Source organism: Trematomus bernacchii, unplaced genomic scaffold, assembly GCF_902827165.1.
Source record: "Trematomus bernacchii unplaced genomic scaffold, fTreBer1.1, whole genome shotgun sequence".
Lineage (NCBI taxonomy): Eukaryota > Metazoa > Chordata > Actinopteri > Perciformes > Nototheniidae > Trematomus > Trematomus bernacchii.
This window is the reverse complement of record NW_022987714.1, coordinates 8745351-8817022: the sequence shown is the minus strand read 5'-3', so window position 1 is coordinate 8817022 and position 71672 is coordinate 8745351. Positions and strand designations below refer to the sequence as shown.

The 71672-nt window shown below is 42.2% G+C and overlaps 4 protein-coding genes across 9 annotated transcripts in view; 3 read left to right on the top strand and 1 right to left on the bottom strand.

Annotated features, from left to right (window-relative positions):
- rassf7a (Ras association domain family member 7a) overlaps positions 1-22863 on the top strand; it is a 34978-nt gene extending 12115 nt beyond the window's left edge. For 2 of the 3 annotated variants that reach the window (XM_034141564.1, XM_034141565.1), the window contains exons 2-6: positions 16092-16288; positions 17046-17968; positions 20149-20323; positions 20407-20514; positions 22079-22863. In XM_034141564.1, the coding sequence (XP_033997455.1) occupies positions 16186-16288; positions 17046-17968; positions 20149-20323; positions 20407-20514; positions 22079-22110 (1341 nt within the window). In that variant the 5' untranslated portion in view covers positions 16092-16185 and the 3' untranslated portion in view covers positions 22111-22863. Of the gene's footprint in view, positions 1-581; positions 993-16091; positions 16289-17045; positions 17969-20148; positions 20324-20406; positions 20515-22078 lie in introns of those variants that run through there. The other variant, XM_034141563.1, reaches the window with a different exon arrangement.
- A 3922-nt stretch (positions 22864-26785) lies between these two features.
- phrf1 (PHD and ring finger domains 1) lies at positions 26786-39943 on the top strand. 3 transcript variants are annotated; one of them, XM_034141628.1, is made up of 20 exons: positions 26814-26868; positions 27539-27582; positions 27743-27896; positions 28027-28182; positions 28505-28701; positions 28849-28932; positions 29034-29167; positions 29445-29536; positions 29736-29914; positions 30260-30392; positions 30529-30650; positions 30801-30994; positions 31244-31366; positions 32141-32295; positions 33377-35207; positions 35312-36474; positions 37126-37211; positions 37696-37809; positions 37958-38086; positions 38198-39943. In XM_034141628.1, the coding sequence occupies exons 3-20, from the start codon at positions 27809-27811 to the stop codon at positions 38348-38350; spliced, it is 5133 nt and encodes a 1710-aa protein (XP_033997519.1). In that variant the 5' UTR covers positions 26814-26868; positions 27539-27582; positions 27743-27808; the 3' UTR covers positions 38351-39943. The 3 variants fall into 3 exon arrangements, with proteins under 3 accessions (XP_033997520.1, XP_033997518.1, XP_033997519.1); XM_034141629.1 differs by lacking the exon at positions 27539-27582 and having other exon boundaries at positions 26786-26868; positions 37126-37202; XM_034141627.1 differs by lacking the exon at positions 27539-27582 and having other exon boundaries at positions 26786-26868.
- Positions 39944-40356: 413 nt separating this feature from the next.
- irf7 (interferon regulatory factor 7) lies at positions 40357-44554 on the bottom strand. 2 transcript variants are annotated; one of them, XM_034141939.1, is made up of 10 exons: positions 44365-44554; positions 43821-43974; positions 43210-43381; positions 43024-43127; positions 42851-42902; positions 42618-42728; positions 42328-42530; positions 41580-41781; positions 41333-41448; positions 40357-41212 (listed from the first exon to the last, which is right to left on the bottom strand). In XM_034141939.1, exons 1-10 carry the CDS (start codon positions 44370-44372, stop codon positions 41024-41026), a joined length of 1311 nt encoding a protein of 436 aa, XP_033997830.1. In that variant the 5' UTR covers positions 44373-44554; the 3' UTR covers positions 40357-41023. The 2 variants fall into 2 exon arrangements, with proteins under 2 accessions (XP_033997830.1, XP_033997831.1); XM_034141940.1 differs by having other exon boundaries at positions 43024-43124.
- Positions 44555-51162: 6608 nt separating this feature from the next.
- ascl1b (achaete-scute family bHLH transcription factor 1b) lies at positions 51163-52678 on the top strand. Its single transcript, XM_034141805.1, has one exon. It carries the CDS (start codon positions 51314-51316, stop codon positions 51908-51910), a length of 597 nt encoding a protein of 198 aa, XP_033997696.1. The 5' UTR covers positions 51163-51313; the 3' UTR covers positions 51911-52678.
- Positions 52679-71672: the final 18994 nt, after the last annotated feature.

Sequence of the window (71672 nt, the reverse complement as noted above, 5' to 3'; positions counted from 1 at the left end):
GTGAATGTTGAGTAGTCATTATGCATTTTTTTGTACATTTGTTACCCTCTGAAATGGGATGGTCAGATATTGGTTGTATCAGTCTCAACATTTTCCCACAGGGCACAGTCCTGCTCAAACACAGACACACACACACACATGCTGAGTCTCCAACTGCACCTGGTCTGCCAGATAATGACCTCATTCCAGGAAAAGGAAGAAAATCACCTGACAGACTCATTTGTGTAATCAGCTGTTCATGTGACCAGAGGCAGGAGGGTGGATGCTTTATGCCTGAGGTTATAGATCGTACTTACAGTAAAAGCCGGTATAGATGCATCCACAGAGTTTCGGGTTGATTCTGCTCTTTTCTCTGAGATTAGTTACAATCTGCTCTGTGTGTCATGGGAATGCAGAATACAAAGAGAATAAGAGAGACATTGATACAGAGAGAGAACAGCGAAACCCAAAACAGGCTTTCACCTACCTGAAAAGGGGGAGGTACCTGAAGTGTCAGCACAGCAGAAAGGGTGGGGAGAGGGAGAGAGAGGAGGGACTGGGAGGGTGTGTTTCTGTGTGGGTGAGAGACAGAGAGAAGGAGGAGGGGTGTAGACGGAGAGAGAGAGGGAGAGAACCATAGCAGTCCCTCAGATCTTGGCTGTGGAGAGGACACCCAGGAGAAGTGCATTCCTGAGGCAGCAAGCAGAGAAGGAGAGAAGGCAGAAGGATAGAGCGGAGAAGTCGCGACATCCTATTAAATCACGTTCGACTGCCTCTGACCTCCGGACTCTGACCTCCGGACTCTGGACTTGCATGCTCCACACACACACACACACGCACACACACACACACACACACACACGCTCACTCGCTGGCTCACACACCAGCTGCACAACCGGCTCTGCTGCTCTTGTCAGAAGTAAAGGATTCCCCCTGAGCGAGGAAAGGAGACGGAGAGAATAAAAACAGAAGAAATATAGTCACAGAAGAGAAGGAGAGGATCCTCTCACTCGGTGAGTGTCTGGGCTGGGCTCGGAGATTGTTTGAATGTGTCCTTGCCTGTTTGAATGTCAACGTCAAGGAAGTTTCTCTGGAGTCCGCCAATCTGTCTGTGGCTTTGATGTATGTTCTAGCATGCACGTAAAGACAGCAATTATTATTAATCAGTACGAGATTGTGTGGGTATGTTTTTGGTTACCGCCATAGAAACAGAGTGAATCTACTGTTTTGTCTTAGAGCCTGAGCTGTGTCATTACATGTACCTGTTGACACTAGACCCGCCACCCAAGCACTCCTGTGAAGACTCAAACCTGTTTTGGTGAAACTCTCACTCTTTAGGAACTTGTGTTACTTTTTTGTGCTTTTTTGTGTATTTGGAGTACTCTCAGTGTGAGTCAGATAGCTGGCCTCTACGGGCAAACAGACAAGTGCCGTAGATCTTTTTGTACAGATCTCCCTTTCGCACAGGCTGCTGCTTTTACCACCATAGGAATACATATTAATTTATGGACAGCTGCATGTTCCTACCCTATTTAACTGTTAACGTGCTACACATCTAAAATGCCCGCACTAATGACCAAAGCACTCTAAGCCTATTTAAACATTGACTCATCGTTATGCATGACTAGCATCTTATTTAACATTTGCCAGCGTGGTATATGTCAGATAGTGGAACTTGGAGCTCATTAGCAGGCTGTATTTGTTGTCCAATCAAGGCCATCGATTGGAAACCCCTCCCCAACCCCCCCCCCCCCCCCCCCCCCCTCGGGAGGTGATTATTGTTGTTCCTGTCCCACTGTGGGAGTTACACAGTTATACCTCATGTGTTATCTCTGTTTGACGTTTCACACGGTGTACCTGGTTCCAGAGAGATATTGTCAGCATGATGAATGGTGGAAGGGGAAGGAACGGACGACTTTGACTCAGGCATATAGCTTTTAAGCGGAACATCACCTACATTTAAAACGAATAAATGTTATTACCAGGGCCTCGGAAAGTTCAGCTAATTATTGTAAACATGAGCTACACTCTCCCAAATCCAAAAACCAGAGAAGTTAGTTTCAAACTTGTGATGTCATCAATTATACAAGCTGGAGCTGGAGTGTTTTTACTTGATTTATCCCACAATAAGCTTTATTCTTTTGCTGTGTTGTTTGTTTGAAACCGCAAATGTTCCAATATACCCAGAACATCCCCTCTGGGTTAACTTTGTCATCTTAAGCATCTTTCACAATTCTTATTGAGCAACTCCTGACTTTATATTCCGTGATATAACATTTTTGAATTTTTGCACTTGTACTTATATTATTTGAATGTATTATACCATAGTACTAAAGTATGAGTTTTTCTCTTTCATATAGCTCCTATTTGCTAATTTTAAATTTCTAGTAATCCAATTGAATTATTACCTCTTTTTTGTTCTTCAGTCTAATGTGTCTGCACTTGTTCAACTGTATAAGTCTCATTTGACCTTTGCTCGTTTCCCTGTCTGGTGTCTGATACTGACCCTGCATACTGCTCGCTCCCTGGCCAACCAGCCATCTTAAATACAGTATTTTTATTACCTGAAACCAGTGACACATAGAAAGTTGAGCATGTTAGCTTCCATTTCTTGATGGACGGAGCATAGGAGTGGTGATAAAACGTACCGCTGTCCCCCCTCGTTGAAGTGCTAAAGATAATATTCCTAAAGCAACTATCAGATGGCAGGATAATGATGTGGTTGCCAGCAGCTTTGAACTCTGCATTATAAAACTTTCTGCTTTATTCCCAGCCTTGTTTAGTTTGCGCTTTCTTTTTTCTTTCCTTCCCTTTTGTTACTCCCTCACTTCCTAGATATTTCGTATTTTCTATCACATGAATGAGTCTGTTCGGCATAGAGAGCAGAGTGTCCTTTGAGAGTTGTCGTGCCTTGTTCTCCGCAATGTTATTTCTACTGCTCGAATACACAGATGGACTTCTTCTAGAATAATCTGTCTGTCTGTCTGTCTGTCTGTCTGTCTGTCTGTCTGTCTGTCTGTCTGTCTGTCTGTCTGTCTGTCTGTCTGTCTGTCTGTCTGTCTGTCTGTCTGTCTGTGTCACTGTCAGTGTGTCTATCTGTCACTCAGCTTGCATGGCCGGGAAAGAAAGTCCGCCCATGCACAACCAGATATCTCTTGGGATTCCTCCTGATGAGACATTTCAAAGTATTTCTGACATAATTTCTCACCGTCCTTATCATGAGTTGTTACCCAACTCCTTCAGATGTATTCAGGGCCAGGGGTAATTGGAAAAACTATGACAGCATGTCGGTGAAATAACATGTTTGGAGTTTGTGGTTGGTTTTGGGAAGGTGGTTAGAACCACTTTCTCCCTCCCTCCCTGTCCTTCTTTCTCACGTGTTGATCCGTCTAGCTCCATCTCTCCGTCTTGCTCTTTCCGTGCGTCCTTCCCCTGCCTGTGCAATGTGACGGAAGATAGTTCTGTGCTCTGCTCATGTCGGATCCATTAGGGATGAAAGCACACTGCAGTGATAAAAGATTGATCCCAGTCCTCCTTGCATCGCGCTCGTATCCCTCACACCCAGCTCCCTCATCTTCCCTCACATCCAATCAACCCAGTCTTCAATGTATCAAATCATCTCTAGTCCTCTCAATAAATCATCCTCACCAAGTTAACTATTGCAGACTTCTCCCTCAGGGTTTTAGTAAATGGGAACATTCCGTTTTTGTTTTTGTTAGACTGTTTCTGCTTTACTCCCCAGGTGTTTTATTGTTGTACCAGGAAGGGTATTATGTACTTGGCTAGAAGAACCAGTAATAGCGTGATATCCAGCCCAGCGCAAACAGGCCTTACTTCACCTGTTGTATCTGAGGAGGTAAAGACAAACACAACAGACAGACCTGTAGTTTGTCAGCTGCAAGGCTATAATTACTGAGAGGAAGGAGGGGATTTGGAGAAGGAATTTCAGTGCGGATCTGCTTTCTAATCTTAAAACATGGACCTTTCAAGAGCACTTGAAAACACATTTTTGTCTGTTGGAAAACTACAGAAATGTCTATAATCAATCAGACACTAATGTATTAGTCTTTTGATCCCAGCTGGAGATTTGAGAATAGTGTTCCGAAGGGAAGGGTTTGTGGCCAATTGCATTGTACTTCAGTCAACCTTTTCAGGGAATAATGTTGAAAAAGTCTAGGTCGTTGAGCAGAACACACTTCCTTTAGCCTGAATCTCTCTTTAGTCATCCAACATGTGCAGGTCAGAGGTTAGATTAAACCGCCAAGTTTCAGAATGTCCTCCCCGAGCTTAATCCACCTAAGGATATGTTTCCAAGGGTGTCCAGCTGACTGTAAAATTCACCTGAATGAATGCTGTCATGTCCTGTCAGTTTGAACTTTTTGCAGCCTTCATGTGGTGTTTGCTCCGTCACCTCATTAAACCCAAAGCTTCATATTTGCCGAAACGGCTTGAAACCACTGTCAGTTTGAAGTTGCTAGTCCTCGGGAAGGACATTTCATGTGTCTGTTTGTCTCTGTCCATGGCTCTTAATTATACCGTGTGTAGTGATTGTTGCGCGGGTAAACATCTCTGCCAGCCCCTTGGGAGGGTCATGTGACTGTGTGTGTATCTTTGAGAGTGAGCAGCAGGTTGCTCCCTTGCTCAACCAGCCAAGCCGTGTTGATTCTCTGCACACAGAGCTCTCTGCGCAGTAAATAACATGGTGCCTTTCGCCAAGGGCCCCGGACAGGGCCAGGAGGGGGGGTCAAGACGCCAGCAAGAAAGAGAAAATGTCTGCCTCGGAGATACTAAATCAACAGACAGGATAGGAGAGAGGCAGGTGGATTTGACAGACTCATCCCTCACGCTGAGAGGCTTGACGGGAGACCTGTCATCCAATGTAGATGTGTTTGATCAAGCACATTAGAAGCAAAACAAGAATCTATGTAGATGGCAGCTACAGGTAAACAAACACATTTACGGAAAACGGCTGGGCAAAAATTAGGACTGCAATATTTTAACATTTCCAAAAAATAAAATCTTCCATAGTAACCCTCCAACAACTTTTTCATAAACATGATTAATATACACGCACTAGCAATTATCATGTTACATGCTGCTTTGTTTTGAAGACAGATAAACAAGTCATGTTGAGGTTTAAAAATATGACTGCATTAAGATGGGTTTTAGAAGACAGGTCATAAATAATTGAGCGAAAGTACAAGTAGATGAGCACATTTTGGTGAGCCTATGAAAAATTCAAGTACTAGTGAACTGTCGCTACTGTACATGCTTATTCATTCAAACAGTACAAGGAATATACTCAAATTACAATCTTTTTACAGGTGAATCTGTACCACTTGATGTGCATATGTATATGTTCGACTGCCATGCTTCCCACAGTGCGGTGACAAAGCTGATACTTTTCTCATCCATAGAGATGAGTAGATAGGACATACTCTCAGCATCAGGTTACCTGCTTCTTTGCGGTTGAAGGTGCAATGATTGACTCAGACCTGGGCTCTGCTCCAAGACCGAGTTGCCTGGGTGCCTTGGCAGAGACAAACCCGAATCTTTCTCAAATGTGGAACATGAACCTCTCCAGGTTTTACATTGCAATGTTATCCAGATTATGCGGTAAACTTGCCTTTTTGAAACAGATCCGTATGAATGGCTTCAGTTATCATCTTTATGAAACCAAACGCAGCAATTGTATTAATTTTGACATATATTTTAGACTTGGTGCTTGTGTCTGTGCCTGCTGTTGAATTTTCCTTCTTTAACGAACACAATAAGTCTTTGTGTTGTCATGTCCAGCCTCCCCCCCCCCCCCTCTTCTGTCTCTGTCATCCCCGGGGGGTAGCTGACTTACCTCCACTATGTAAACTCGAAAACAGCAGCTATCTCAGTATTAAGCTGTGTGTGTATCCATGCCAAAGATCACCCCGGTGATCTGGAGCTGGACGGGTGAAAGGATGCTTTCTGGAAGTGAAGGGGCGCATCAGACAGATATACCGTCCTGGTCCCAAAGGGGTTCCTGGGTTACTGGGAATCGACCGTGAATCTGCACCCTGCCCTCCTACCTTTTCCTTACATCTTGACTGTCCAAATCCCCCCCCGGCCCCCCCCCACTTCCCTGATAGGCGTGATCGTTACTCCTCCTCAGAGTAATGACAGGGAGAGAGAGTCATGTGAGACACCTCCCCATCAGACTATAAATCAGGCTTATTGAGAGGCCCACCCTTCTGATCCACATGCAACACAAACAGATTCCACCCTTTACGTTCTGTGTATTTAGATGAGTACATTTACGGTTGGGTATCAGCCCTCAATACTGGTTTGGATATCGCCCAAGCACTGTGCATTTAAAACTGTTTTTAAAAAAGGCCCATATCCTATATTGCTGCTTGTGACAATATTAAACAGTTTGTTTCTATTGTCAAGTGTAAAACATAATTTCAAGAACAGACCCGTAGCAAAGACATGCCAGGCATTAGCAAAGTGTGGATCATTGCAATATTTAAAGTATTTTGCGACCTCGAGGCATACTATTGTCATTGGGGCGCAAACAAAACTATTTGGAACATAGGTCACAATATTCACAGGAGTCACAGGACTCTGTTAACTGATTGGCTGCATGTGCTGCAATTCGCCGCCAAAAGTTCAAATATCCCCAACTGAGTTTGGCTGATATCCATAGACATTGCATGGCAGTTTGTGGCAGGCAGCCCTTCGCCACTGCTCTGTTGTATTATACAGTGTTAACATGCTTTACCGTCTTCCCAACACGTAAGAAATCCCCACAAGATTCCAATTCTTAGCACAAGTGCTACTGATGATCCTATATTGGTAATCCTTTTCGCCCTTCGTGCTTTCTTAAAATAAAATACTCCCATTGATGCCTGCACTCTGTCTGACCACCTTTGGTAACAGTCCCTTTGTTCCTCCTTATACATGTTACTTTTTTTCCGTTTTGTGCTTTACCTAACGTCTTATCTCTTCTCCAGTCTCTGTTCCAATAATATGTTTCACTCAGAAGAAGTTGTTTATTCAGGAAAATACGAACCTTAAGAACAATGTGACTAATATACTGGGTGTCCAACATTACAAAAGCTTTAATATTAACATTGTTCCCAGAAAGATGACTCATCATTCCACAGTGCTTGTGTGTTCAACCCCCCCCCCCCCCCCCCACTCCTCGTATAAATCTAATCTCAGCACACAGTAACAGCATATTTGTGATGTGAGTCTCCTTTATGGTAACTAGAAGACAACATCTTATCAGTATAAAGCAGGATTACACACACACACACACACACACACACACACACACACATACACACACACACACACACACACACACACACACACACACACACACACACACACACACACACACACACACACACACACACACACACACACACACACACACACACACACACACACACACACACTCCATGACTCCATGGCAGTGTTTACCTGTATCTTTCTCTCCAGGGGCCAGGTATGTTGGAACTAGGTAAATATGGGAAGGATGGGAGAAGAGATGTTTTGCATAGCAGGCTGACCTTAGCAATGAAGTAACATGTTCATCTGTACAACCTGGGTTTTTTTTCCTCAAACTTTTCCTGGCAGCTGTTCAGAGAATGTCACAGTCAGGAACTCATGGCTTTCAGTTTCAAAGTTGAATCTAATCAAAACCAGCGGTGAATGGATTGCATTAGCCATAGTAGTTTTGGAACTGCCCGTGTAATGTCCGTGACCTCAGATTGATGTCTTGGGAGGAAACTGCGGGGAATGCTTCACTTTCATCTGTGAAAACATCCATTCAGCAGACAGATCCGTGTTTTCTTTCTGTTGGGAGTCATACATTTTTGTTGTAATATGACAATTTCAACCCTGCACAAGAATGTGCACCTGCTCTGTCCTGGATTAATAAAAGCTTCACCTAAGACTCAACTTAAGTCTTTTATCACTGTAGCACAGCCACATGCTGGGCTTGAGCTGTTTGTAGGTGAACCAGGTTTGTGGCTTTTCAGCTCTCTTGTATTCCATTTACTTTGCAGCACCAAATTGATATTTGTTTCCTCGGGCACGCTAACAGCAATATTCCCTTCAGCTCAGATAAGGACTGGTGAGTGCATATTGCATCATCGATTGCATGGAATTAAAGTATGATGAAAGACGAACAGCAGTCTCAGTCACTGACAAATGGCCTTCCTTCAATAATCTACAGTCGAAGGTTTTTTTTTTTTTAAATGACTCAAATGACCTTCAGCCATTGACGTTTGCTAGTGCATAATTTGAGGCCTTATTTTGGATTGAGCTTCAAGAAAGTAAGTTGGCAAAAAGAAAAAACAGGGTGAATAATTGATATGAGCAGACATGGAAGCGACCTTTAAATTACTTATGAGTTTAGCTTCAAACCTGTGACACTGGAGACAGTGGAACTCGTGACTCCTTAAAGACACGCACGCATGCAGGAAGTGAGAGCGGAGGACCCACAATTGCACCTGCAAAACAACTTAACTATAAATAACGTTTGGGTAATTTAAAGGCTACTTATTTCCCTTCGTGCACAGTATAAATTGCATCTTTTAAATTAGTGGGTTCACTTTCATATTTGAATTTACTCCTAAATGAAGCATCATCATCAAGTAAGAGTCAGCCGGTCTGCCTACTATTTATGCAAACGTGTGTGTGTGTGTGTGTGTGTGTGTGTGTGTGTGTGTGTGTGTGTGTGTGTGTGTGTGTGTGTGTGTGTGTGTGTGTGTGTGTGTGTGTGTGTGTGTGTGTGTGTGTGTGTGTGTGTGTGTGTGTGTGTGTGTGTGTGTGTGTGTGTGTGTGTGTGTGTGGTGTGTGTGTGTGTGTGTGTGTGTGTGTGTGTGTGTGTGTGTGTGTGTGTGTGTGTGTGTGTGTGTGTGTGTGTGTGTGTGTGTGTGTGTGTGTGTGTGTGTGTGTGTGTGTGTGTGTGTCCTGTGTACATATGAGTTTAGCTGGGAACAGAGCGATGTCCTCCTTCCCTTGCAAGCCTTGCTGAGTCAGGTCGGGAGTGTATAATTACACATGGGTGCCCATCAGCAGTCTGAGAGCCTTCTTCTCTGGCTCAAACAACAATACGAGCTCCTGTACTCACAGGGCTCAGCCTGCAGGCAGTCATATCACTCGGCCTTCCACGGGCTATGTGCAATCCTGCATTATCATTCTCACCATTAGCCACTGGCTCTGTGGGTGGATCCATGAGTCAGCGCAAACAAATTCCTGGTCTCTAATGTACTCTCCGCTCTGTTTCCGGGATTGAAGGGAACAAGCGATAGCCAAATCAGGTATGAGTCAGTCCTTCACTCAGTGACATGAATAATCTAGTAATGTTTTATTGTGGCTTGGCCTGTGTAAACTACTGTGGCCACATGCTCATGGGAGTGTTGCCTTTGAATGAAATTCGAAAAGTGGGCTTTCTTTTTATTTCATGCATTTCCAAGACTTGACAAGACTCTTTCTCTCACACCTTCTCCCATTTCCTCCCCTCTTGTGGTTCAGGCCGGGTTTCTATCGGTCAGTTGGAGTGCTGCTGGTGATTCATGGTAACTGGGATTTCACACAAAGGGCTGTTTTACACAGTGTGACTGCACTGGTAGTGACAGCCACAGGTGATGGCCAACTGGAGTATTTGACCTGAGCCCTTTAACCCTCTTCATCCATTGGTTACATGCACAGTGATTACGTTAGCTTGTGTGTTTAGTGACTGTACATGAGAACTAGCAGCATAGAGTTTAGTACTCACTTATGTCCAGCTGATACCGACATTAGAGTTTGAAACCTTTTACTTGCGATTCTGCTTTTTGTAAATATGAGGTGCCGATGCCTGTGTTTGCCCTTGATTTAGAGGCAAAAGTGTCCCCGGCATTAATGAACCACTGATCCACTCTCATTGAGATTCCACACTTGGACGAGCCAATCATTATAATTGAGAAGGCTAAGGGCTGAAGCGACAGATCCCTGTATGCAAGTATGACGACAAAGCTTATTAGTGCTGTTTCTGATTCCTTTGCGCTGAGTCAATAGCATGTTAATAGAGCAGAGACACATCGGACGGAGGACATTTTCAAAGAGTTGGTCGGTCACAAGCATTTGGATTCTGTTCCGAGAAATATTAGCCAGATTAATGTGCTGTTAAATACAGCATTATTCATTAGGTGTGTATGAGCTTCAGCAAAGCTCTGTTAGCTTGGAACCAGGCAACCGTTCAGTGTAATTAACAGGCGGTGTGTCAGGAGTGCCTGCTGCAGCCTGGCCCTCTACTGTGAGCAAGAAGAAGAAACACAGTCACTGTACACAGTTTCATAAACATGTATACACTCATTTTTGCGCACAAATCAAATGTTTTCTTGGCAGATTAAACAAAAACACACATAACCCAATTTTCCTTTGTAAAGTAGACCAAGTTTCACCAAGTGAACAGACTGCTGTTTGATGTTTTGTTACCACCTCCCAGACAAACTCAACCATCCTGTTGCGACTTTGTTATTTTTCCAACACTTTACTGCCTTGTCACACTATAAAAGCAAATAATGTTGTGCGTGAGCGGTATGTCTACATTGGAAAGTTATTATGTTTTATATTGCACAGTAGAAGCCTTCAGATCTTGGATCTGGTTTCCTTGTGTTGGACCACTCCCTCGCACCGCAGGCACAGGGGCCCCGCTGATTAAGACTTCTACATGGAGGTATGGTGTTGTGTTGGAGCTACTTGCGTCTTTTGGAGGATTAAGAAATGATTGCCTTGTTAACGATTTATCAAGAATGCTTTTGGAGACATGATCATAGGCAGGTAAAGACATAAGGCTAGGCCAGGCCTTTCACATCTATTATGTAATGAGAATCATCTCTCAAATATCTTCTGTATTTGGCCCCGGGAGGACTATGTTGGTCCTAGCTTGCGCAGATGCTTTTGTACAAAGATTAGCAGATTTATTATGGTTTAAATGAGATGTTAGGAATCAAACTACACGTTGTTAAAATACAGGTACATAAATAAAATGAAATCATGCAAATGTCAAGAAAAAAAACTGTAAGTGAAAAGACATGGCACAAGTTACAAAGTGAGAATTCTAAAAAAGCTTTGTTCATTAAAGGACTATGCAGGGAAGATGTCCAAAGCCCTGGGGATGTGACTGCATTAACGTGCTTATCGTTAATATTGAAGATAATGATGTTTTTTCACCCAGCTGGATACTTACCAAAATGTAAGAAGTCACATAGGCCAATTAAATAGTTTGTGCGATGTTCTAAAAGGCAGTTGAAACTCCTGGAAGGTACAGTATGATACACCACTGTGTGTTTTTGTTATCAAACTTTATAGCAATTGTATGCAGGCTCTGGTGGTCTTGTATTGCTGCTGTGTAATGAAGCAGCGCCTGAGAATACCCATGTGATTCATCACAAGATGTCCACAGAGAACCAGTTGTAATTGCAGAAAAAAAGGTTCATCTTCTGCAATAATGCATCATTATTGTGCTGTCCTATCTCTCTTTGAGCAAATAAACTGTGCTCTCTTGCTAGACTGAAACCCTGGATGACGAAGTAGGGTGAGGAGGAATAAAGAATGCAAAACGGGAGGCTAGGGAGGACAAAAATAATGTATCTGTTCTCGCTCTCGTTTATTAGTGTTAACATGTGGACACAGCAGAATGGCTGTAAAAGCTGGCGTGGCAGGGCAGACGACCCGGCGATGCCAGGGGCCACAAAAGAGGCAGCACTGTCTGCTGAACGTGGAACCAGAACAACAATAGTGTCTCTGCAGTACGGATGAAGCCAGGCTACCCCGTGCCAGCGTGTCACTGGCTCTTTGAGAGTTAGTGTGTCTCTGCCAACCTGGACCAGAGTGGCACAGAGAACACAGCTTCTCCCAGCACTGTTCATTGTCCTCTCACGTCAATGTCTAACGTATTGTGTACACTTTACCCAGCCTGGGCCAGGGTGTTTTTCTCTCTGCTGATACTGATTGCGATAGGTGTTTGTCATTAAATGTTGTATTTGTGCGTCTGTCTGTGGTTCAGATCAGACTCAGTGTGATTTACACTCTGCCCTTTGCTCCTGCTGTTGTTCCCTGGAGGTCTGTTGCTGCAGAGATAGCGCGGGAGCAACCTGTCGTAAAGATGGGCCTACATGACATGGCTGCTTGCAAACACACTTACACATACAGGCTTGTACATGAACGCAAGCCTAACCCAACCTTTGACCATTATACTGGCATCACACTGAGTTCTGTACTTTCTGTGCACACCTAGGAAGAAGCTCTTCATAACCTAAGGGCTCATGTATTGAGAACACATGAATAACCTTGCTTGGAATTTTCCTGATAAGCCATACTGGTTTCCGCATGTTTGCGAATGCTGCTCATGATTAACAAAAGTTAATGGTTTATACTTGTTCGCAGGAATGCTTCAACTGCAAAACGACTTTTTTATTATATAATTGAACCTCCTTCAACATTGGAAGAAGACTCCAAAAGCGGAGAAAAGTCTTTATAAATTGAAGATTATCCACTGTGTTAAACACAATTCATGCAATATATTTTGTGTGTTGGTGTACCTTTTCAATCAAAGTCTGTTGATCGAGTCGTCTGCTCACTAATTGCACATGCATTTTTGCGGTTCAAGGCAGTTTGCATACACAGCCTCACGACTTTGCGGGGGTGCAACTCGTCCAGACTTGTGTGTGTGTGTGTGTGTGTGTGTGTGTGTGTGTGTGTGTGTGTGTGTGTGTGTGTGTGTGTGTGTGTGTGTGTGTGTGTGTGGTGTGTGTGTGTGTGTGTGTGTGTGTGTGTGTGTGTGTGTGTGTGTGTGTGTGTGTGTGTGTGTGTGTGTGTGTGTGTGTGTGTGTGTGTGGTGTGTGTGTGTGTGTGTGTGTGTGTGTGTGTGTGTGTGTGTGTGTGTGTGTGTGTGTGTGTGTGTGTGTGTGTGTGTGTGTGTGTGTGTGTGTGTGTGTGTGTGTGTGTGTGTGTGTGTGTGTGTGTGTTTTCACATATAATAGGAAAAACATAAATGGAGATAGGGTGTGTCCCATGCTGTAGTTTTGGCATACGAACACTTTATGCCAGGCGTGTCCAAAAAGGCCCATCAATTCACAGCCTGACACTGTTGCTCACGCAGGATAGGGGGAAAGACGAGCCGAATCATGCCCAGGGCTGTGATGCTAACATCTTCTGCCTTGAGTCAAATTCAACAAGGGGCTGGGAGGCTGTTATTGAAGAGAGCCAGACGGAAGGCACAGACAGGGTGATGAAAGACGCTTAGCTGGATGGATGAGCGATGATGAGAGGGGAGAGGCACATGGCTCCAATCACAGCTCCTTTCTCTACCACTCTTTATCTGTCTATATCTGTCCAACTATTTCCACCCCGCACTTATTCTCGCCCTTTCTCATTTGCTCACTGTCTGTCTTCTTCAGTGTTTCTCTTTCTCTCCCCTTTATCATACAGTATGACTCGTGTATTAGATTTATTCAATTTTAGCTCCTTGTGGGTTTTTTTTTTTTCCTGTGGATGGGCTTGTGTCTGAGCCTGGAGTGTGAGATTGCTTCGGTTTGCTGATTACCTCCAAAGTGGTTGTACATCTTCTTGATTTCTTCCCTCTGAGAAAACATGCCACACTTTTAGAGTTTCAACTGAAACTGTCCTGTGTTGTTATGGGTGGGTGGGGCTGGAGGGAAAGTAGAGGTGGGAGTTGTATTTCTGTTTTTAGGGGTGACTTGAGTTTAAAGGGTGGGGTGGGGAAGTGTGAGCGTTGTCATATGGATGAAATTAAGCGCTTCCAATAACTTCAGTGGCTTACATTATAATGGGTGTGTGTGCGTAGTGACTCTGAACACGTGCAAAGCAGTCTGCGGCCTGTGTTTGTCGACAGCATTTGCATGGTGACACCGAAACCAACCATCCTACTGTAGGGTTTCACTCAACCTCCTTTCAGGACCAAAAATATGTTGATAGACAGACTTCTGCTATTTTGAGCTTTATTTCAGTCCCTATCATCGTTGTTGAGATCTCACGTCGATGGTACGCTTCACAAACGGTGTGAAGGAGACTCTCCTGCATCTGTATTTCAATGAGAACTGACACAGGAGCTGCGCTGTGAAAAGGAGCTGGGTCAGGCGGATGTCTGGTTCTCAGTGTTGTTGTGCCTGTGACAAAGAGAATAGACAGCAACCTGAGACTCACAGGCCTGTTTGTTTCACATTATCACATTTCAGCAGCCAGGAGGGACTAGACCTAAGCATCATGGGAGAGTGGCATTTTTAGCTGGGAGATGTTCGTGTTCTTCTTTATAACCAGATTGTTATGGTTCATAGAAATCTCAGACACATATATAGAATGAGTTATTGTTTGCATGTAAATCAAAAAGGTAGGGACTTTTTTCCCTATAAACTCAGGCTTGCATTTCACAAAAATGTCAAGAGTTCAAACACTTAAATCTAAGGTATGAAGATGCTTTTGAGGAAAGTTTTGTCCTGGCCTGTAAGGACATTCCTCTACATGAGACTTCCTGTTCACCTCTGCTTGTTTTTGAAAAACAACTCATTGGCAGAAGTTAATGATTGTCTCCGAACTCTGGGACTCAAGCAGTTAGACTTAATGATGTATTGCTCAATATGTGTTTTATCAGAGGATACAGAGTGTGCCCTCGGAAAAAAACAAATATTGACATCTCCGCTACAGTATGTGGACATTTCTGATGTTTGATTTGGGTAAGCACTCCCCTTTTCATATCAGCTTTCTCTCCAGATGAGATCACTAAATGCTCGCATTGCTGCCACATGTGATCATACATTTCTATCTCCCGCTTGAAGTTGATCCGCTGGTTAAATCTCCTCACCGTGCCGTCATTCCCTCCCATATGTGGTGTCATGTTGAGCTGTGTGATGTTGTTGCCACATCAGATAGGCTGTTGCTCCCCAGCAGAGTTTGCTGTTTGGCGTCTAAACAGCGGAGAAGTAATGGTGGTGCGGGCAGCCAGGTCAGCGGGGGGGGGGGAGGGCTTTGTTAAGAAAAGCATGGAATTCTTCCGGCTGGCAGATGAAGTCAGTGCATTCCTTCAAAGCAGCTCCCTTTAGGCGGCCAGTGGAGCAGAGCCAGGCGCTGAATGAGGGGCACGATAATGGTGGGGCTCGGCATTAAACACCTCCCGTTGAGAACCGGAGAGACTGGCAGAAAGAGAACACCATCTGTCTGACTCTGGGTGAAGAGTTGTCTTCTAACCACCTCGGCTACAAAGTTTCATTCACTGTGCCAAGTGCTATAGATAATCCTACCACCGCTCCAGGCAATTCACTTTTTATGAGCACTGCGGTATTTTATTTCCTTGTTTTGAAGCTAAGCAGTAAAAGTACAGACAGACAGACAGACGTAGTACCGAACATAACATTAATTTAGGTTGAATCTGCTTCACAGACATGTTAAGATACCTGCTGATCTGCGCCCTGAAGTCTAATGAGACCCAGTTATGGTCCTGCTGAGGGGGTTCAAACAGAGGGACACACTCTCTTGCCATGTTTTTATGTATTTCTACCGCACAAACACCCTCTCCCAAACATAGACACACTTGAGTTGCTCCACTTTCCCTGTCCGTTCCCCTCGGCAGTAAGCTATCATAACGGCTTTGAAGGAGGGCAGCAGAGCGTTTAATTGGGTTACAGATTGGCATTTATGCTTCCAGGTCCACGAGATACTGCCGGGGCTCTTAACTAACCACCAGGAACTGAACAAAAATGCAACGCTGCTCTACCCATTGGCTGCTGGTGTTGAAATGTACAATTCAATCATACCCTCGAGCGGCAAAGTACATTTTCTACGTCATCATTGTTTAGTGTAGAAACTGGTATTTCAACAACATCTTACAAGTGAGGGTGGCTGGGTAAGTGACAACTTCTAGTGTGTTGTGTTTTGGTTAGCAACAAGTTGTCTCATGTTGGGGTAAGATAACATCATGATCAGTGTAGACTCTAGAAATCAGTGTGAGGCTTTCTTTTGTCCATTGTTTCTACTGTCAGCAAATTCTGCTCTAACCACTGGAAAAATTGCATTGCTAATATCAATCCTCTCAACACACATTTCTCTTTGTTCTTGTTTTTCAGAATCAGTGCCATGCAGTGTTGATTTAACAAAAAGCCAATCTGAGGAAATCTGTTCTGAAGACCTTTTAACCCTTCACCCCGTCAGTGTCCTGAGATGGAGCTCAAAGTGTGGGTGGACGGAGTGGTGCGGGTCGTGTGCGGCCTGTCGGAGGAGACGTCCTGCCAGGATGTGGTCATCGCTCTGGCCCAGGCCATCGGTGAGTCCCTCAAATTCTTTAGTGTGGTGAGATCATGGGGTGGTCATGTTGTGATACCAGCATCCAAGCTGTTTTGACTTGGCACCTTGTTTGTCTGCTTGATCACTTTATCTTACGGCCTCAAGTGATTAGATAACAGGTGATGTGGGCCAAACAAAGAGTACTTGTTCGTTAACATTTTTGCAGCATTTCAGTTGCTGCTCTCACCTTTTTTATTCACCCCTAACTTAAATTGAGTATTATGTCAGATTGCTATATCCTCCGGCTTTATTCGAGCTTCACGCTGCAGCAGTGTTGAACAACATAAATCCAGATTTAGCAGTCTCCTCCTTCCATGAGTGAGCTGCCTGCCGAGTCATCAGGGAGGGCTTGTCCTAATTTCAAGGTCCTTGTGGAAACTTCAGTTTATTTGAACATGTTTTACTTGTTGTGCAAGTCTTGCACAGCAGCCTTTTATTCCAATCCTCGGAGGCAGAGATTTAAAGGCATCAGCATCACCATTATGCTGCTGATGTCATTTGCTCACTTAGTGCTACTTGCGTAGAAGCAGTAGGAGGAATCCGACCAAATTGCACTGAAGGAAAAGAAAGGTCTTGAATGATTTATGTAACAGAACTATTTATTAATATAACTGAGTGTCTTTCAGCTTTTCACCTTTCATATAGTAATCTTTAAGGGCAATTTAGATGTTTTTAATTTGATTGCAGTATGTCTGTGTATTAAATATGGACTCACTCTCTGTCTCTCTCCCTCACAGGTCAAACAGGCCGTTATGTTCTGATCCAGCGTCTCAGGGATACCGAGAGGCAGCTGTTGGCCACAGAGAAGCCTCTGGAGTCTCTGGCTAAGTTAGGCCAACATGGCAGTGAAGTTCAGTTCTTCCTGCGCCGTACTGGCCCCAGCAGCAGTGACGGACCTAGCCCAAAACAGGACAGACCAACTCCCCCTCCCCTGCCCAGGCATCCTGAGCCGGAGCCTTTGAAACGCAGCCAGCCTAAGAAGGCCCTCACCTTTAACTTGGGGCCTTCCACCTCTCCTAGATCCAAAGCCAAACAGTTTAAGAGGTCTCCTCAGGACTCTCCAGAGCAAAGAGCCTCTCCTTCCCCTTCTCCCAGCCCTGTACCCTCTCATGTGCCATCTCCAACACCACCTATAGGCCCATCCAAAGAGGAGGTGTTTAGGAAGGTTCTTCAGCAGCAGGAGAGAATGAGGGCTATGGAGGCCCAGCTAGAAGCCCTAGAGAGGGAGTCGCACTCCTGGGATCGTCCCTACCCATCTCCGTGTCCTTCACCTGTTTCTGACGCTCGCTTGCAAGAAGAGATGGACACCATGGAGCAAGCGCTGCGGAGGAACCAGGCCGAGCTCGCCGACGAGCAGTTCTGGGAGGAGGAGCTTCAGGCGGAGATGGAGCGAGAGCGAGGAATGAGGAGGAAGGTCGGGGAGCTCCACGCCAAGCTAGACGACTGTGGACGGCGGCTCCACGAGTTCTCCGTGCGCTCTGTTCAGCTGGAGCAAGAGATCCAGCGGGAGAGCCAGACGGAAGGGAAAGCCAACGGGCCGGAGGAATCCCTCGATGTCGTGAAGGCAGAAATCCAGAGCCGGGAGAATCAAGGGACAGAGCTGGAGGGGAGGCTATCTGAGACTGAGAAGGCTCTGGGGAAGGCAGAGTCTCTGATGCAGGTAAGGAGAGAGGTGACGGTTCTTGAGAAAGGGCTTTAAATCCAATCAGCCCGTGTGTAGTCATTTGAGGGGTGTAGCGTAGACCCTCTTCTAACTTTACTGTAAAGCTGTATCCCTCTCCTACCTGCACGTCTGCAACACACAAACAACAGTGCAGAGACACTTGAACACATGATTTATCGTGACAGTTTTTATATATAATAAATTATCCTACAAATGACGATGACTGAATGAATGCTGTACGCTCATATCCTGCCTTGTATCAAAATGTTTTATTCTCGAAAGGACAAATTACAGTGTAGCCGAACTGGTTTGGCAGGTATTATCTTGTATGCATGTTCTGAACACATGGTTACTAATGGTGTTAATATTACATTGCCAGTATCTCTATATTCTTGTACCCTGTGTAAAAAGAGATTAAAGAGGATTGATTTGTAGAACAAAAGCCCCTTTATTGGATCTACTCGGCCTCAATTCATGGTCGTTTTATCGTGTCATGTCTGTTTACTTTTGGTGGTTGTCATAGATGCGACTGAATCAATAAAAGCCTAACCCAGTTAGGAACAAACTCAAGTTTCCTCATAATCCACATGAAACAAAGACTCGGGTGTCCACTTCATGAAGCTCATTCACATTATAGTGAAGAATACATTATTTTTTTAATTGGTGGTATGGTAGATTGGGTTTTGAATGTTCTGCCACAAGGAAATAGAGCACACTGAAAACATGTGTAGTGTAGTGTTTCCATATCTTGATTAGCAAAGACCAGCCGGACTGAAATACCTTTGTGTCCCATTCTCAATCCACTGAGCTACAAGTAATAACTGGCTGCAAAACTGATTAAAACATAATGATAATCTTATTTGCAGTCATACTCCTGGGGATGTGTGTGACTCTAGGGGTGAACTCAACAGATTAAGTCCCCGGTTGATGGAACAGAGAGGCATTGTGTCATGATCAATTTGCCAATTATATAGAAAGCATCCTGCTGCAGAACAGAGGTATTAGGCTTTTGTTTTTTCATACATATTATGTACCGCCATGTCATAACAGGACTGCAATGTTGTTAAATCCGAATGTAACCACAGAGGCATTTAGCCACCCAGGCAGCTCTTGCCTTGAAGAAATAAGATGAAATGATTTCCTCTAAATGACATGACATTACGGTAAAATAATACAGCATAATTCCATAGTAAGGAGAAGGTGTGCATGTCTGGCTGTGTCAGTCATCAGTGAGCTGATTGGTCCAGGCTGCCAGCCGAGTGTTTAAGCGTTGGTGGTGATGAGCACAGCGTTCCTGTCATTAAGCTAATGGAGGGCAGACCTGCAGGTGTGAACTGCCTCAGCAGGCGGCCTCAGTCCAACATCAATTACTCCTTCACACACAAACACACACTGGGGTAAGGGACTATAGCATATTCCTGCTGCTGCTGCTTCCTGTACTGGGTGCAGACACATTGATTAAGCACAAATGGAAAGTCGATTAAGAACCAATTGACCGGCCTGCATGTGTGCATCACAGTTTAATGTGTGGGCGCAGAGGTGATGCCACAGTCTTGATTGAGCATCTCTGAGCTCCACGTTGTCAATAATTGGAGCTGATGAATATCTTGGCTCCTGCGGCATCTGGTCGATTATGAAAACTCTGAAATGCAGCAGGCGAATGAGCATTGTTACGTATCCGTCTATAAGTGTAGGTCTCAGGCGGCTGAGATCTGATGGAATCAGAAAATAATGCTTACGGTAATTCTGGGACTTTGATGATTTGTCGGATCTATATTGTATGATGATAGTCTGTTTCAATGACTTGGGACTAGACTTGTAGACTCTACTGCCCCCTTATGGTGAAAAAGTAACTTGACACTTACAGGAGAGGTTATGTGACTTAAAGGCAAAATACAGGAGTCCTGCCTTTATGTATTAATACATCCTACTTTTTTTTTTACAAATAAGACAATATTAAGCAACATTTAAAACACAAGGAGAGCTAGGAGTTCAATGTCATGCAAAACATACTTATATCTACTGATTGACAGGCCTGTTAAGCTCATCCCATTTCCATATGCTGCGCCCAGTTACAGGCAAACAGGGTGACAGTGTTCACTGGGTCAATACTGAGTGATGTGAGCTCTCAATCGTCCTTTCTTTTCGTCACCGATCCATTTCCCTTTCTATCTCAGGCCAAACAGGAGGAGCTGGAGGAGTTGAATAAGGAGCTGAGGCAGTGTAACCTGCAGCAGTTCATTCAACAGACAGGTGTGCTGCCAGCGCACACACACTCACGCACAGAGCTTCAGGAGCAACTGGAGCAATTAGAACTGGCACATCTTCTGCACGATGGATACAGGAACGGAAGTATGGAAACAAGTTACATTTCAACACTGTATACTCTGCTATAGATGATGTGCCCTCTAAACACATTTCTGTCTCTCCGCCAGGCTACGACGTAACTCAACTGGAATCGCCGCCTCGCCCCACTGCCAAACAATTCCTGGGACATCCACGCAACCTGCAAAACCCTTTAGTGTCCAGTCTCAACCCTGAGGGTGTGTATGTGTGAGACCCTCCATCCCGCTCTGCTCCTCTCCTGCCCGTCCCCTGGTCCCTGAGCCCCTTGCCCCCCACTCTTTCTACCCCAGCTTGTTTGGGTGTAAGGCTTCATCTGCCGTTTTTGGTTTTGGGTGATGGAAGCATCTGTTTGGTGGAGGTCGCTGCTAATTATTTCGCCTCTTCCCTGGGCTCTACCTTTTTAAAGACTAAAATACTTCTTCTCTGCCCCTAACCCTCAGTCTTCTGCTGATTCCCGTCTCCTTTTTAACAGCTGACTTAACACATTCCTTCTTTGAATTTTCTCACATAATTCTGTGGGTCTACTTATCCTTTTTTAGTTGTCTCCAGTCCCCGCCTTCCTCCTCTCTCACTGCTTTCGGACTAACATACGCTACTTTCTTTATACTTTAATACATCTGGGAACTTTCTCCTATCTATCCCCCTCTGTAAAACAGAGCGGCCTTCCCACCTTCAAGTCAACACTCATCTACCAACAGCCGCTTTTCCGCCGTATCTCCATGTAACAAATCAATCACCGCACTGGGAATGACTGTAGCAGACATTCTGATTGTAGCGCTGTTTTTATACTGTGACATGGAATGATATGAGACAAATGCCATTTCAGTTTGCCTTTTATGTATGGATACTATTTATATGTGAGGTGGGGTGTATCTATACAATGCCTTGTACTTTGGTGACACTTGACTTCCAAAGAGCAAGAGCCTTTTCACGAAAGGGCTCTGCAAAATGTATTGCACTGTCCCATTCTCTTCCTGTGTGAAGCCTTGGCCCTGTTTGCCTGCAGAGAAATGTATCCTTCTAATCTCTTTCTGCTCCAAAACTATTTTATTTGACAAGCTTATAGCCTTTGCCAGTCTATTTTTGTCACGCTCCCTGCTAAAACAAGGGATACATTTCACAAGTAGCGCAACAAGGCCATGGTTTGTTACGATATCTTTCTTTTCCTCCTGTGGGATGGATGCGCCTGGTTCTTTTTGCTGCCATTACACCGAACATTTGACCTGTCATAACTTGTGTTGTGCCTCAGTGTACTAAAACATAGTATGAGCTTACTTACATAAGCACTTATAACAAACATGAAGCGAACATGAGCTGCTGTTTCCAGTGCTTTTGATGTCTCCATTATAAACAATACTGTTTTCCAGAAAGGACCCTCCAAACCACCTAAACCAATATTTACCGTATCATAGCACTTAGCATATCTTTATGGCTCACTGACAGGTCAAAGTGACGTGTGCACTCTCTCCTTATTGTCTACAGTGTGGTGTTTTCTTTGGTGGATTATATTCACTACTTGCTTGGGAAACTACATCTTAATGTTTTCTTAAAAAACAATTCTGTCAATGCTGACTACAAGACTTCAGTTATGGTCCACAGCCCTCTGCTGGTAAAGGACCCAATAACTGGTCTTGTGTCAGCTAATGCTTTTCATGTGTGAATTTCTGGAGTGACCCCCAGTCGCTCCTGCTGTGTCTTAGCTATAAAATGTTTTATAAACAAAGGGATCATCATCCCCAATTATTTTTGTGTGTCTTGCAGTCCTGACATCCCGAGAGTCGTCATGGAGATAAAACATGGACCGCAGGGCCAAAGGAGTTGTTCACTGTTCTGTCACCGTCACCTCTTATCAAACCCCTTTCTTTGTAATTCATTATTTAATCGAATATGATATACATACTGTATATACATAAGACAAATATATTTGAGATTTGCTACTGTAAACACTGCAAAGTATCTGTATGAAATGTAAAATAATTTAGAAAACTTTTACCTAGAGCAATTATTACTATGAGTGTATTTAAATATAATAAAAATGTGCATTGTGTATAAGATAATATTTCGTCAAGTTTTATTATGCCCTGTTCAGGAAGTCAAATGTCCTTGTAATCATTCTTGTAACTGCAGTAACTGAGAGGAAGGTGCAGTGCTTCTGGAATACTCTGCAGTAAATAATTAACACACCAGTGTGCACTTTCGAAAAATGACAGTGCCATGAAGCTCCTATGTGAAATGCATTATGAATATGTTATAGGTACTAAAATATGAATGCTCTCCTCATTACCTCTGGTTCACGGGTCCATCATTTCACAATCATTGCTGTGTGTTTTGAAGCCAGTCTTCACAGGTGGCTGATTGAGAGTTCACAAAGTTCATCCTTGGATGCAGAGGGAAATGTGGCAAACATCCTGGTATAGCTGCCCCCACTGATATGGGTGATGTAACTCAGTATATCTACAAGACATGTGACCATAAAGGCACGAGGGCACAACAGAAGTGAGATCATTTGTGGAAGCTGACAATAAATCTATTGAGTTGTGTATATATACATTGTTATTGTCATTGTTTTAAAGTGTATTGTGTGTTTTGGCGTTCAAATAGGGTTAATGTTTTTATTCTTGGAACCAGAAACATTTAGAACATTCTGTAAAAACCCCATTTAAAAAAAAAAATGTTTTGTCTATAAACACACAGTTGCACTTAGACGGCTACTGCATAACACTTTTGTCCTCCACCCCTTTCCTGTTTGTTTACCCTGGAGAGTAAATATTCGGTCTGTCACACACTGGGTGACGTGAGCCTTCCTTGTGCTCTGGCTAACCCCTGACTGAAACCCTGTGGATTTCTATAAATACCTTATGTGGTCGCACTTGCCTGGTGAAATCCTAAACGCGCACATATTTCCCTTTCCATTACACCATATGCACAAATTCGGTTTCAAAAACAGATGTCATAAGGTTTCTTCATAGTTAATTTCCACTTTGGGACCTTGTTTACTATGGAGAAGTATGTGAGATCCCTAGTTTAGATTAATGATGTACAATTGGATCTTACTTAGAAGATTTGGAGCTGTCTGGCTCCGCAGGGGTTAGATAAGCTCTAAATCCTTGTTTCCCTCAGTCTGGACAAGCCCACAGCATGGTGCAACTCTGAGCCCTAACTGTACACGGAGTATCAAGGATACTGTACAAACAAGTAAAAAAACAATGTCTTTCTCTTTGTACTTCCCTCTTACCCCTATCACATTGATCCTATTATATCAGTCTCACATGCAAAGTGAAATATATCCAACCTCCCCCACTTTCAAATCTAAACCCAGAGGACTCCAATCTCGTAAACAGGACATTAACAGATTATGATGATGCAGGACAGGACACCACGCCGAGGGAATTATAAATGCTCATACAATTGCACTCCTTATGAACTCAAGGTTTCGGATGAATCTAAAATGGATTACAAAGCTAAACGTTTGACTACCTTTTTTATGAAATGATTGATGAGCATTTATAAGAAACAGGCAGTGAGTGCCCGGGAAAGAACGTCCTTGTCGTCTGGTGAGAGTGAACATCTGCACGTCCACATTATGATGATGAATGGGGCCACAAGTTAATGAGTCTGACATACTGCACTTATCTATTCCTCTGTGACACACTTAGAAACAAATGGGTATGAAACATTCTCACTGATTCTAAGAAATACATTACACACTGTAGTAAAACAGAAAGTAAGATACAGGAAGCCACAATTGGTTGGAGTAGAAACTTTACTTGTCACTTTAAAAATACATTTTACATGTTACAGATACAGATTCTCTTACTTCTAACAAACTTGTAAATAACTGAACATCTAGTAATATAAAGTGGTGGACACACTGAAATAAACTTCAGCAGCTTTATAGTAATGCTTATTTTTGCTGGAGGACCCCCAGGAAACCTCTCCAAGAAGCCCTAGAGGGCAGTTCAAATTAGGAATCAGTATCATTATCTTGTCTGAGCCACACAGATGACACAGAAACTGCAACAAAACACTCACCAAGAGTCGGCAGTAGGGGGCATTAGAGACGTCTGCCCTATAGGAGGCAAGGCAAAAGCCACTGGCCCTAAATAAAGAACATATGTGAACATAGGAGGAAGTAGGCTACAGTACACATGGACACCACTGGGAGGGCAGGCATGTTTAGCAGTATACTGTCCCAGCAGTGAACATGGGACATAATGATAGAGGGCTGCCTGTAGATCTACTGTAGGTGTTTTTCTGGTCCGGTGGTGGCTGGACTTGGGCGAGCCAAAAAATATGAAGAATTCCCAAAACCAGGTTAGCCGCTGTCACACGCACAGTGGAATTGGCAACTGGCACAATGTGCGTTAGTCAGTGGCTTACCTGCTTTTAGATATCAGATATCATACTGATAAGCATAAGCACACACAATCTGTGGAGTAACAGACAAAGGCTGTGAAATACAACAGTCAAATCAGACACATGAGGTGTGAAATGGAAGGCTAGTTTTTCTAGACTATTTGTATCACTTATATTTAGAAATACCGTTATTTAAATTAATCACATTACAAAGATTATATAACAGTTCAATTAAATCGACAATTGTCTTAAAGCCTCTTTTGTCCCAAAAATGTAGGCTACTTAAACATCTGAAAATACTGATGGTTCACGATGTCCCGAAACACATCACATTGCTTTTAATGTCATTAAAAGTTTCACAATAACCAATATGTGATAATTGTAAATAAATTATTCAAGAAATTGCATCTATGATATGTTGGATGAGGTATTTAGAATAAAGAATAGTGGAAGATAAATGGATACTTACCAGTCCCAAGTTTTCTTTTGGATTAATTTTAAATGAAAAGAACATTTCATTTTCGCCAACAGCACGCCACAAACCATCTATCCGAAGTTCAAAATTGTTTTTTCTCTAAAATAAATCACTGCGCATGGCTTAAGTTAGGTGCATTTTGAGGATAGAGTACACCGACGCTGAAGTTCAGTTCACTTGCACTATTCCCTACCCTGCCCACTCCCCTGCATCTGCAACCCGACCTGGTTATGCAAATTTGAAAGAAACTAACAACGGGTGCAGCCAATGAGCTGCCGAGTTAAGGTGAAGTAGCCCACCCATTAAAGAGACTCGTCAAATCAAAACCGGGGGGGGTGGGCTTTATAAGGGCCAGCAAGTTCAACTGATCTGAGAGTTATAGTTGGGGTGCGGCGCGTTCAGTTCTGCACGTCGTACATTAGGAATAAACCATTCTCTCGATAACAGTTTCTTGGCCTTAATGATTATTTATCGCATACAGCAATGCGACGCAGGTTTATTTACCCTTAAATCACATTATATAATGCTGGAGCTGCTAGTACATGTGGGATAAATGTGCTTTAAGCCGGTCTGACAAATATCACCCCACCCCTACAGTGCAAAGTGGTTGAACTCGGTTTACTTGTGTACAGTGTTGCCATGAGCAGAGTGTGGCTGTGCACGTACCAAGGATGCAGCATGACAGCCTGATCTGATGATGACGACAGGGAGGAGGGCCATTATGATGATTTACACTATTAGCAGAGTGAGGGTTTAAGGATTCCTCTACAATTTTAATATTAATTAGTTGACCCTTAAATCTCCCATGTACAAAGTTGGGTGCATTAAGACCTTCAATACAGAGGTTTCATTGGAGTGAAAAAAAAATATTGACATCCCAATATAACACATAGGGATAGGTCCACCATATATTGTATTTATATTATAATTGTTTTATCAACCATTTCGTCTGGTATATTTATAAAAAAGTCCTCTTTTAGATATGCACAAAAACATCTCTTCACCAGATTGACCCTCTTGAACTTGTCAGCTGGGACACGATGTTCTTTCTCTGATTCTTGTATATCATCAAGCAACCTTTGTGGTTTAGTTAGGCCTATTCTCAAGATGTCTTCTGACCAGTATTTGTCTGCCAAAACCCTGTCGGATTATTTACAGCCAGGATACACATAACCCCATAAACTCACAAATCAGGATTACATTATATTATGTAACAGCTGTTTTGCAATGTAACCAAGACCACTAGGGGGCGACAGTGGCACCTGTTTACAGTATTGGCTCCATGTGGCTTGTGACAGGTGTATTAAAGATTTGATAATAGGCTGATTGAAAAAGTTGACAAGATTATTGAGACTTTAAAGGAAATGTTTTCATTATAATGTAATAAGAAACGGGTAATAAATGTGTAACTTAAACTTGCTTATATGAAATGTGCTATAATAACTATAAATAGCACAACAAATCAGTTCATTATTTGGGTATCACATGTTAAAATGGTTAAATTAGCTGCTTAAATGTGGTTGTAGTACCAGTATTTGGTCTTTACTCTGATATGCATTAATATTAGGCCTACTGTGATCCTAAAGAAACGAACACTGTCTCTTTAAGAGTTACAGCCTGAATGCACTCTGCCATTTCCGTCTCTAACCAGCCGGTGGTGTCACTCAACAACCGTGGAGACTTCAGACACTTAAAATCACAACTCACTTTACTGAGTAGGGTAGGTTTGGTTAAAATGATTGTTTAATGCTAAAATATGCAATTTAGGTTGTAAGGTTTTTGGGAAATGTGTGTAAGTTCCCCTACACAATGTATTGTGCAGACTCCAAGGGAGCTTGCAACGTTAGTTGACATTCGCTAAATGTAGCTATACTGAGGCTAGCTAACACGTTACCCTGAAGCTCATGGTAGTGGCCAGCGACATTTGTTCATTTAGAACAGCGTTAGAGCTTAGTCTCACATTCTTGTTATTGCATATATCTTTAAAATACACATCTAAATATATAATGGGTGCATATTTTATCTACGGCACAGAGAAAGCACTCTGTTAGCTGCGGTGATTTCTTCTTTGTTTACAAATGTAGCCATAGTATAGCGTGCAGGCTGCTCCTAGCTAGCAAGCTAATGCTAGATAACCTTTAACTGTGTGTCTTCTAACAATACAGGTAATGTACAGCATTCGGGAAATGTAAAACTGTTGTTTTTTTACTTTTATAAACTACTCACGACTTCCAAAATGTCAATCGTGCTTAGTAAGAAAATCTCGCTTGGTTTAATGTATCCGTGTACTGTAGTCATTACTATATTCCAATGACCAAGGGCACATGCTTGAGGATCACTTTCCCTCTCTGCTCAAAGACTCGGCCTGATATCACCTTGTCATTCCATAGAGTCGGTTGATTGTCTTTCCATCATCTCCTGTCCTCTCTGAACAGTGAGTTGATTGGCTTACATGCAACCAAAACACCTCAGTCCTAATGATATTCTTTCAGACCACTTGTGTCATAGTTGTTCAAATTCAGCTTGTACAACAGACAATTCCAAACATATTCTGCTATTTAAACACTATCTGTAATTCTGGTCTATCTTCTTAGGATTCCTTAAGAGAAAAGCTGTGTTGCTGTTGAGAAATTGTTCAGCTGATTTTCTGATGGTCAGCCATGGATGAAGATGACAGCCAAGAGGAGCTGATCAACCGCAGTACTTCCAACAGCAAAGGAAAAAGGCCTGCGTTGTGGGCAATCTCAGGTAGCCTGTTTAACATGTTATTCATATATATATATATATATAATATATAAGAGCATGAGAATGAATGAGTAAATATTTTAATCTAAAGTATACTTTTATTTAACTCCTCATGCATTTGTGTTCCTCTTAGATGACTCGGACAGTGGGGAAGCGGAGTCTGAAGAGGGAGAATCTGAGAGTGGTGAGGAAGAAGAGGATGATCATCTAGGTGGAGAGGATGATAGTGATGAGGAAGATGATGATGAGGAGGAGGAGGAAGAAGAAGATGGGAATGAAGAGGAGGATGGTACTTGTTATTTCATGTTACAAGATTATCATGTCACTTTTTTTGCTCAACTTATGTTTCTGTTTTAGGTTTATACAGCCCAATAGCAAATACATTTAAGTGTAAGCTACTCTGATTCAACCTACACAAGTTTTGTAACTTAAGTAACCTTAGTTTGTCTGTAGAGTTAAAGAGGAAAATGTGCCTCTTCGATATGCACTACACACATGTTGCGTGAAATAAGTATAACATTATTTGCTCACTACTTTTCTTTTATGCTGCAGCATCAATGAATAAAATATGTAAATTGCATTCACAATATATTTCTACCTACTTTTATCAGATGAGGAAGAAGAGGGAGACGCTAAGGCTGAGGATGGAGCTTTAGTTGGAACCTCTGCTGATCTTGCCGACATGAGCTCGGATGAAGACGCAGATAAATGTCCCATCTGCCTTAACTCCTTCAGCAGCCAGCCTGTCGCAACACCAGAGAACTGCGAGCACTACTTCTGCCTCGACTGCATCCTTGCATGGGCCAAGGTAAATTATATGAACCCAAGGAGAAAGCACTTTGTTATAAAGCACGTTATATCTTTTTCTTGTGAGTACATACTTTGCATTTACGAAGCATACATCTTGGAGGAAGTAGAAAGGTTAATTCTGACATTTTTGTTTTCTGCCTTTTAGAATGCAAACTCGTGTCCTGTGGACCGTATTGCCTTCAACAGCATATACCTAAGGAAATGTTATGGAGGCAAAGTAAAGAAAATGGTAAGTGCCTTCAGTTTTTGGTAGCATCACTTTTGCAACATGTATGACCCTAGTCTTTTTAATTTAGGCTAATGTTTATGTGGGATTATTTTCTGCTTCAGATCACAGTACAAAAGCCTGTGAAGGAAGGGGTTGAGGAAGTAGTGGATTTGGACCTGGAGCAGACCAGCTGTGAGGCGTGTGGGGGCAGTGACCGTGAGGACCGCCTCTTGCTCTGCGATGGCTGTGATTCTGGGTGAGATAGATATTTTGTACTGAACTAGAAAGGCATTGAACAGCACAGTCCTATGCTTCCATAAATGTACAGATAATGTGTGTATCTGTCTTGTGATTTGGAGCTGCTCCAAAGTTCTTCTATATCTCATGCCTCACCCTTCCACCATGAGATTGTTTCATAATGCTTCTCACAAACTAAACCGAAAACATAACATAACCCCTTTTGTTGGTGTGTTGAATGTTGTCAGCTTTTGCCTTTATTACAGAGGTATTTGTCATGCCTTATTCTTCTATAGGTATCACATGGAGTGTCTCACGCCACCTCTGGACTCTGTTCCTGTGGAGGAATGGTTCTGCCCAGAGTGTGAAGCCACTAACCGTCGCTCAAGTAAGCTTTACGTGCCTTCATAAATTCAATATTCAATGTCTTTGTGGAACTCTTTTCCAACCTAATTGTATCGCAAAAAAATATATAAAAAACGACATGCTTACCTATATCTATTTGTTATAATATATCAAGTGGCAATTTTTAAGAATTGTTAGCCACTATTAGCATATTTTTTACAATTTAGATCTTTTTGTTTCAGGGGTTTCAGCTGAAGAACTTAGCGCCACAGAGAGCCTTCCCTCTACCGCCCGTCCTGCCACCAGTCGCTTCCAGTTCGGTGCTGCAGGTCCCACCAGAGCCATCGCCCGGACACAGCAGAGCGAGAGGGTTCGCGCTAATGTCAACCGCCATCGCATCACACAGGCACGCTCCTCACAGGTTTGGCATGAGGCGTGACGCTTCAGTATTGGCTTATTTATTAACTAACTTGTATAGTATAAGCGCAGGCTGGGTTTTTGTGTTTTCATGTTCCACAATGTTTGTTGTTGTGCAAATAAGATTTACTGATTGCATTTGCGACTCATTTGGTGTGTGTTTGGATAATGTTATTTCGTGCTTCTTGGAGGAGAAATTATGGCATGAGTTTTTGACAGGTGTTGTCAATTTGATTTGTGATTGAAATGCTTGTGTTGAGAAGCAGTGCATGTGTTTTGTAGTTATTAATTATAAATAATGGGTTATCAAAGTGAACCAATGGAGTGCTGCAAACCTTTTTCTTCCTAGTTGGCTCCCACCTTTCTCATCCAGTCCACTTGGCTCGATGACACTATTAACGCTGTGGTGGCTGGGCTCAACACGGCTGTGTATATACGGGACTTCACCCCCCGCCCCCCAACTACTCACAGGCGCAAGACTAGTAAGTAATCACACACATACAATTTCACAACAGTTTTTTTGTCACATATTTAAACAGAAAAATATTTAGCGGAGAGAGAAAAGCAGGAAATAGTGATGAAGCTGTAATCGTTTAAATGTTATTGTTGTTTAAACAGGAAAGCGCAGAAAGGTCCGAAGAAAGACAACATCTTCTGCTAAAAGTAAAACAGGCAAAGCAGCAACTACAGGAGTGAAGAGGAGGAAACGGAGAGTGAGGAGGACTAAATCCAGAAGAAGGGTGAGTTTGTCATCATTTGTTGTTAACTGGAGGTTAATGTAATTCGTTTTTTTACATTTTCAGAAGAGTATAAATACAATTATTTATTCCTCTTGAATCTGTCAGTTGATTTCTCTCTAAATAAACTCTATACCTGTGATTTCCTGCTAGATCGTGAAAAAGCCAGCCACTCCTCGAAGCCGTATTGCTAATACTCTCCGAATTGTAAAGGACAAAAAGGGTTCTTCGCTTCCTTCAGTGTATCGGCCAGCAGAGAACACGCTAAGCAACATGCGTGCTGACATCGGTGCTGCATCTCTCTCTATCCACGGGGATCGATACGACCTGGATCCATTATCGGAACGGTAAGAAGAAGTCTTGTGCATATTGTGCTGCTGACACAAATACCATTTTACAGACTTCAAATATTTCTCATTGGTATGACCTAGGTCTGGGCCGGCAATATCATAAACCTTTTATATGTGGTTATCACCTATTAAAGTATATAACACATACTGTAGTTGGATAGTTCTTCAGAGTGTAACTGTACATAGCTAAGCATATGCTATTGTAATTACCAAGCTAATAGTGCATTGCATCATTCATTTGACCAGTGAGGAGGTGGAGCAGCAGGCCCGCGTCACATCGCTGTTGGAGGCCAAGAGACGAGGGATCTCTCGCTCCGCTCTGCGCTCTCACCAGCCTGTAGCTCGACCCGTCACTGCAGGCCATTCCAGGTAACACCCCCCTCTAACCATGATGTGTAAGGGTTGTTGTATTGAACAGCTCCTGTTTCTGAACTTCTGATTTTGAGTAACATGTTTTTGCTCATCAATCTCTACAATTGTACACGTTGAACATGTGCATGACATACATGCAGTGGCAGCTGGTCAATAGAGGGTGCTAGGGCGCCGCCTTCCCTTCCTCCCCAGTGGAACCTTTTTCTTTGTTTCAAATTAAATGTTGTATATTAAAAAAATTAAATGTAACTAATTATCCTCAGAATGTATGGGTTTAAATGTACAATAATGTTTAATATATATAACATCTAAACCACTATTACAGTATGTTCGATTACCCTCTCTCGCCTTTGTACAACCCCAGTCAGTGAAGGCTCCCCTGAAGTGCCAGTCAGATACTTTGAATCTGTTGATGAGTCTTCTCATATTTTAAAGCCTACATTTCCTTCCGGGGAATCATACCTTCTAGAATTGCTCGGTTACCATCTTCCACAGCCCCACCTAATATATTTTGCACCAGCTGCCACTGCATACACGTGCATTACATGATAGAAAATGCACAAATCACTGCTTTTTTTTATGACAATTTATGTTTATTTTATGTAATTCTTTAAAGCAAATCTAGTGTTGTTTTAAAATATTTTGGTTTAATCTTTTTTATATGTGTTTTGCTAAGAACCAAACATGATCAGGTGTTTTGAATGTTGTTATCATCACAATGGTATCTAGCTTGAAATATGATCTAATTAAGGATTTGCTTTGCTTCACCAGGAGAGGTATGGACGTTCCCCAATCAGCGGGTTTTGTTGAGGCGGCTCCTGTGCCCGACCTCCTGGGAAGCATCCTATCAGGACAGAGCGTCCTCTTGATGAACAGCTGTGATGTCGTTATCAATCGAGATGGTTCCCTTAAAGCTACAAAGTCATGTAAGTGTGTGGCACACAGCAAGACCAAAGATCACACGTCATCTCACTGTGTTGCTGTTGATGAATGTTCCAGTTTGCCCGAACTCTGACGTGAATAACATTCAAGATTCCAGGGTTTCTTTATCATATGCAAAGTAGCTACAGTGTAGTTATGGCAATGAAAATCTTAGGTCCCGAGCTCCTCCGACAATGCAACATATTATTATAGGACATAAGACAACAAAATTATAATAATACAAAAATAAAAATAGTGCAAATGAAACACAGTATAATACATTTGAATAAAATAGTGCAGGTGAAAGAAACAGAATGTAAGGTTAAATATTGTACAGTGAAATACAATCAAAACTGTTTGATCCAGTGATAAGTATTAAGATAATACATTAAATAAATTCTAAGATGCAACCAGATGAATGCTTTGGGTTATTGAGCACTTAAAGGTAGGGTAGGTAAGAATGGAGAAACCAGCTCGAATGCGCTAGAATTTGAAAATACACAACCGGAAAAAATCTGCCCCTTCCTTCAGACTTCCTTACAGAGCCCCTCCTCCAACACACACGAACGCGCACATGACCAATGAGGGCACGAGATAAGTTTGTGCACGAGATGGAAGGCTGACAGGCAGGTAGGCCATCCAGTTATTTTAGCCGGGCCGGCTAAAATGATTGGTCGTGCTTTTTGAAGCGCTACGGCTTCCACAGATGACATTTTGTTTTAATGTATTTATCGTCAAAGCATTTAATATATTCATTGCTATCAGGATGTTAAGAGCATTCCATGGAATATAACAAAAAGTTGTCTGAAGTGAATTACCTACCCCACCTTTAACAGAGCTCAGGCGGTTAGCAGTCTTATGGCCTGTGGGATGAAACTGTCCCAGAGTCTGGTGGTTTTAGTCCTGATTCTGCGGTAACGCCTGCCAGACGGCAACAGACAGAACAGTTTGTTGCTGGGGTGATGGGGGGGTCTTTTATAATCCTGATGTGAATAACTAATGTGAGCTGTGTACAGTCAGCTAAGCAAAGCAATAATTGAACTCTTCGTATGTGTTTTTTAAATTGTTTTTGTTTTTGTGTTGCAGTAATGCAATCCGAGTTAAACCCAGGCCACAGCAACGACAACAGCTCAGGAGATGCCAGCACCCAGATCAGTCCAATGATGTCCCCCAACCAAGGAGACAGTTCTCCGTCCCTCCCCTACAATGTAGACCAACCAGGATCCTCCCACAGTTCCATGAACAGACCTCTATCCCAGAGCTCCTCTCACTTACCCCCCCACACGCCCCTGCAGACCGGCCACATCCGACCATCTTCTCATTCAGACTTACCGCCCCGGGGTCACCCAAGTTTGCAGCTACCTCTTCCGATCAGACCCACGCACCCCCATGGTCATCAGAGAAGCAACGGAGCCCCCAGCCCCTCCCTAAGCACCAAGAGCAAGGGGATGGCCTCATCACAATCCCAAAAAGCACCTGCAAAGCCCATGTGGGTAGATGTGTCAGTGCTTCCTAGGATACCAAAAATAAAAAGGGAGAGCGGTGATGTCACAAATAATGACACCAATCAAGATGGCCGTGATCGTAGCAGCAGCAGCAGTAGTAGTAGGGGAAGCAGTAGCAATTCCACCACCAGTCGTCATGGTCACAGCCTGCCAGAAACAGGCATGAACAGTCTTGCTGGGGACAGGGGACGGCAGCAAAGTGTAGACCAGCAGAAGGGCCGGGCTGAGGGTCAGAGGCAGAGGCCCGAGGGACCTGGCTCTTCCTCAGCCTTCTCCAACTCATTCTCCTCCTCTTCATCCTCCATGGGCTCTTCTGCCAGCCAGTCTCGTTATTCCTCGTCGGCATCATCCTCGTCATCGGTGAGTTTCCGCATTAACGCAAGTGGGAACACGTGGCAGTCGAGGCAGGTAGGCAGCTCGTCACTTCCTGTCGCCGGAAGCAGTACGCAGCCGACCCGGGCACAAAAGGAAGACGATGCCAAAAAGAGGCAGCTGCACAGAGATAAACAGAAGCTGCTGGCATCGCGTACAGCGGTCAAACAGGAAGAAAGCAGCGATACTATCTACGATCCTTTTGATCCCACTCTGTCAGACTCGAGCAGCTCGGACAACGAAGCAGAGAGCGCAAGACTGCATGGAAGCTCCCAGAATGCAACACGCGAGCAGAAAACTTCTAGTTTAGTAAACAAGAAGCAAAGGCAGCAGGACCTGGTGACTGTCAAAACCGAATCACAGGACATTGAGGTCTCACAGGGAGAACCAATGAGAGCTGATGCTCAGGAATCCACATCCCAGGAGGTCAGATTCTCCGAAAAATATGTCAAGGTCGAAACAAAATCAAGACTAATGGATATGAAGTCTGAGAAAACAACATCATTACTAGCCACTAAAGTTGAGAAAGAACCAGGGTTGGATGACGCAGGGGGAGCTGAAAGAATTGGTAGCGGCGTTCAAAGTGAAAAGACAGAAGACACTTCACCACCTGTCCAACACAGACTGGATCTTTTCAAGATTAAGAGAGAAGAGGAGAGTGCACAGAGTGCTGTAACTCCTAACACTGCTCCTCGAGATCCATCAGCATCCAGCTCTACTCCCACCAAGAAGGAACAAAAGCCGGAAACTAAATCTGACTCTAAATCCTCTCACAAGTCAAGAGATTTGTGCCAAAAGAAGAAGACCTTCCAAGCTTCGAAGGAGAGGCGCTCTAAAAGCCCAGAGACAGACAGAGGGAAGAGGGGAGACCATCAGGCATCAGGCCCAGGAGGCAGACAAAAGGACAAGAGTTCCAGGCGGTCCAGGTCCAGAGAGAGGACTGGTGCACACTCAGTCTCTGAAAGCTCTCAGTCCCCTGTGAGGAAACGCCCAAAGAGACAGCGATCCCGCTCCCAATCCAAAGAGAGGAGGAGATCTAGGTAAATATGTAACACAATATATTGCTTGTATCAAATATTTAGTTTTTGCTGTTTGTCGTTGTTTGCTTCTGTTAAGGGTTTTTGTCTCTCATCACTGATTTCAGGTCTGGTTCTGGATCGAGCAGCAGAGAGCGTTCCAGAAAGAAGAAGCCTTTACAAAGGAGCAAGGAGAGAAGTGATGGCAGAGATCGAGACGGTGATAGAGGCCGAGAGTCGAAGGACAAGAGACACGGTCGGGGTCGCTCAAATTCACGGTCGAAATCACGGTCCAGATCCGTATCCAGGGAACGGAAGAAGGATCACACGCGACTGCCACAACCATCTCTCTCCTCCAAAGACAAGGAGGACTCTCGATCAAAAGACAAGGTGAGACGCAGGTCCAGATCCAGCTCAAGAGAGAAAAGGAAAGAAGAAGGATCTTCATCCAAGAGCGCTCCGAAGACTTCAGGGTCCCGCGTTTCGTCCTCTAAAGACACAAAACGGTCACAAGACAAGAAAAGAGCAAAGGATACACCTGTAAGCTCCATCAAAGACGAACACGTTGCCCCAGTGATCAAACAAAAGACTCCCTCCCATACTCCTGCCTCTGAAATGACAAAGAAAGACCATAAGGTAGAGAGCCAGGACACAACGGCAGAAAAAGCCACAGAGATCAAGGTTGAAAAAGAAATAAAGAAAGAAAAGCGACCATCTCTCGATATGTTTGAAGATTTGTTTTCTATTAGTGAACCGATTAAGAAAGACGAATCTGACATCCATGCTTTCATGGTGGCCAAAAGCATGGATGAGAAGGGGGAAAAAGAAGACCCCATCAAGACGGAGAAGTGTCAAATCCCCTTTATTAAATCTGAGCCAAGTTCCCCTAAATTATGCCATTCACCCCCTCTCCCCTTATCCTCCTCACTGACCACAGCTGTCCCAGCAGACAGTCTCCAGGATACAGTGTCTGACCCAGAGTTAATGGCCTCCAGAGAACAACCAGACTCTGTGAAGCAGGAAGTCCAGGAGCCCTCGGACTCTGATGATGACTTTAATGTCGATGTGATGCTGGACAGCCTGGACTATGTGAAGACCGAGCGCTCAGAGGAGAGCGGTGCATCTGTCAAACTGGAGGAGGAGGAGGAAGAAGAAGAGGAGGAGGAAGAGGAGGAAGGGGAGGAGGGGAAGAGCGAACAGATATCGACCGTAGCCAAATCCAAGATTCAGGGGAAGAGGGTCACCTGGAATATACAGGAGGGGCCTCAACCAGAAAAGAAGTCTGCAAGCAGTAAGTCCTGCTGCTGGGAGATGTCAAAAGCAATTTATTTTGTTTTACATACAATTTCCTTGATATTTTGTCTCGCTGTTACAGATCATAAAATGTATTTCTACTTTCAGCTTAAAGGTCCCCTATTATACTGTTTTCCCTCAATATATTATAGGTCTCAGATATATACAAAACATGTCTCTGAAGTGTTTGGCTCCAAATACCAAACAGATCACCCATTGCAGCATCCCATAAACCCCTCTGTTTCAGCCCTGTTTCAAAAGTGCTGATTCTCTGTCTGTTACTCTAGATGAAAATAAAGAGCCCCTCCCCACGCCCCTCTGAGAGATATTTGGTTAAAAAGAACACAATGGTGCTCTAGGAGGAGATTCAGGTGATAAGGTGGGGGGGGGGGGGGGGTTACCTTGGTTGGTGATTGGCTAATGGTTACACAAGCCAAAAAAACGTTATGACATCATAAAGTGGCCAAAATCTGATCAGCTCATTTTCAGATGGGTTTTTATATAAATAGATCAGGATAAAAAGTGAGCGAATCTTTTTTCCTGAAACTTTAAGAGTCTCTTTCCACAGAGGGGACACATGTTGATGTAGAAAAGACATGAAAAAGTAATAGGTGACCTTTAATGTTTTCTTTTGAATCTTTCCTGACAGAGCTGTCTCTGTATAAACTGAAGCTGAAGCAGGAAGGGGCTCGCAGACCCTCCTCAACAGGCCAGACATCCAGTCAGGTAGGACAGGTATTACCTAATAACAGATAACCTAATTGTGCTAGCTAAACACTACAAGTGTGTCATGTGATTGAATAACCAGAGGGTGGCAGTGCTTTATCTATAAAAGAGCAAATGTATTTTTCTGGGTGAAGTCACCTGACAGAAACTAAAACTGATACTGAGATCATTTCAGACTAAACGAAAGTAAAAGCTTTTGTGTAGAAACCTGCTGTCAACAGATTTGATTCAGTCACTTCCTCCTCCTACCATTATAATCCTCTACAGACATGTAATATATAAAAGTTTTGATGATGTAATAAAATGAGAAATGTTGATACTTCGCCATGGATTGTGGGACATTACAAGATTTATTTATATTAAGGCATTTTTCACAATTGTATTGACAAAAGTATCATTGTTTTGCAGCCCTAAATGATTTAATCAGTCTTTTATTCCTGCCTTGTGTAATCCATTTTCTTATCGTCCATATCATTTTGGTTGACTTTCACAGGACATCACTGCGGCTGTCCGTAAACCCTCCAAGCGGGGGGCTGTTGGAACCTCCTCTAGATCTGATGGAGAACAAGGAGAACCAGAGGAAGGGGAGTTAATGGGGAAAGATCAGGTGATTATGTGTTTGTAGTGTGTAATCGTTGGACTGAATAGAGCACTTATTCTCATGGGATATTTTGTTTGGACTAAACGTTATAACTCCTTTTCCTTTGACAATAGTTTTGGAAACTAATGTCTGATTTGTATAACCTTACCATCAGTATTTGAAGAAGCTGCACATGCAGGAGAGGGCTATAGAAGAGGTGAAGCTTGCCATCAAGCCTTTCTACCAGAGCAGAGACATCAACAAGGATGAATACAAAGAGATTCTACGCAAAGCCGTCCAGAAGGCGAGTACAACACTTTTGTTTGTCACCACTGCCGGAAAAACAAGAACTTTGAGTCAGTATTTCCTGAGAATATAAAATATATATAATATTGCTTTTGTTCCTGGTCACCAGGTGTGCCACAGCAAGAGTGGGGAGATCCACCCAGTGAAGGTGGGCAATCTGGTCAAGGCATACGTGGACAAATACAAACACGCTAGGAAACACAAGAAAGACGAGGACTTGGGGCAGGAGGATGATGATATGAAAATCTCTGATAGCCCGTGAGGAGGCAAACATTGAAGGCGAGGACAGCCACTCCCACTGCTAACACTTACCCATACACCATGTTTCACTCTGAGTCATATTACTGGCTGTGATCTCCAACTCTACAATCAAAATGGTAAACTAGCAGCTTCAAGATTTAATGTCTTGTGCTTGGACTGTCACTGCCAAGAAGCGGACTCTTTGTGTTGATCATCTCAGAACCGGGAGGCCTGGAGGTTGTGCCTTAAAGAGGCAAATCTCAAACCCTCTCAAATCACCCCCCCCCCCCATGGAGCCAGAAATCAGGTAGCTTCGGATGCAGCTCGGGCTTTGAGTTTCACACGGCTGTTTTGTGGGTATTTATCAGTGACAACACTTTCTGTTGGTTAAGAAGTGGTAGAATAATATGCATTATTTGCATATTTAAGACATTTGTAACGTTAAGGAACAACACTGTTATGCAATTTTTGTAGAAAGTGTATCCGTAAAGATATGAAACCATTTTAGTTGTTTGGTTGTAAATAATATAGATTTGATATATCCACTTATGTTCCTTTCATCTGTGTTGCGAATGACTGATATAAATGGTTCTAGTTTATAGAGCTGACTGGTTTCTGTTTTGTATTATCCGTCTTCCACATCCCAAACAATGTTTAAAGAGCTAAATCCAGTCCAGCGTAGTGCAGGGAAATTGTGGCTCCGCAGTTTCAACAGTCACTTCTTTCTAAGGATTATTTATTGTGTTATTTTCCAAGCTGAATTTTAGCTATTGTCAGCCTTTGTTAGAAATGTGAAAATAGAGGTTTATCTAGGGAATCATTTGTTTTTTCCAAATTGGTAGGAGAAAACATGCACTCATTTTCTCAATAATAGAGATTCAATTTGTTTTTGCCAATTCTTTTTTTAAACAGTTGCGACTACTACTCCACACTACCGTAAGTATACATTTGAGTTTGAAGTGGAAAGAGTTAAAATACAGCCTTCATGTTCAAAAAGCTCAATGGGTTTCAGTCCCCAGAAACATTCATTTCTGTATTGCGTTGCTGTCTTACCTGGTGCACTCATGTCAACATACCCTTTAACAACCGTTTGTTGTTGTTGTATGTAATATATATTAATACGATTTTTTTTTTTATTTGCATGTAAATCCATGGTTTTTGAGATCAATGTATAGTCCATAAATAATAGGAACAATAGAATATCTCATAAATCGCAGCAATTTCCAAGGTAATGAACTGTAATCTGTTCAGGGTTCACTTTGAGGTGTCTGCTATACTAACAGTAATCACAGCTTCACTAGGACTGCTTTGTCAATGTGTCTTAAAACTGAACCTCACTCTTTGCTTTCTTTTACCGAAATGTTCATGAGAAAGTCATTCTGTGTGTAAACTGTCAATAGCAGTTTGTTTGCTGTATGAGGGTGGTTGGACTTGCCTTGTACTTTGTCACGTTAAATCAGCTTTATAAAGCCAATAAATAGGAATGAAAACATTTTCAAACACAGGTGCTCGTGTTTATCTGATTGTATTTTACTTTTTTCCGCATTTACTTTAGACAGGCCAGGTGTTTTTAAGAGGGAACACTAATGATAATAAATCACTGAAGATGAATAGGGTTTGTCTCAATCTAATCTTTTTACTATTTATTTTTCCTGATGTCATTTTTCGGCTCAAGGAGTGTTTGGCTTTAGGTGGTAACATCTGAAGATATTCTATGACAAGCATAGAGATGGCCCTTTTTATATTCTCTCTCTAAGTATCTCAAGTGTGTTGGTGTTACTTTAAGACTGAAAACACATGATTCTGTTTTGGACAATGTTTTTATAGATAAATTGACATATTTCTCTTTAATTCATCAATCGTCATTATCCACGACCACTTAGGGTCTTTCAATGTTAGGCTTGATTTGACTTATAAGAAAGCAGTACATTATAACCTTAATTTGATTAATTATACATTCTCTGAGTATTGCCTCCCAGCCTTTCCGAGTCCTACACTGCAGCACAGTGGTAATAAACTGAGACGTCATTCGGAGTTAAACAGTTTATTTAATATCTTAACAATGACAGTTTTTTCAAAGAGATTTTTCCAGTGTAAAAAGTGCAAAAAACGAGTGTGAAAATGGTAAGTGCAAAAACATTCATCACAAACAAGGAAACATTGCAGTCAATGGCAGCATGACTCATACAGAAACATACATCCCCATCCAGTTTAAGCATTTTACAAGTTCATAAATATCGAAAAACGTAACAACCTATGAAGGATTTCCCATCATTTAGGGCCTCATTCTGTTCCTACGTACATATATAATATTAATGGAACCGTACATTTCATTAGCAGGTGATTTGACATTTACAGTTATCATATAAAAGTGTATTCTAAGGCAAGACCTGTGGCCTTTGAGTGAGTAATGTAACAGTCCAATAGAGGAAGAGCTCATATCTACTGGTGTAGTGATAAAAAAATGTTTCCCAACATTTGTGACTAATAAAAACAGGAGGCATTGCAAAGCAGCGACGTGTTTGATTATTGACGGTATATTATGCAATCTTCAAACTAATTCCTATTCTTTGCGCTTCAGCTTCTATGACACATTCAACAATTTACCAGTTTGAGAACTTTTTTTTTTGCATAGCTTGGGGCAGAGCAGAGGGTGGTCCCATGGATAGTTGAGATTTGAAAAGTTTGAGTGATTTCATATTTGAGTTTGAAAAGGTGCAGCAGCCCTCGCCGGCTCTTCAGCTGTGGGTAGACTAAATACGTTGTTAATAAGATCAAAGAGGCTGTTGTGTGAGATCTGTAGGCTGACATTGCTGCTGTGAAGAGACGAAGCCCCCTCCATCTGGGCCATCTCATGAAAGTGTCGACAGATCAGAGGGACCACCTGCGGGGGTGAAGTGACACATTGAGACATTTTACAACACATATCAAAACGGCATAACTAAAAGGAGCCGATCTCCAATCCTGTATGTGTCTTTGAGGTGAAACTAGAAAAGAGCGTTACCTTGACAACGATAAGCTTCTTCTCTAAAGGTTTCCCATCAGGAAACTTCTCTCCAAAGCACATGTTGATGGCGTATTCAGGAGAGCCACCATTGTTCTCTTTAAACTGCTTCAGTTCTGAAACAGATACAGGTGGGAACATTTATTCCATGGTGCAAGTTAATGCTGGCTTCACACAGAATGTAACCGTTATTACACACAATGTCATTTTGTTCCTACTGTATAAAAAGCGAGAGATGTATACATACCATGCACGTACTTATCAAAGCTCAGGAGCGTCACCATGGTGTTTGGGGGCAGCTTGCTGGGGTTAGGGTGAGCCACGCTGGGATCACTGGTGCTGGCAAACACATGGCACTTGTCCTGCCTACAGGCGTAGATACCGGTGTCCCGTACCTCCAGGAAGAGACCTCTCTGGATGCTGTTCAGGATGCGGTTAGTGTACTCAACCTGGTGTAAAGAAAAAGGTTGCCATTAGAAAAACTTTAACCTTAAAAAAAGTTTCCAGGATGTACAATAATATATGAACTTAAGGGAAAACTCAAGCCTTGCATTTCGGATCAAAGTTCTTGGAAGGGGATTTTTATCAAACTTGTTCCTTCAGTTAATGCTAAATTAACACATCAGACTAAACTTATTTACCATTTGTGGCACTAAAAGCAATGTTTTGACTAGAGGCTTCCCAATTTGTTGGTTTCGTGCTTGGACAAAAACGCTGGTGATGTGAAACGCATTCCTAGAAGAAAGCATATTCACTATGTGCCACACTGACAGGAGCCTATTTTAAGTGTTTGGTTGGTTGCCAAGGACATTTAGCCTGAAGTTAAACTTGCAATATTTGGGAGTTCAGATCCATATCACATGTTTTTACAGCTATACAACAATCTCAGTTGTACAGATAACAAAACATGATCCTTGAGGTGTTTTTCAGTACATTTGTAGGATTTTGTTTTGTTTTTTATTTCCACAAAAGGCCTATTTGATGTTATCATGTACCTGCTTTTGGTCGAGCAGACCATCAGTGGAGGGGAAGCAGAGACTATGTGCGTTGAACTCGGGGACCTCGTGGTGGTAATGGAGCTGGAGAAGTGCAGTGCTAAATGTAGTCTTTAGCATTTCTCTTTTCCTGTAGTGGATGGAGATCTCCAGGTCATATATAGTCGGCTGCAGAGGTGAACTGAGGACTTGTGGAGGATTTACTGTAAAAATAAATGTTAAAATAAAATACATCACATCTTTATAGAGACAATAAAGGAATGATTTTATCAGGCTGAACATTTCCTTACAGTAAGCAGGCTGCTCTGCTATATGCTGTGGATGGCTCTCGGCTGCTACAGGATAGCTTTCAGGGACAGCTGGATTCTGCTGAACATAGTCTTCTGCCCATAGTTGCACATCTATCAAAGACAATACAAATCAAATTAAACTATATTTAACCTTCATTACTAACCATGTAAAACCATAAACAGGTGGATAGGACATTCTTCTATGACTTTATGGTACTGCGTTTTTGCTCTACCTGATGGCTGGCTGCCAAGATCCAAGGTCATGAAATTGTTCAGAAGAATTAGCTGTTTGGAGGGAAAAAGCATAGTATTGAGGCAGTTAGTAAGTATCTAAGGGAAGAAAACACCACAGAGAAAATCTGTTTGATATCACACCAATTAACAGAAAACCCAGACAATATTGCACCTCATTTCCTGAAGGTTGGTCCTCTGTGGGAGAGTTGTAGATATCTGGACTCATGTCAGCATCCTCCTGGGAGTCTTGTACTAGCTGACTTTCAAGGTTGCCTGCTAAAGAAAACAAGGGCAGATTAATTTGCATTCAACTCTTAACAGTGGAAGTATAACACCTGGATTAAGTGACTCCTCTTACAGTCAGTGTTGATGATCTCATAGATTTTATGAGGGTCTTCCTTATTCTTGGAATTATCCCTTATCATCTCGAAGCCTTTAGAGAGGTTGTTGAGAGCGCATCGGAAGTTGGTTTTCCACCTGGCCTTGTTGTTTGGGAACTCGTGGATTTTTCCACTTGCTTCTGACCATGCCTGTTAACCATAAAAACACGAGATAAAAGCCACTCCATATGCTCACATTACAAATGCTGTCACTTTCAAATGTAATTATGATCACTAGGGAAATTAAATGATCCTAAAAGCTGTAATTGCACATGAGAACCCACTTTAAGTTCTTTGTGTGGACAGTTTGATTGTTGGATTTCCACTTAACACGAAGTAACAAAGTATTTTGAACAACCTATATTGTGGTATTGCTACTTATATTCAAGGGAAGTGGAAGTGAGATGTTGGCATGCTATAATTGCCACTCTAAACACCTGCCGTTATTAAATAGCACACAGTCATTATGACATTAAGGAATCTCTAATGATGTCAACAAAGCCATTAACATTTTATCTAATCAAATTTTGCCGGATCATACCATACATGTAATTGCAGTTGCATGTGTAATAGGAGCTGTTCAACCTACCCGGAATATTTTACTGTCTTCATCATTGCAGTCCCTTCTGGAGTTGTGCTTCCAAGGAACTCTGAACTTGTTTTTGCCCACATAGCACAGGCCCGGGTACTGGCCCGCCCCAACCTGCTCTATGAGCCAGCTGGAAAACGGAGGCTTGGTAGGGCTGAGAGGAAACATGACAAATCAGTGTTGTTCTTTAGATGACACATTTCACAAGAGCAGAGAGAGGAAATGGACTCCAGAAACTAAACCACACATGCACTGTGCTAAAAGCTACTGGCAGCTTAGGAAACAAGGTGAACTATGTTTTTACGCAGAGATATACAAATGAAAAACACATTCAGCACCCTGTGATATTCTACATGGTCTGCCCAGATAGTTTTCAGCAACATGCAAACTTATTCAGCCTACAAAAGTATTTAGTTAAATCATCACACAAATCAGGTTTGACAAGGAACTAACTACTTCACAATACATTCAAATAACACCAAAACAAACAAAGGCATATAATAAATAAAGAAGGAAGAGAGGGCATAGATGAGGCTATCCCTACCTTTGCATGTCTCAGTAGATGTGTTGCTCTCCAGGGTGTCTGTCGCTCTTCAGAAGCACCTTTGCTGATTTTATAGAAGCAGAACCAGTGACACTGTGATGTTTTTATCTCTCCTCCCCCGTGGGAGGGCGCAGCTCCAGGCATTTCCGATGCACGAATGGGTGAGTTTGATTTAAGGAAAAGCAAGACGTTACCTCCTCACACAGAGCGCAAAACAGACTCCCGGTGGATAAATTAAAGGCACCCTCTGCAGACCGGATGAAGTGCTGGGTTGGTTGGAAAAGGGACATTTCTCCGAGGGAGGTAATCGAGGCAAAATGAAAGTGGGTTTTTTGACACGTAATTTTGTTCTTGCATCACCACGTCATCTGTATTTCATCATCCACCCAAAATTATTGTGTTCTCGTAGGCGCTTTCGCCCACTTAACCTGCAGGCAAGCTTAGTGTATTTAAATAAAATCAATAGCAGTATTACTGTCTGGAATTTAGAGGTGTAGAGTGTAGGCTACTTTTGGCAGCAGTGTTACACTTGCCAACTTGTCATTCGCAAATTAGTTTATTACTTTAGGATCGCCCTTAACTTGACCTGCTTTATTCCATGATGATACCAAGCCTACTTTATGTTGTTAAATAACACCAGAATCACGTGGCCCTTTAGTGCTACTCGATTAAGTTATTTTCAGGTTGGACATTGGACCGATTAAACTCCGGATCGGTGTTTCACAGACTGTCACTAACCACAGGGTTTCACCAAGGGAGGTGAAAAAAAGGGTCGGGACCATCATCAAATTACTGCACGAGTGGTGTGTGATATACCTTTTCTAACTGCTGATTTGTCATGAATTGATTTAACAGTATAGAAGAAATGTTCAGTTATTGTTCAATAGCTTTCACGTGTTAACCAGCGACCCAAATCCAAAACAGATAACTGCACTGTACAAATAAGATACATATCTTCTTAGGTCACATCTCTTTTAAAAGGATTTAATTTATTTTTCTATTTTATGTGAATAGCATTAAGATAATTCAGCAGTTTCGTTATTGAAAAGAGTAATTTATTTTAAATAGCTTCCATGCCAGTGACTCCAAATCAGTGCAGCATTGTATTTCTACACTGGGCAAGCAGAACACACATTTTAATCCACCTTCTATATTATGAATATTAAAATAAGAAATCAACAGTTTTGTGAGTAAACAATATTTTTTCAAAAGCTGCCATATACTACTATGTTATTACCAAATCAATGTAGAATTGTAATATTACTTTATATTGGACAAGTAGGAAATCCCTCTGTTTAATCGTTTTTTTGGTGCTTTTTCTATTTATTCATATTTTTTCTAATGGAAATTCTGCTGATTCTTTTATTGAAAAGTCTTCATTTGTTCAATAGCTTCCATGTTATGTGACCCATTGACTCTGAATCAATGTGGCATTGATTTAACACACAGGGCAAGTAGGGTATATTTATTTTTAATGGATTTGAGAGCTTCTGTTATTTCAATAGCCCTCATATCTTATGACTTTATGACCAAATTGTTGCAAACATGTATAACTACACTGCACAAGTGGGACATCCCTCTTTGTAGAGGATTTCCTTCCCATATCCTTCAGTTTCATCCCACAGGCCATAAGACTTAAACACATGAACTTTTGAAAGAACATCCATAACATTCATCTGTTTGCAACTTATATATATCAATATTCCAATTACTTGTATATAGACTATTCTGCACTATTTCTACTATATTCTATTTTATTTTATTTACTTGCACTATTTTATCTGTTTTATTGTGTTGCACTGTTGGAGGAGCCTGTGACCTTGTCATAACTACACTGTAGCTATGTACAAATGACAATAAAAGCCTTGAATCTTTCATCTTGAATCCTTTATATCTATTTTATCTAAATATTGTTATGATAATTCAGTAGTTTTTTGAAAAGTCAAATTTTCTTTCAATAGCTGTCTAGTTACCAGATGACTCAAAATCCATACATAAATGTCATATTTGAAAACATAAGACACATCTCTCTTTATTGAATTCAAGTCCACCTTATATTTTATACATGAAAATGCAACAGTGTTAAATTGGAGAGTTTGAAATCAGACCAGTAAACTGCATTTTCATATGTTGATAAGCTTTAAGGCCCACACCAGGTTACCTTTTCAGTAAAGAAGCAGAGGCAATGAGCTCCACCTGCTCTGACCTGTACTTTTGGTGAGGTGTTGTTGTCACATGAAACCAACCATGTTCCAGTGCATTCTCCACCACTGAATAATCCATAGTATGTAACAGTTGTGCAGTGTGCTGAAGTGTAAGGTGGGACTTTCAGAGTCAGACTCCTGCAGGTGTGAGGTTATTTCCTGTCTTTGAATGAGAAAGAATATTAATACCATACGGTGAGTGAGAGTGCAGTGGGGAATCCCTTATTTCATGACATGAACTTTAGTATAATATACAAAAAAAGCTTGCTCCGGACATTGCACTTCCTCTTTCTACCATTTGTTAACTTCCATGCACAAGAAAGCACAATTGTGATTTTATCCTCCCACTCTCGGGTCTTATCCAGACATGGTCAGGTCCTGTGTGATGCATTAGTTTGCATGCTAAAGGTCAGTTATAGCATACTTCTCTTTACTTACTTCTAGGGGAGAGTTTCTTTTATTGTCTGGCTGTGTTTTGACCGCAGACTGCGTTTAATGCTCATGCATCTAACACTGTTTAAGAAATATCGTGCATGACTACAGCCCAAGTATGCATGTGTCAGGAATAAGGAAATGATACACACTTTAATGGAGCACTTCCTTTTTCCTGCTCATTGGAAAAACTGCCCCTGTAGAAAACATGGGGCGCTCATGAAGCATGCAGTGCGGTTATTGAACGACCACATGGAGGAACCATAACCTATTTCACACTTTTATTCAGAATGCAATATCATACGTATTAACTCATCTGTAAATGTAAATATGGAATATTGTGCTGAAGAACAGGAAGTAAATCATGTGACACAAGCAACTGTTTTGCTCGGAGAACATTTTCTACTATCCAATGCGACCTTAAAAAGATATATGAGTAAGAACATGTATATGACACGTCAGAGGAAAATTAATGTACGAAAAAAGAACAAATAGAGTTAAACTTTTATTGTTTTCAAAAGGACATTTTTACTTGATATTCCAGCTAGAGTCTCTTTCATCTTGCTCTCTCTGTATCTATCTCTCTTTCTCTGTGGCATTGACACACCGTCACACACACTCACCTATCCACTCTTATCTCTCTCTTACCTGCATGTTTATAGAAATGGTGGGTGTGGTATGGTGCTGGAGTTCCAGTGCATTTCATATAACCCACTAATATTCTCATAAACAGCCACACCCATACCTATTTATAACACTTTGTCCGGCTTAAGCTTGAAATGGTGTGTTTGTATTTCTGTATGAGGGCGAGACCTAAGGAAAAACAATAGTAGTTCATCTGAGATACGATACTTAGGACATAGGAATTTGATGGCTTTACAAATGTCATTGCAAAATATATATATAAGCAGTCCTTTTGGGTATGCATTTTTTTTACATCTTTGCCTATTATTTAATTGTAACTTAATTCATGTACACGTACACGCGCGCACACACACACACACACACACACACACACACACACACACACACACACACACACACACACACACACACACACACACACACACACACACACACACACACACACACACACAATTGGATATTGATGTCACAATGTCAGGAAGTAAAACATGGGTTCCTGTTCTATTTTCAGATAGTGGTTTGGCATTCTACGTTATTTGTGTCACATGAAAGCACAACAATGCAGCATTTTTACATTATTTGTAGTACATGACATTGACAGCTTTATCAGAATCTGGTTCATATGTAGTATTAGGGGAGGGAGATGCCTTTTCAAGATTTAGATTTTCACTTTTATTTGAACTCAGCGCCCTCTGCTGTCAGCCAGACAGAGAGAGGAGAAATCTAAAAGATTGGAAATGGGGATTACCATACAAAACTCTACAAATTGAAAGAATCAGCAAAAGCACATAAACCTATACAATTTTATATAGTTACACAGTTAAAATATGTTTCCAAGAGAACAAACAATACACATGACTCACACCTTAAAACATGAGTACATAAAAACACAAAGTATGACATATTAGACATACTCGTTTCCAGTGGCGTTTTTATATGTACAAAAGTGGTGGGGCACAAAAAACTTAGATGTCTATATATAAGCTTCTGCAGTGACGTGCAGTGAGGTTCATGGCTGGTGAGGCACTGGCACTGACTCTTCAGGTTTACAAATATTATATTTTGACCTAAACCAAAATATAATATTATTTTCAAAAGCTTTTTTTGTCTGATGCTTCGATTAATTTTAAACAGACAGTTCAACAAAAGGATACCCAAAAAATGTAATTTTATCATTTAAATATTGAATTGTTCTCTCTTAGTAAGATCCCATTGTCAATAAAATGGCGGTCTTACCTTGACTTGAAGATGAAGTCCATTTGCCTATCCTTCTGGACAAACATTTCTATTACTTTTTTGTAAAAGTCCTCCTTATGTTCTTGTAGTTTCAAAAGTCTATCATAAATCTAATCCATAGATTTATGATAAAAAAATTATAAAAGTAGGGTAGACATGTGGATGTTATCCGGCTAATCAAAACGTGCATTTATCTAACAGGTACGTTTCCCACAGATCTTATTTCGAGCTATTTTCTAAAATCCTCTGGAGAAATCTCATTGCTTTTTTGTGCTTACTTCCTGGTTTTAGGACGCGCCACTGCAGCTCTCTCGTCTCCTCTTCAAGCACCACACTTTTCGCGGCACACGTACTTACAGCCAATCAGCTCTGAATGATTTGAGATGACGTATGGTGGGGATGGTAACTCCGTGCCCCTCTGGTCATTATTTTTTTGCCACACACATTACATTACAAAATACTCTGAGCATGCGCAGTGAAGTTTTTACAGTCACCGTTCACTTCACAGCGAGAGGAAGGGGCATAATCAGGTTTTGTCCCACATGGCTCTAAACAGCTCAATAGGCACACACTGTGACTGTAGACACACTAATTAGAAGAACACAGACTAAAACAGCAATGTACAGACGAATCAGATGATTAAACATGATCTTAAAATATATTTTATATATTTTTTTATTTATTTTTTTGCATTTTTGTAATCATTATTTGTAATACTTTCTGCTGACACTAGGTGGGGCTGTGCCCCACCTGCCCCTAATGACCAGTCGCCACTGCTCGTTTCAATGTGTCATGTTCACTGTATTTAAAGTAACCATTAATTCAAGTTTCAAGACTATTGTTAAAACATTTTTTTGTCAAAACCAAAATTAGGGGAATATTTTATATCAAACAAAAGTTGGACCCTTAATCATTTGCTGCATCTTACTTATTAAGAGGAAACCAGATGGTGTGAGTATGTGATTTCTTCAAAACTATAAGTTATTGTGATTGTAACTTTCCTTTGATTCAAAAGCTTGGAAGAGAAGGTTATTTAATGTGTGATTCCCCCAGTATTGTAGTAATATTCCTGTCTATGATATGTGTATATTGTTGTGGATAATGACAACTGAATAACAGATAATGTTTGGACTTTTTTTATTGAGATTAACTGGTGATGTCTTGTAAACCACAGTTTTTACCACTATCTGTCAGGGAATCCCCCTCTCTCTTCCTGAATCGTGCACAACGAAACAGAGAGGATTTGCAGGAAGTAATTGCCTTTTTCTGCCACCAGAGGCCGCTGGTGACACATTATTTATGGACTACTGTCTCCACACAGACTTTCTAGGTGCTAGACGTCGCTGTTAAGGAGACTCATTTTTTCCAGACGAAACGTATATGGAAGTTCTTTTGACCATACTGGATGAAACTATTTCTGATCAAATAAGTTCTGCTACTCGGCTCGGCAGAAACTGAACTAAAACTAGACGATGCTGTCCAGTCCGATGTGGTGCTGAAATTCTGCACAAGTGCATCTAGTTCAGACTTTGTGTTCCCCATGTGCGTAAAGTAGTTTGCATAATGGATGTTACAGTTGTATAGATGTAGACTTGATGAAGACTTTCCACCTGTCTACAACAACAGCGGGAGTTTAAAGATTTAAGTGTTATATGCTCTTTCAACGCCTACATGTCATAAACATGCGTCCTTACGAGCTTTATAATTGCCAATTATTGTGCTCAGAGACACGCTTGCAGTGTATTTAGCTCTGCAAAGCTGTAGCCTGGATACAGGAGAGAGCGTCCTTGGTATTTGTGATTGTAAAGAACTGGGGTAGAAAGATGGCCGAGGGGGGAAGACTGATAATTTGAAGACTTGCCAGGGGTACATTGTCAAATTCAAAAGGCATTTCAAAGAACCAAACCATTCACTTTTTTTTTTTATTCTCTCTTATTTTTTCCTTCTTTCTCCGTCTTTTTTTTGCCTTGCCTTTCTTTCTTTTCGCACGGTTGCAGGCCGTTTGAATCGACCAATGGGCCTTCAAGTTAGAGACATTGGAATGTAAATGAGCCCAGCGCGTGCTCCCTGGGCAGTGAAAGCTCGGGATTGTTTATTGAGCTCCCGGAGCCACGCGCCTGGCCCGGGGGAGTCGGCGTGCAGAAGAATCACACAGCGGGGGCGGGGCCTCGCGACGAAGCGTGCGTCTCCGAAAAGGGGTGGGTGGGGTGTGTGTTGGGGGCGCGTGTTGAAAAAGAGGAGTGCTGCCAAAGTTTGGGTCAGATCGGCTCGTGGAGTAAGCAGTCAAGAGAGACTTGGACTAGAGTTAGCCACACGGTCCCCACGCGAAGGACACGAGAGCTGTACACTGCCAACCCTTCCCACTCTTTGGTCCCACTGTTAGAGGCTGCGCTCGCCCTCTGCATCCATCACTTGTGACAACTGTCAGCGAGATGGAAACTACAACCATCACCACCACGCAGACTGCATTCTCCTTTGGACTTACCGAAAGGCACCAAAGCCTGAGCCTGCACGCGCCGGCCCAGGACTGCGCTGACCCAAGCAACGCTGCTGACTTCCAGAGTAAAACCAAGGTGCTGAAGAGACAGCGCTCCGAGTCGCCGGAGCTCCTGCGCTGCAAGCGGCGTCTGAGCTTCAACGGGCTGGGCTACTCCATCCCTCAGCAGCAGCCCGTGGCTGTGGCGCGGCGGAACGAAAGAGAGAGGAACCGGGTCAAACAAGTCAACATGGGCTTCCAGACGCTGCGTCAGCACGTGCCAAACGGCGCTGCCAACAAGAAGATGAGCAAAGTGGAGACCCTGAGGTCAGCGGTGGAGTACATCAGGGCTTTGCAGCAACTCCTGGACGAACATGACGCTGTGTCTGCTGCTTTCCAATGTGGGTTGCCATCCCCTGCAATCTCCAACAGCTACTCCGCCGAACCTGAGTCGCCTCACTCCGCCTACTCATCAGACGAAGGCAGCTATGAGCCTCTGAGCTCTGAGGAGCAGGAGCTGTTGGACTTTACGACCTGGTTCGACCGGTACTGAGGCGGACAGCATCATGAACACACAGCAGCGTCTGTGCGTAAAAGCGGCTGACTTCTTTCAGAAATGCTGACAAAGACTTGGTAATGGCTTCAGATCAGTCTCGCCCTCAGTGCTTGGAAGTGATCTGTTGCCTCCCTCCCTCACCCGGGCTGCTTCTGCAGGAGCAAAGCAATAGTAAGAAAGCGAGAGAGAAAGGGAGTGAGAGAGAGGGAGCCCTGAGCATGAACCGTCGCCCTGAAGTCCCCACAAGCAGGAGGGAGTTTGGACTTCACGTCAGCGCGTGGAAGTAAAGAAATGTTGGTGTTATGTTTGAATAAGTGCAATTAATACGTGACACAGCATGCTCTGCTGAGACTTATGAGTGTTTCATCAGAGCAGACTGCCTTCCTCAGCTGCCACGTCTGTGGGAAGGCACAACAAAGATGACAGACTTTTCCAGTGATGAACATTGTTTCTTTCAAAAGTGTATCATACAACGTATTGTTTTAACATGAAGACATATTTTTGTACAACTGAGTCAAACAAACAATGTTCTTGATCAACAGCCACTGACACTTTCTCTGGCAGTGTTGTGAGAGCCGGCTGTCAGTGAGGCAGTGAGTTGGCATGTGTGAGTTGAGTGACTGGACAGCAATATCAAGGCTACTACCTGTGACAGTAGTTTATTTTTATTTTTTATAAGAAGTGGTAAGGAGACCTTTATCAATGTATGCACTTGTTCTCCATTTCCTTTAGCCTAAAATGTAAATATTTGATTTGAACAGATATATTTTGTGTAAAACAAGTTTTATAAATAAATATGAATCTATTTATATGATATGCTTTTGTATTGGTTTGGTTATTCAGTTGATATTGCACACGTTTGTGCTTAGATGTGTGAGGGGGGGGGGGGGGATGGCGGTGGCGGTAATTGAGCAAACCAGGGAGCTTCTCTTCTATTCAGAGCCCCTGCATGACCTTTTCCCGACTTGCATGGGCACACGGGGGAAAATTGCGCAGCTGAGTGAGCACTCAATAACCATTATAGACGTGCACCTTCTACAGCGCTTTGTCTGCATTCAGGACGGGGAGATTAATATTACGTTTCATGCATTGCATTGTTTCTTTTGCGTACTCTGCCCTTACCCAATAGCCCGGAGCGCCTGGAGCGTAGTGAAAGAGGGAGGGGGGAGAGGGGCTGCAATTCACTCCTCTCAAAGGGTATAGACACTTTGAAATACGGCCCGGGGAAAGTCAGCGAGACAATACGAGGGGTCAAAATTCTTATTGCCCGATTGAGATCAATCTAAATAAAACCTAGGGTTGTAGACTAGTTGTATCCCCAACTGTGTTTTTCATGGAGCACACAGCCCAAGCAAAAAGCCCGTCTCCTGCAAAATGGGGAGCACAACACCACATTGTGAGCGCTATTGTGTGAGCCTTTGCGCCTCATTATGCCAATTATAGAAGATCTTCCATTGTAATTAAACACTGATGCCAAATTCAGCGAGGCAGAACGAAAAATAACGAGTTTAATTTCACCTGGTGCTCTCTGTGGGAGTGGAACATTGGGAACAAGAGAGGCCGATTAAAGGTGTTATTATAGCTATAGTATTTTTAAATGTATTCAAATACTGAAATAGGCAACATTATATCAGTCAACATAAATACAACAAACATAAATAATAAAGTGGTGGGTCAGGGCAGCAGAACTTCTGAAATCTTACACAAAAGTTATATTTATTTTTGTATCTGAAAGTGTGCCACAGTCATCTCACACACACACACACACACACACACACACACACACACACACACACACACACACACACACACACACACACACACACACACACACACACACACACACACACACACACACACACACACACAGCAGCCTGCAGCCTGCAGCCTGCAGCCTGCAGGTGTGAGCCACGTGCCTTTACTCGGTGACAAAGGGGCTCGAGCGCTCCCATTGGTTAATGGCTCGCGTATGTGAGCCCTGTCGGTGAAAAGCAGTGTCAAAATCAAACAAGTGATAAATGACATTAATTACGCTCTGCTTTATAACCCTCTACGTCACTCGGAGTCTCAAAGACACATCAATGTTGGCGAAGAATACCCCGCTGCTCCATTATAATAATTGTGAAAGTATATTTCTGATGTCCTTCAGAGTCAGGCAGAGGCCAGGGCACAAAGTGAAATACGCACTTGTCTCTTGTCTTCTAAGATGGATTTGCAATTTTCTCCTCAGCCTTAGGGAGAGGGCGAAAATAGATGTATTCATGTCATCTTGTCCGTGGGTCATTTTCACTCTGACAATACATAAGGGCGATGTTAATTTTGGCGTAATCCAATGGTGAAATCAATCACATGCAGCTCATTTATGCATAGGTTTTCTTTCGCGAAGCCATGATGTATGCGTAAACCATGGAAACGCCAAATGCACACAAACCCAGCATTTAGTATAGGGCTAAACTGGCAAGAGTGGGGTGGTGAAGGGTCATCTGTTGCTCTGCATGCAGTCATAAGAGTGCTCATGGATTTTTAAGCCTTTCGCCTGAACAAGAGGCCGTCAATCATTTCAGTGTGTGCGTAAATTGCTAGTTGCTGAAATAATTATAGTGTTCAAACTTCGTTTCTTTCATGTTGTGACGCCCTCGGCAAAAAAGGTTTATCACTGTGTGTCCCACGACATTAATAATTTCAGACGTAATAACAGTCTAACTGCCACTAATAACACAACTGTTTTCTCTCAGCATGTAGGGATCATTCATTTGGAAATAAAGCATCAGAAATTAGCAAAGAAATAAATAAAACTATATTGTTTGTTTGTTGTTCAGCTGCACTAAAATGTGAGCTAGCAGATCAAACTATTTTTGAATATTCTTTTTGTTAGTCCATCAATTGTACCAATTCCTACTTATTGAATGTTCACTTGTAAAATGCCTCAATTTAAAGGCTCCACCTCTGAAACACCTTCATATTTAATATAATAATAGATGACTTTTCAACACCTCTGGGTATCACATTTACAGCTGGGGTGACTTGCACCAACAAAGGAGCTCAAGTGGTCAATCGTCAGATCAGAATGGCTATAGAAAAGTTGCTGAAGTTATACATTCAGAAACTGGAAGATGTGCCTGCTGGCCTCATCCTAAAGCCCAGAGCCACATTACATGTAGAGCAACAGGTGCATCAAGAACGGTATAATTGATCTCACCATGCATTACTTAACAACAATCAGACCTTGGTCTCTGATTCTTTAAACATCACAATTATTACAAAACAAAAACGTTTTTTAATTGGTTTTGGGAGACAAAACACATTTCCACACAAATGAACTTGAATGCAAATTCACCATTTTGCAGACAGATGTTAAAGTCCTGACTAACACTAAGACAATGGATCACATCACTCCAGTTCTGAAGTCTTTACACTGGCTTCCTGTCTGTCAAATAATGGATTTCAAAATACTGCTGCTGGTTTATAAAGCATTGAATGGTTTAGGCCCAAAATACATTTCTGATCTACTGCTAAATTATGAACCATCCAGAACTCTCAGGTCTTCAGGGACTGGTCAGCTTTCTGTCCTCAGAGTCAGAACTAAACATGGAGAAGCAGCATTCAGTTATTAAGCTCCAAATATCTGGAACAAACTACCAGAAACCTGCAGGTCCGCTGCAACTCTGACTACTTTTAAATCCAGGCTGAAGACTTATCTTTTTGCCACTGCTTTTAATTGAACTATTCATATCTCACACTGCACTGTACCTTTGTTATTCATGTTTTATTATCTTTGCTTTTAAATGAGTGTTTTTAGATGCCATTTTATTATGTTTATTAATGCTCTTAATGTCTTTCATTTTTGTAAAGCACTTTGAATTGCCTTGTGTTGAAAGGTGCTATATAAACAAACTTGCCTTGCCTTAAACTAATACAAATATTAAAAAACATACCAACAATTGCCCTGTTAAAACGGAGCCACAGCCATGATACACATATAGGATAGGATAAGTACGGCTCAGACAAAGAAGAAGGGATGACCACAAGCAGCACAGTGATGATGAATGAAGAGATGTGGCACAACCTTGAGCAATGCTTACAGAGGTGTTAATGTTTAAGCGGAGGTACAGCCACCCTTCTATTGGACATAGACAGAAAACGTGCTGAACTGATTTAGACACAACACACACACACACACACACACACACACACACACACACACACACACACACACACACACACACACACACACACACACACACACACACACACACACACACACACACACACACACACACACACACACACACACACACACACACACAGAGGCCCGTGCAGCTGATTGAGGAAGCTCCTTTATAGAAAAGGTACTATGGACAATGACTATTTTCTACTAATCACAACTGCTGCCATTCCCTTTTTGCCCCTAAATGAAGTTATGGTCAGTAACTGCAGGTTTATTGGGTTTGAGCCATTTAATATTGTCCTTTTAAATGTAAAGCTTCTAGTCTTTTCTCTCCCTGCTGAACTTGGGGTTGCTCCAGATGCTGCCTAAGCTTTTTTCTCTCTTCTTTATTCAGCAATAGTTGTACTTTTCCTAAAAAGCCAGCACAGCAAGAGCACAGCAGGAACTGACACATGAACCAGTGCAGATGGTTGTACTACCCTGATGTAGTAGAGCTCATAACTGGACATTCTTGATAGATACGTTTCTATGATTTCAATTCAGACGCCCCCTAGATGTTCCAGAGATGTTTTATCTATTGCACTGCACATCTGCTTAGGAGGTTCTGCAGTTAAAATCAAAGTCATGCACTGAGGTGTAATATTTATCAGTGTGCTAAAGGAATATACGGAGCTCAATATGTCCTTTCCTTGTGCCAAAATGGGCCGATCACATTTCATTTGATAATTTCTCTCAATGTAAGCACATGTCACCCAGTGTGCTGGAAATCCTCTTCCCCACAGCAAAAGGGTTACTAAATAGAAGCCATCCCCACAGCCGCCAAGTCACTCTTACTTTCTGACAAAAAAGTCAGTCATTCGACTCGTGTTTTTTCTTCTATCTTTCTAAAAAAAGAAATCTTTCTCTTTTCAAATGAACGTTTGAATGCGTGCAGCTCAGCACTTTTAACTGACACCTCTGAGTGAATAGGCCCTAAACTTCAGACGACCCAGCAGAGGAGGAACCGAGCTCAGGCCTGAAGGGTGGAGGGATGGAAGAGGTGGGGATGTGTGCTAGGGTGGAGGAGGTGGGGGCTGTGATTTGCATGGGCCATTGTGCTGCACAAGTTTGGGTGCTTTTTTTTTGGCCTGGGCCCTTTTGGCCATTTACTTCCACTCTGGCTGGCTGTGGCGGGCTGTGAATAGTCTCTGCTAGGAGGAGACACAAAGGCGCTTTTGTGCTACGGCCGCACCATATTCATCATGTAATGCCTGTAAGACAAATCTGATTGGACGTCTCTGTCACTTTGATGTGGGTCCAGAGTGCGAGTGGCCCTGAGATTGCTAACTTCACTCTCTATTGCCTATTCTGCAGCATTGATATGGGGGTGGAGGCAAGGGGGGAGAGAGGAGAGGTGGCGTGGGGGGGGGGGGGGGGGGGGTGAAGGAGGAGGGAAAAGGGAGAGCAGGCAGGGGGTAGTCCTCATTATTTGCAGGAGCAAATTCATAATAAATTTCCCCATTCTACAAAACCGGGTCGAGATGATTGACACTACTTTACGCCAGGCCGAACAAAAGCCCTGATTTGAACAGAATACCAGATGAATGGGGCGAGCGTGGACCCAATTCAAACTATTTTAATCTCTCCCTGTCCTCCCTTACTTCTCCTCTCCTCCTCTCCCCCTTTTCCTCACACTTACCCTCTTTTTTCAACTCCAACTCTCCTGCCTCTTTTGTCCGGCACATTCTCATTTTACAGGGTAATTCTACTCCAACGGATGTGCTAATTGTGCTGGGTTAAACTGGATGCGGGTGGACTCCTGTGATACAGAGCTTATTCTTGCCTAATGACTGTAAATGATGGTTCAGAGAGACTGCAGCCTGAAGTGGGCTGCTTGTCCAGAGCTCGAGAGGGAGAGGTTTTTTTTTTGACCTTGTGTGGGCTGATGTGGAAGGTGGAGCAGAGCTGATGTCCAGGGTCAGGTGTTGGAAAGAGGATGGTGGACACAAGTATTGGACCTTAAACTGAAACTGCTTCTAAAACAGTGGCACAGAATGATGCTAGGTGGATAATGGTCAGTGAGGGGTAGAAGAAGAATGCATGATTAGTTTTAATTCGCAAGGAAGGATTCTAAGATTACGCCTGATAACACAGAAGAGTGAGTGCAGGGATAATCTATCATTTAGGTTTTGTATTCTGATTAATTTAATTGTTTATATTATCTTGACTGATATTATAACCAATGGATGTTTCCTTATTGATGGCAGTTATTCTCTGTGGACACATTTAAGGCTTATGTGTGACACACACATCTGGGTGGTGAGGCCTATGAAGCAGCTCTGGTGGGATAAGCAAGAAGAAAAAATCACAGCACAACATTTGACAGATTGAGAAAGATACCTGTCACACATCCCCAAAATGAATATTTTTACCATGACATATTACATTTATTTATTTAGAAGATGCTATTATCCGTGGCCACTTACAAAAGAGCTACTGTCCAAGCAACAGGAGGAATTATACTTGTAATTGAGAATAGTGAGTTCTATTTTTACCTTATGCAATCATTTGATGACTTCCTCCACCACTGCTTATTAGGCTGTTAATGGAACAATTATAATACATCACATCAAAACATACATTTATATTACATTCACTACAGAGAGAAAAGTGTGACCAAATGTGTTTAAAGTAAGAGAAGTAAGGGTTTTGCCCAACCACCTTCAAACCACCGGTTTTCATTGAGCCAGCATCTTGTGGCCATTATAGGAACTGCACCTCAAGACATCTTTACATTGGCCTACTCACTCAGGTATGGTTTGGTTTAGTGTAAAAAATTGCCAATAATTCATAATGCTATATCTACTAGTGGCTTGAATTTATGTTGTATTCCTGTCAGTTAAGTACCTTGTACTATATAAGCCATGGCACTACTTTCTGTCAGTGTCAGAGACTTTATATTTGCTGCTCTACAGACCTCCTGTCACCTTATTAAAAACTCACCCACACTGTCCTGCGCTGCCCTGTGTGTGTGTCTGTGTGTGTGTGTGTGTGTGTGTGTGTGTGTGTGTGTGTGTGTGTGTGTGATGACATGAGAAGTTCATTCATCAAAGAGAAAACGGTCTTGACATGTTATGTGCGGGCATGTTGTGTTTGTGTGCTTTTTTCTTTGTGTGTTTGTTTAGATAGCTGTCGCCCAAACTATTGTTGATCAGGTGCATTCCTTCACTCAGCGATACGTTGTTATGCCGCAAAGTGTGTGTATGTGTGGGTTGGTGTGCAAATTGAAACTGTTTGTCTGCATGTTGTAGGTCAAACCTTTAACCTTGAAAACCACTTTTCTACTCTCTTCTTTACTCAAACAAGTACTGTCACTCCCTATACACACACACACACACACACACACACACACACACACACACACACACACACACACACACACACACACACACACACACACACACACACACACACACACACACACACACACACACACACACACACACACACACACACACAGAGTCATGCCCAGGGTCCTCAGCAGGTTGCAGCCTGCCCCTGGAGAACCTGTTTACAGTGCCACACCACGGCTTCATCAGCCTCTGACATGCATCGCCCTCAGCTTCAGATCCCATGCGTCATTCTTCTATTGTTCGATTCAGACAGACAGTAGCACACTTAGATAATTTTCCTTTATATGTCTTGTGAATATCTCTGCATGACACAATGGAAGTGCCTTCTTTTTGGTATAAAAGCTTAGTGTACACTTGATTCTAGTCATGAAAGGGTTTTGTGTGATGACTCTGAATGGAAACATGCGAGCACATGCAGGTTAAGGTGGTACAGAAATGTTAAACCATGGTTAAGTTTAGTCTGATTTCAGCTTTGATGTTGGCCACATTTTATTAATATACATATTTAAAATGATGTATCCCCATAATATATATATATATGTTTAACAGGCATTGGAAACCCAATAAGTAGTTAACTTTAACAATGAGAAAAGTACATTTACACATATTGCAGTGAGAACAATTCCTGACATAACATTAGATTAGATATTAATATGTGTTTTACTCATTTATATTTAGTCACAGCTTTAGTTTTTGGCTGCAGATTCAGTATTTACATCGAAAACATATCAATTAATAAAATATACATTTGTATCTGTTAAACTACACAAAAAGCAGCTTAAATAAACGTGACCCTGACAACCTATAACCAAACAGCTAAATGCTGATACTGAACCACAAAAACAATCTAATGGTATACAGTATAATATAATTATTTTAATTTGGTACTAAAATACATATTTGAAGTTCTTTCACTCAAGTAAACTAACAGCGTGGTTTTGCTACCTAACACATAACACATTTCAATATCTTGAAACTGGGAAATAGCTTCACTTCACTCCTTAATGACACACTATTACGTAAAGCTGATTTGCATTAAAGCAACTGAAAGAAAAACCCCCTCCTGGAAACTGTCTCACTTGCTTTTGGGAAATTTCGTGATCAAACGAGATGTTGAAGCGGATGCTATTTGCAGCTCTCTCACACACACACACACACACACACACACACACACACACACACACACACACACACACACACACACACACACACACACACACACACACACACACACACACACACACACACACACACACACACACACACACACACACACACACACACGCACACACACACACACACACACACACACACACACACACATACCCAAATCTATGTCCCTGGTCCCCCTGTACCCCACAACCTATTATCAGCAGAGATGCCCGGGCTTACAGAGTCCTGCCCCCTCCCTGAAACAAGGTAAAGGGAGGATTAGTGCGCACCATTTGGGGGCTCCTTTCAGCCCAACATTTCATTTCATTAGCTTGTGACCTCTCCAGTTAATTATTTTGATCTGGCCAAAGACTCGGCCTGCTTTTAATGATCCTGACTGACTCACCGCCCCCATCACAACGCACAATACTTAACACACCCATTGAGGGGAAGGAATAGGAGGAGTGAAAAGGAAAGAGGAAAGAAAGGAGAAAGATTGAAAGTGGCATTTACCAGTCACCGGCAGAGGCTGTATGGAAAGGAACCTGGTGATGGCAGGGTGGCGTAACGCCCTCAGACTTTTTGTCAGAATATACCATTGTCCCTCATTGATGGAGTGGCTCTCCTTTTTAAATGGCAAAGTCGTTGCAGAGCTTTAAGCTGATCTCAGTGGAAAAAAAGGAGAGAAGGAAAGAAAGGGAATCCACTGCACCTCCTTCTTAAAAATAACAGTGATGGAGAAAAAGCTGCTCTTTAGAAATCATTCATCTGAAGTGTCAGGGCACTGAGGAATTGTTCAGTTGCTACTGGGCCATTCACAGGTTAGGGATACAGTTTAGTGATGAGCGTTACATTCAAGTGCTGTTGTGTTTTATTTAGAGAGAACATGCACACACAACTCATAATGGAAGACATGTGAGAGTGAAACAATGTGTCTATGTGGACATTCAGGTGATGCTATGTTATGGCATATGATCATTGATTGACATTTTTCAAATAAAACTTGTGGACACACGATTATTATACTTTTATTTAAGTAACAGGTGTGATGATTCTAATTTCTCCTCTCCTCTCCTCTCTGTTGCTGTGCTGCAGTAATTGCCTGTATTTGTTCATCCTGTGGGTGTTTGCAAAGGGATATCTTTCGTTTCCACATGGTAACGCAGCTCCATATTGAACGCAAACACAATAAAATATAAGCAGCTTGTGCTATTTAACTACCTAGAATGCCACCCAATACATTTAATAACTTTATCCCAATACTGAAGAAGGTTTTAGAGATGGAACAAGCTGACAGTGGTGACGGTCTGAGATTCCTGTTCATTTCTCCTTCTTCCCGTTCTCTCTAACTCTGTTTTTGAGCCTTGTATTTGCTGGCAGCGCTGCTGGCCAGTTTACTCTGTCTGGCTGTGCATGTAAAGAGTGTCCCCTCTTTGTTCCAGCCTTGGCCCACAGCCAAGCTCCCCCTTAAAAACTTAAGCCACACACACACACACACACACACACACACACACACACACACACACACACACACACACACACACACACACACGCACACACACACACACACACACACACACACACACACACACACACACACACACACACACACACACATGCACCCCACTCACCCCTTTTTTTACCCTCTCAAACAACTCTGTCCCTCTCCCCTGCACTGCCCTCAAATAGCAAATAACAAAAAAGGAGGATAGAACTTCGGTGACAAGCATCACTTTAAAAAGCAGGTGTCCAGAACTTTTCAGTGCTCGTCGATTTCAAATGGAGACCCTTTAACCTCCGTGCTTTTCTAGCTGGTGGCTGAGGTAGCCAGTCAGAAGCCTAATCAGTCTTGTCTGACAATACCGGGAGGTTGAGGGCTGTCAGTCCTTCTTTCAGACAGAGGCTCCAATGAAGCCGTGGCAGGGGAACCCCTGATTGATTAGTGCCTCTTTATTGAAGTGCGTGCGTGTGTGTGTGTGTGTGTGTGTGTGTGTGTGTGTGTGTGTGTGTGTGTGTGTGTGTGTGTGTGTGTGTGTGTGGTGTGTGTGTGTGTGTGTGTGTGTGTGTGTGTGTGTGTGTGTGTGGAGAGAGAGAGTGTGTCTATAGGGGCCCAGCCAGGAGGCTTTATTTAAATCCAGCCAGAGAGAGTACTATAATTATGACTTTTTCTTTCTGCTGGCCGGTTAAAGCTGACAGAGAGGGTTCTTATGGCTCACTTCACCCTCTCAGCCTTCTAAAGAGAGATTATTACTGGCCTTGAGAGCTAGGGCCAGTCAGGCTCATCAGCGTGGCTTTAAAGGCCTAAGAGAAGGGTTGGGTCCAGAGCAAGGCTACAAAAAAAAAAGGGGTGAAAGACAGAGCTGAAGACAAGTCACTGTGTAATCCTATTTCAACCGTATTCACTGATGCCAGGGAACTGAACGATCTATGTGCCCAGTATGTCAAATAAATAAAAACAGACAGAGTTCTAACAGAGAGCAGCGTGCCAGTTCACCACCACCACTGGGATTTGGATGCGCTACCCCTGTAGTAAACAAAAAACAAACAAACACAAACGGAAGCCGACTGGGGGTCAGATGCATTGAAGGCTGATCCTGTGTGGCCTTGCTGGTAGGAGGTCTTCCTTTTCTCATTCTCTCACCACCTCTCTCTTTTTATCAGGTCATACACTATCAGTATCTGTCTGCCTCCCCCTGCAGTTGCAGCGCAGGCAGTCTGGGCCTCAGCCCTGCTTCTATTGTTCAGTGAAGGCTCCTATCTGCTGACCATTTTGAGAGGTGTGTGTACTCACCTGCACAATAGATGGGCTGTCCCAAAAGGTATGTATTTTGTCTTCACTTTCATTTGTAGATTACCGTTTATTGCATTACTTACAGATAAGCAAGCAAACACATTCTATTAGAGTTATTAAGGCGAAAGAGTATTTAAGATAATTAGGCTGCATTGGCTCAATTAAAGAATGCTGTAAAACCACTGAGGACAGATTTCACTCAAACATCGTAAAGCTGTACATTTGGTTTTAGGCAGGCCTGTAATGACATGAGTAGGTTATTGGCCATCATTAACATGTCCAGATAAGTCACAAAAATATATGTATGCATTATGTAAACAGAAAAACAATAACATGAGAATTCAGGTCCTTTAGGTTTTGCATTCAAAATTACAAATGTGGGTGTAGTACTTTATATATTGTTTAAAACGTCATCTTATGCTTGTATTTGTAAGTATAGGTTTCAAATATTTCAAATAAATGTACTGTAGCTGAGTAAAGTACAATGTTGTTCTCTTAATTGTCGTACAAGAACGTGACATAAAATGTAAATACTCAAGTAAACAAGTTTTACATCTTACAGTAGTATAGGACTCTGCAGTTGACCTTTTCAGGTGAAACAATGCAATGCTTGTTTCTGCGTGTGTGAATGTATGTGAGGGTGCTTGTGTGTGTGTGTATGCGTGTTTGAGTCTGTTCACATTGTATTTCGACCATTATAACATGCACCTTGGGGTGTGTTGAGACTTTAGTTTTACTGACAGTAGTCACGTTTTACATGTGCACCCACACACACAAACACATTCAGGTTTAGCCTAGAGTCCCTGTGCCAAATGTTGTTGCCGCTCTGCTATTTTACAACACACAAAACATCACAAATACTGTCACTCCTGAAACCTGACCAATCTGTTGTGTGTACCTGTACACGGAGGTGCACATCAATGGCTGATGTTTGGTCTTATAGCAGTTCGCTTAACACACTTGGTTTTCATCAGAACAAACAGTCTTAGCAACAACAATCAGCCTTTTCTGGTTTGTGCTTTTGTAATGTCTTCCCTGAAGTGCAGTGCTTTCATCTTTAATCGCCCTGTTCTTGAGTGAATAGCAGTCAAGCAGAACTGGAAGAAGTGGCAGACTTCACAGTCAATATTTAGACTCAGGTAGAGAGCACTTTGCTTCTTCTCCTCCCTGTGTTTTTGTGTCAGGCCGGCGGTAACAGTTTTTTGGACCATGCCCTCCCATGCGAACAAGAGAGGCAGCTCTTGTCATTTGACTCCTGGGATTAACAGAATCAAAGAGTGCAATGCTAAACACTTTGAAGTGTGTAAGATCTGGTTTTCTCACATCACACAGAGCACCCAAAAAATACCTTTCATTGTTATTTATCTAAAGAAAACTTTAGTCTGCTTTCAGCTTTGAACATCACTTGATTTTGTTCTGCTTTTTAATCATTGAAAGGAATGTCAGGAGCATTTCTTGGAGAAAGAAAGACAGAAAGAAAAAGAAAGCAGTGACTCACCACATTCATTCAATTGAATTATCCGCATCATAATAAGCATAAACAGCCTTTCTCTCTTTGAATTTTTGTGCACGTGCGTTGAGTTTTCAGTTAAATTCAGCGTGTGGCAGCAGGTTTGTTCTGCTCAACATTAATAACAGTTTGTTAGATAACAACCCCAATCTCTTTTTAGATCTTGTCCGGTTCATGGTCCCTCCAGGTATATAGAATCCACAGGCAAACACAACGGCATCAATATCACACCTACACCTGCTTAAGCATTAACCCAGTCAACCATATGTGAATAAATACACAGGTCCTCAGATATCCTCTCTATCTGTCAAACACACACCAACACATACCCACACCTGTGTTTAGCATGTCTTTAAGTAAGAGGGGGAGAATTCCGACATGAGCCCATTTATCAGGGGGAAAACGTGAGCGATTAGATATTGGTGATAAAGATTTTAAGTCAACATCCCGGCAGGTGTCGAGCGCTTTTTACTGCACACATGTGACTCCACTCTTGTGTCTTTATGGGCAATAAAGGATGAAATCCTTCGTCCCTCCCTCCCTCCTCAATTCCTCTTAACCGGGCAGAGTCCAGGCTTGGGCTTTAGCAGAGAGTATATCGTCTTGACATCTTTCAACTAACAAACCCATTTAAATATGCCTTCATATCAAGACAGTAATTGTCCTGTGCTCACAGAATTATCTGTAACTTATATAACTTGTTTGACTTCCTAGATGCAAGTTAGTTGCATGCTAGTACAAATGAAGATACCCTTTTTTAAAGGTCAATACAAGTAAATAGGGTTTCAGGTTGTAATAAAAACACTGTGGTTTTACAGCAGTATATTTACGACAGTTAATACGGTTAAACAGAACAAAATATGTCAATGGTAGAACCGATGTTGAGGTGAATCATTAAGTATTACGTTTTTGTAAAAGACCTGTGCCTCAAAACTTAAGTTGAAAGCTTCTGTATTGCACTGAATAAGCCCTGTAACACATTGGCTGATTACATTTGTCTGTTTTTCCAATTTCTTTCTTCCCTTTTTGTTTGATAAGTGTCAAGAAAACACCAGGTAGAGCTTGAGGCTTATTCCTCTACATTAAAGGGCCCATGTCATGGCCATTTCTACTGATCATAATTCCATTGTTGAGGTATACTAAAATAGATTTATACTATGCAATTTTCCAAACTCACATTGGTTTCTCATACCGCCTCTCTGTATAGTATGTGTATTCACCAGGTATTCACTCTCTGTCCTAAACGGCTTGTTGGAGCTCCTGCCCCCCCCTCCCTGTGAGCCCAGTGTGCTCTGATTGGTCGGGACGTTGCAAGGCTCGTTGCTGCGATCTGCTGCGAGGAGTGGACAGGCTTCCGGGTATACAGCGAGAACAAGCGAAACTCATCCTGAGCAGACACAAACACTCACAGCCGAAGTAAAAACAATAAGTGTGGCTTGATATTGAGTAAGAAAAAGGTTTATAACGCTGTGAGAATGGGTCTGCGGAGAGCATTTCTCCACGATCCCAACGTAGTAGCCCGAAAAACGTTTACCCATTTAAACAGTCGTGGTAGATACCTTGTTTGTTTTAAACATCATAAATACACAAATAACAATGAATACTTTCAGGTTGTGTACCCGAATCTCCCGCTGGTCCAAACAAAGTAGGAACAGCATCGTTCTTCAGTGCCCTACGCTGTACATATCCGGCATGAATCGCTGACAGGTTTGGGAAGCTTTGTTTCGTGAAATGCTGGCAGAGGGTGTGGCCTCTGGGTATCCCCACGTCAGAGTACCCAGGAAGTAAACAATGGAAAATGAGAAATCTCCAACGAGGCGTTCTGGGGCAGCATAGACAGGTCTTTTCTGTGTTAGAGTTTTACTTGCTACAGGGTGTACTTTGAGGGTTTTTGACTCTGCAGACCGTTTACATGCATAAAAACCTTCATAACACACAAGGGGACGGGTAATAACCGGAAAAGCATGACATGGGCCCTTTAAAGTAAATCAGTACTAAAACTCTACCAATCCAAAAAGCTTGTGTCAAAGATTCATCGCCTTGGCTTGCTAGCATGAAAACAACTAAGCTAGCATAGGCCTACATGGTACTAGCAACAACACAGCTAGCATGAATACTACCATAAAGTATTTTGGGTGATATTATTTAGGGCTGTAGCTAACTCACTGTTGATACACCATTTAATTTTGCTTTAACATTTAGAATTAAGTTTATATTATTTATCTAAGTTAATGTACTACATTGTTGTCCCTTTTCATGACTATTAGTTGTTGGGAAAGTCAATTCTGGCTTGCCCTGTTGGTCACCTCTCCATCTCTGAATGTATTTGTTGTGTTGCCTACTGGTTCAGAGAGTGCTTCTTCAATATATTTTTAGCTCATAAAACTTGTGGAAGCATTACATGTTGAGAGAGTTTGACGCCCAAAAGCATACTGTTAGTCATGCTGTGACAGCTTCCAACTCATAAACTATAGATCACTGAGCTACAATCGATATGACACATACAATAATTTAAATCACTTCATGTTTATTTGTATTTTTTGGACAATATGTAGTAAGGCCTGGTTCCTTAAAGAAATATGTGTACTACGTCATGGGTTGATCCAAACGTGTGTTTTACTCAGAGAAGTACGGCGTCACTGCAGTGATAAGTAATCTCCTTGTAGATACAGGAATGTGTGATGTGCTTTCACCTCTACTGGGGGGTCCACATTCACTCACCTTAGAGACTGCAGTGAAGACCTCCAGCAGCAGCAGTAGCATGTATGAACCTTCAAGACATTACGAGCCACCTACTGAAGCCAGCTACTCCATCAGACATTGACAGGAATGAAGCCACAGGCCGCGGAAATTAACTAAGTTAGCTATTCAGATTCTAGTGTGTGCAGAGAAAGGCAGGCCTGTAGAATCTGGTCCTATTTGTTCCCTGATCAATCAAAGTCCCTTCCTGACCTTCTTTTCGGTTTGGGATCAGAGAATTAGGTTGGATCGTCTTCCTGGTGATCCATCCCTGTGATGTTTTTATCACAATGGACAACAGAAGAATGCCAGTTGGTTTTCCTGCAGGGATTCTTTACTGTATTGGACAATTACAGATGGATGGACAGCATGGCCTGGGAGCTATTGTTGAATGGTTAGGAGGTAGCCTTGCATCTGCTGCCCACTGGGACCAGTTGCCCCACAAATGGTCCAAAAGAAAGTCCATTCATTTAGCCACTGTTTGTATATTGTTGTACACTGTTAACATATGCACATGTGGTTTTGAAAGGCAGTTTTGTTACCTTTTTTGACATAAACATACAAGTAATTAGTGAGTGAAATAAGTGATTTTTATTTGCATATAATATCATCACCATTAGACGTCCCTTTTCCTCAACATGATTTTCTCTTTCTTTGCCATTCCTTCTGACCTCTTAAGTAAAAATACCTAAACACACATGGACCCAAAGAGACACGCACACCCTGTCTTGGTTCGCTTGTAAATAAGAAAGATGCATCTTTAATAGCCCTCTTCAAGATAGCGGAAGGAAAAGAGAGTAAATAAAAATGCAAAGAGGAACCAATAGCTGTGGGTCTGGTGTGCTGCCACAGTTTGCTTAATGTTAAACCAATAAGATAATGCTGGGACCAGGTAGTCTGGACTCGCTCCATCCAGAGATAGAGCTTGGACTGGGGGCTGTTTGGCGTGTGGTCTCAGTGCCTGTATCAGTTGCTCTGATTTTCAGTTAGATAGTGTTTCCAAACGTGTGTGTGCTAAGTTAAAGAGTTTACAGCACCCGCTTATTGGCAGGTGTAACCTCAAAGTGTGAAGCCCTGTGATCTTTGCTCCTCAGACTGCAAGTGTTTGCCAAAGAGCTTTTTTGTTTGCTGGACAGGTGAGAAATGGTTTGGACTAAGAAAAAGAAAGAGAAGAAATAAATTAAAATGCACAAGTTGAAGACCATAATTACAGTAATGTGGCTGAGTTTGATGATATGTTGGTGGAAACTTAAGATTTAAATAACATTAGCAAAGAAAGGATACAGAAGTAGAGAAAGATTGGATGTCTAAAGTAGTATAACAATGATCCAGTAAGACTTACTGTACATCCATCATAACATGCCAACTGTCTCCCCAGAGGTGACCTCCCCACCCGCCACCCTGCTCTTCCACACCTCTCCACCCCACAGCTCAGCCTGCTTTGCTCCTGCACGATTTGCCCTTCACATTAACACGCTCCAGAGATGCTCCGGTGTGACTGAGCGAGCGGGGACTTATTATTTTGTGACCCATGTGTAAGGAGAAGGATAGTGGTCAGGCTCCAGTGTGGGAATTTGGTTTAAGGCAGAACAGAAAGTTGTTAAAGCAGTGGGCCTTCACAAATGTGACACCCACCCACAGGCTAAGGACTTTGGGGTCTGGATGAATATGGTAGAAACACAAGTGGGTAAGAAGAAAATCTGATTTTTTTTTAGCCAATCTATTATGCCCTTTAACTGTTAAAACAAATGCAATGTTTAATGTGATTGTTAGCATATTTGATTTAGTCATTGTGTTTGCATGCATAATAAAGGAAAGCAGTTGCTCAAACTTTAAACTATGTGTGTGTTTGTCATACACTGAACACAGAGGTACACAGTGAAAAGAAGAGCGTGTAACCTGCGATCCCTAAGGCATCAATACCCACACACACTCGCACACAAACACAAACACATTGTTGTTTTCCTTCAAACATCTTGGGATTTTGTGCTTCTCTGCTAGCAAATCAAGATACCCAAGTACCAAAACATTTTTCCATCTGGAAGATGGATCACAGGTCTTTGTTTATTCCCTATTTCATTCAATTACCCCCTGTTTTGTTTGTCTAACATTTCATACTCATGATCTAATTTTTTGTTTGGTTGCTCTTCAGATCTGTAAATTAATGCCTCAGCTGAGCGCAGAAGCTGCATGTGGTGTAGAATTCATTAAGCCTCCTTGTCCCTGTGTGTGCACACATCACAAAATGACGGAATCCCCGGAAAGTGTGTATGTGTGCGTGCATGTGTGTGTGTGTGTGTGTATGTGTGTGTCTGTGTGTGTGTACATGTGATGCTACGGTGAAAGGGACCATCTGGTCCATGTGACAGTAATGAAGTGAGGGGCATTGTGGTACAAAGCCTCAGACCCATTCATCACAGCTGTAGGCGGGCCAAGCATATTCCCCCTGTCTTATAGGGATACCTCTGCATACACACACACACACTGCACCCCCACACATAACTGTATGGTTCCTGTTTGCTATTGCCTAAATGGCGTGCTCATGCAAACACTTGTAGAACAGTTATTCGAATGACATCAGAGTCCCAAGTGTTAACTCCCTATAAAATACTGATGCATTATCAGTGAAATCATTAAGGTGGTGTGCATCTCATCTGTCATATCTGGCATACTGCAAGAGGATTTGCACTGCAGTGTCGTGTGGGGTCATTTTGAATTTGCAGTCACAACCTTGGGCTCATGCGATACTATTATAATGGGTCATAGTATATCATCTGGATCTAAACAAACTGTTGAAACATGAGCTGCAAAATTGTTTTAACAAAGGTGGGTTTAACGATGAAACCCCTGTTTTATTTGATTTCTCTTATGTTTTACTTGAGCATTACGCTAACTGCTCAAGTGTTGAATGGATAGCCACTGCATGCTGTATTGCAACAGCCTGTCCTCCTCCAAAAAACGACCAAATAGGTCGATTGTTCAGCAGCTTATTACGACCTATAGTCACGTTTTAAAGTTTAGCACCTCTAGTGGTCGTGTAAGAAACAACACTTTGCGGCATATGCGATTGCAAACGCTCCAGAGGGTCGTATATTCACTAATAACCCTCTCTGGAAAATCCTAAATTGTAGGATAGTTTGGCCATTAAAATGCTTTTTGATTTGATTTCTAGCGAGAAGTGTATATTGTACTTTTAGAATCCAGGTCCAGTGGATGTGTAGGATCTATAGTTTGATAGGTATTACGAAGATGATTTGAGGTCTCGCCAGGAGAACGTGTATATACTACGTCTTTCCGCACAGCGTCCATGTAAAGTTGGCTCACGGGGTGACAACAGTATTTCCGGTCTCAAAGTTTTCATAATAAAACCGGAAGTATTCCCCTCACTATCAAATGATTACCCAGTGATATCTGCATTACTCATCCACTAAAAAACATCAGTGTCCTTGTTAATTACACAACATTAATTGGTTTGTGTACAATGCTTTTGTGTTTTTAACCTTCGATTCGGAGAAACAAATTGTTTTTTCGGAGTTTAGACACTACAGAGTTTCCGAAGACACTACACTACCCAGAATCCTCAGCTATCGTTTGGGACTACAACATCCGCTTTGCTTGACAAACCCCGTGATTAGTCCTCAAGCTCTGTGATTGGATGTTGGAGTGGCAGTGCGCCAAGGTTACGCCGAGCAGAGATGGGGTCGTTACTAAAAAAAAGTAATATATTACATATTACATATTACTTTAAAAAAAAGTAATATATTACACTACTTCGTTACTCTCTACATAAAGTAACTCGCTACTTTACTCGTTACTTTACTCGTTACTTTACTCGTTACTTTACTCGCAGGGCCGGCCCGCCCCTCCCTACAGGCAGATCACGCAGACTGCTAAAGTTTCAAATGTTCTCTTTAGTTCAGTTTCCATTGTCGCATAAGACTGATCCAGATAGCTCTGACCATGGCTGTCCTCTGTCTCCTGCTATCTGTATTTTGCGCAGTATATCT

Bases quoted from the DNA above. Each gene is read 5' to 3' on its own strand.
- phrf1 (XM_034141627.1), top strand. From the start codon at position 27,809: ATGGATGAAGATGACAGCCAAGAGGAGCTGATCAACCGCAGTACTTCC. The intron at 30,651-30,800 runs GTGAGTTTGTCA...ATTTCCTGCTAG, and splicing joins GGACTAAATCCAGAAGAAGG to ATCGTGAAAAAGCCAGCCAC. The intron at 32,296-33,376 runs GTAAGTGTGTGG...TTTGTGTTGCAG, and splicing joins CCTTAAAGCTACAAAGTCAT to TAATGCAATCCGAGTTAAAC.
- irf7 (XM_034141939.1), bottom strand. The intron at 42,729-42,850 runs GTAGAGCAAAAA...TGTCTTTGATAG, and splicing joins TCTTGGCAGCCAGCCATCAG to ATGTGCAACTATGGGCAGAA. The intron at 41,213-41,332 runs GTAACGCTCTTT...TCACCCCCGCAG, and splicing joins AGAAGCTTATCGTTGTCAAG to GTGGTCCCTCTGATCTGTCG.
- ascl1b (XM_034141805.1), top strand. From the start codon at position 51,314: ATGGAAACTACAACCATCACCACCACGCAGACTGCATTCTCCTTTGGA.